The sequence below is a fragment of the Maniola jurtina genome, chromosome 13 (assembly GCF_905333055.1).
Source record: "Maniola jurtina chromosome 13, ilManJurt1.1, whole genome shotgun sequence".
In the NCBI taxonomy this organism is placed as follows: Eukaryota; Metazoa; Arthropoda; class Insecta; order Lepidoptera; family Nymphalidae; genus Maniola; species Maniola jurtina.
In genome coordinates, this window is record NC_060041.1 from 911,077 (window position 1) to 976,468 (window position 65,392).

The 65,392-nt window shown below is 38.0% G+C and overlaps 6 protein-coding genes and 1 long non-coding RNA gene across 9 annotated transcripts in view; 4 read left to right on the forward strand and 3 right to left on the reverse strand.

The window, feature by feature from the left end:
* The window catches only part of LOC123870653 (O-acyltransferase like protein-like), a 21,058-nt gene extending 17,217 nt beyond the window's left edge, over positions 1-3,841 (reverse strand). The window contains exon 1 of the mRNA XM_045913999.1: positions 3,716-3,841. Coding sequence (XP_045769955.1) covers positions 3,716-3,794 — 79 coding nt within the window. The 5' untranslated portion in view covers positions 3,795-3,841. The remainder of the gene's footprint in view (positions 1-3,715) is intronic.
* A 12,190-nt stretch (positions 3,842-16,031) lies between these two features.
* On the forward strand, positions 16,032-35,941 carry LOC123870967 (O-acyltransferase like protein-like). Its single transcript, XM_045914484.1, has 12 exons — positions 16,032-16,296; positions 17,622-17,758; positions 24,498-24,646; positions 25,498-25,706; positions 27,662-27,855; positions 28,307-28,470; positions 28,875-29,060; positions 29,397-29,573; positions 29,970-30,120; positions 35,059-35,242; positions 35,381-35,520; positions 35,691-35,941. Exons 1-12 carry the CDS (start codon positions 16,032-16,034, stop codon positions 35,889-35,891), a joined length of 2,157 nt encoding a protein of 718 aa, XP_045770440.1. The 3' UTR covers positions 35,892-35,941.
* On the forward strand, positions 19,282-22,104 carry LOC123870658. The gene is made up of 3 exons (XR_006797119.1): positions 19,282-19,292; positions 21,877-21,879; positions 22,046-22,104. It is a non-coding gene; the product is annotated as an uncharacterized LOC123870658 (long non-coding RNA).
* Positions 31,567-48,301, reverse strand: LOC123870656 (alpha-ketoglutarate-dependent dioxygenase alkB homolog 7, mitochondrial). 2 transcript variants are annotated; one of them, XM_045914005.1, is made up of 7 exons: positions 48,037-48,301; positions 46,620-46,807; positions 45,470-45,643; positions 44,983-45,107; positions 44,241-44,388; positions 43,502-43,513; positions 31,567-31,588 (listed from the first exon to the last, which is right to left on the reverse strand). In XM_045914005.1, exons 1-5 carry the CDS (start codon positions 48,161-48,163, stop codon positions 44,253-44,255), a joined length of 750 nt encoding a protein of 249 aa, XP_045769961.1. In that variant the 5' UTR covers positions 48,164-48,301; the 3' UTR covers positions 31,567-31,588; positions 43,502-43,513; positions 44,241-44,252. The 2 variants fall into 2 exon arrangements, with proteins under 2 accessions (XP_045769961.1, XP_045769960.1); XM_045914004.1 differs by lacking the exons at positions 31,567-31,588; positions 43,502-43,513 and having other exon boundaries at positions 44,236-44,388.
* LOC123870657 (small nuclear ribonucleoprotein Sm D3) lies at positions 37,059-39,160 on the reverse strand. The gene is made up of 2 exons (XM_045914006.1): positions 38,711-39,160; positions 37,059-37,889 (listed from the first exon to the last, which is right to left on the reverse strand). The coding sequence occupies exons 1-2, from the start codon at positions 39,018-39,020 to the stop codon at positions 37,807-37,809; spliced, it is 393 nt and encodes a 130-aa protein (XP_045769962.1). The 5' UTR covers positions 39,021-39,160; the 3' UTR covers positions 37,059-37,806.
* LOC123870655 (zinc finger protein 836-like) lies at positions 39,425-43,476 on the forward strand. 2 transcript variants are annotated; one of them, XM_045914003.1, is made up of 8 exons: positions 39,425-39,715; positions 39,952-40,293; positions 40,452-40,622; positions 41,217-41,467; positions 41,879-41,995; positions 42,769-42,829; positions 43,162-43,300; positions 43,446-43,476. In XM_045914003.1, exons 1-7 carry the CDS (start codon positions 39,560-39,562, stop codon positions 43,276-43,278), a joined length of 1,215 nt encoding a protein of 404 aa, XP_045769959.1. In that variant the 5' UTR covers positions 39,425-39,559; the 3' UTR covers positions 43,279-43,300; positions 43,446-43,476. The 2 variants fall into 2 exon arrangements, with proteins under 2 accessions (XP_045769959.1, XP_045769958.1); XM_045914002.1 differs by lacking the exon at positions 43,446-43,476 and having other exon boundaries at positions 43,162-43,320.
* A 2,138-nt stretch (positions 48,302-50,439) lies between the features above and the next one.
* On the forward strand, positions 50,440-55,123 carry LOC123870654. The gene is made up of 5 exons (XM_045914000.1): positions 50,440-50,897; positions 52,030-52,330; positions 52,724-52,859; positions 53,510-53,815; positions 54,547-55,123. Exons 1-5 carry the CDS (start codon positions 50,576-50,578, stop codon positions 54,757-54,759), a joined length of 1,278 nt encoding a protein of 425 aa, XP_045769956.1. The 5' UTR covers positions 50,440-50,575; the 3' UTR covers positions 54,760-55,123.
* The last annotated feature ends 10,269 nt before the right edge of the window (positions 55,124-65,392 follow it).

The following is a 65,392-nucleotide window of genomic DNA, read 5'->3' on the forward strand; positions in this document are numbered from 1 at the left end:
TTTATCTGGGTAGGTAACTAATGCTATTTATTTGTACTCGCCCATTTTAAATTATTGAAAATTCATACAATATCCATACTAATATTATTATAAATGCGAAAGTGTGTCTGTCTGTCCGTCAGTCTGCTACCTTTTCACGGCCCAACTATTTTACCGGTTCTGATGTTTGGTACAGGGTTAGCTTATATCCCGGGGACCGGACATAGGCTACTTTTATCCCGGAAAATCAAAGAGTTCCCACGGGATTCCCAAAAACCTATCCGCTTAAGCGATTTGTATGGGTACCGAGGTAGCTTGCGTCCCTGTAATTGAAATAGGCAACTTTTTATCCCGGAAAATCAAACAGTTCCCACGGGATCTTTAAAAACCTAAATCCACGCGGACGAAGTCGCGGGCATTCTCTAGTAAAGAATATAAATTGAAACTAAAAAGGAAACTGGCATAATTCTCTTCACAAAACAACTTGGTGACAGAAGTGACATAATTATAACGCCTTTATAACGCTATGGAATGACACAAAACGTAATTAAAGATATTTAAGCATATGTATTATGTACAATACATATTCATCATATGAGACAATTATTATCCGGTTTTTTATGGTATACCTGTTTCTACTCTATAAAATAACAAGATCAGCTAATTTTATTTTGATATTAAAATCTCCAGGAAAACTATTCTAGAAACTTGAAATTTGTACAGTAGTTAGAAACTATGGAGCTTAAAATGTTTAGTATAATATAGTTCAACTTGATACTTCAAGCCATTGTAGAGAAAGAGGACCTTGACATATAGATACAGACAGACGGACAACAAAGGGTCATGTAAGGGTTCCATTTATCCATTGTGCATTCCTTTATTTCCGGTACGGGACCCTAAAAATTAAACTGCGTTTGATTAAGTATTCATTAATTGTAATCAGGTTTTCACATAAATTATTGGTATATTAACCGGATTTGGAAATGCCATGTTTAAAAATCCATATAAAAATAAAAGCAACCATTTAGATGCTCCTCAAATATTAATAAAATAAAATGACATCGATTATAAAGAATGCTGTTTTTGAGCATGGAAGACTTGGCATGAGGAGTCTTGACAGATTTATTCCATTTAAAAAAAATGGTAGGGTTCATACCAGTTGCTAAACATTTTGAAGGGCATTTAGAACCTCATAGTGATTCTAAAATGCCTATTTATTGACTAAAACGTTTATTAAAACGTGTTGCGTCTTCATTCCTCATACGCATGGCTAAGGTTTGGAATACTCTTCCGCGATCTGTGTTTCCTACCAATTACAATCCGGGTATCTTTAAAACAAGAGTGAATAGGCACCTTCTAGGTAAACGCGTCCCATCTTAGACCACATCATCACTTTCCATCAGGTGTGATTGTAGTCAAGCGCTTACCTATAGTGAATAAAAAAAAAAAAAAAAAATATATCACACGATGGGGCAATCCATTTTTTTTCCCTCTCACTTTTCACGTTCGAAAGTACCCTGATAATTTCTTTTGTAGAGTTCCGTACACCAACGATGCCAAAGGGGCTCTATTACTAAGCCTCCGCTGTCCGTCCAAAAATTTCAAAATGGTCGCCATATTTTTTTTTTTAAAAATCGTGTTATTTCTTGTATGTGATAGTACGGAATCCTTCGCGTGCGAGTCCGACCGAGACCGATTTTTTCTTTTTGTCACCTTTTAAGCTTGGCTAAACTCAATTACTACGTCTAGAGTTCCCATGAGACTCCTGAAACCCCATAATATATTTAACCGATTTATACGAGTATACAGAGGTAGCTTGCGTCTTGGGAATGGACATGGACAACTTTTTATCCCGGAAAATTAAATAGTTCTTACGGGATTTAAAAAACCTAAGCCCACGCGGACGAAGTCGCGGGCATCATCTAGTTAATGATAAATATTCATCGAAAGAGTGGGTTTTTCTCAAAGCTACTCTACCCAACCCGCCCGCGACCCGTCTGGTAAATAACCAATTCGTGTTTATATTATCGTTTTGGGTATGAATTATATTATGATACCAGTTACCACTAAATTCCTTTACGGATGACGCAAATACCGAAGTACCTACCAGATGTAAAAATACCTGGGTAAAATTCTGTACCCCGATCCTCTAATTCCTCAAAATCTCTCAAAAGTTTCAAACCTATTATGACAACTTTTGGAGTAGGTACAATTTATTTCAAGTGAAATCGATAAAAGACCATATGGTCATGCTCATCATCATGATGAAGCCATCGCCGGCTCACTACAGAGCACAGGTTTCTTCTCAGAGTTAGAAGAGCTTTGGCCATAGTCTACCACGCTGGCCCAATGCGGATTGGCAGACTTGCCACACCTTTGAGAACATTATGGAAAACAGTCAAGAGTCTCAGGCATGCAGGTTCCCTCACGATGTTTTCCTTCACCGTTAAATTAACTGATACTTAATAACTCAAAACGCACGTAACTCCGAAAAGTCAGAGGTGCGTGCCCGGGATCGAACCCCCGACAGGACAAATAGCCAGTGTTGGGCAATTCATAGAGGCGTAAAAACATTGCTTATCCTGACCATAGTCCTAGTTGAAATAGGTCAGTGCTCATTTTTCATTATGATTTTGTATATTTTAGTATGGATGACTACATCTTTGAGTAATCTTCGAGAAATCTCAAGCAATCGCAGCCACAATTAGTGCGTAGATACAAAAAATGCGTGACCGCGAAAACGCCTTTTCTCGAAGGTTTATGCCTATTATGAGGTTAATATTCTAAAACCACTCACTTAATATGGTAATTCATCATAATCCATAGTTCCATATTTACTCGGATAATATATAAATGCGAAAACGTTGTGTCCGTCTGTCCTTCTGTTATCTTTTCCTGCCCATCCGTTTAACCGAGCGACTTTAACGAAAGGTACAGAAATAGCGTGCATCCCAGCGACGGATTTCTATTTAACCCCCTACCCAAAAAGTGGGGTGTTATAAGTAAGATTGTCAAAAACCAAAATCCACCCAAAGTAGCTGGCTTAACCTACTCCTACTTAGTATAAAGTAAAACAAAAACAAAAAAAAAACGTTAATAACATTTTAATTTGTAACGATTTGAAAAAAAAAACATAATGGACCAAAAGCTGGTCTGGCACGCGCTGGGCGTGCCAGACCTTCGTTATTTTATAAAAGATGAAAGTTTCTCTGGGTATTGTCCCCAACAAAGAGAGGAACGATCAGCGACTATGAAGTTTTGATCATGGTGGCTTTGGGAGATTAGGTACAGGTACCTAATAAAAGTGAAAAAAAATTTACGTCAAGGTATATAAGTACTCTAATTTTAACATTTTCTTCGGAATAGTATTTGAAATCATGTCATGCATCGCCAGATATTTAGTATCGTGGCACCCCCTCCCAGACACTCTTAAACTTTTAAAACTTTAAAGGCATCTTTCAGGGGTTTGCCACGAATCCATCCAAATATACTCTACCAAATTAAACGTCAATTTTTTTTTTTGGGATATGTTTGGAAGATTTTGTTCCTTTCAAAAATACAAACACTAGGATAATATAGGTTTATACAGCACGCACCAAAATCCTGCACGGACTAGCATACTTACTAGGTTCTGCACTGTATGGGGAAATGTTTGAGAACTGCTCAAAATATCTGTAATATCACACATGAAAGTACCAGGACAACATGAAAACAAAGCAGCATTCGTGGAACGTACCATTGATCTCTCTGGCAGCCGCGGCCGCAGCCGCAACCAGCGCGCACACAAACACTCGCCACATCGCGTCAACCCCCATGGGTCACCGTTATCATTACTACGCGCGCCCGCGATTACTCGAGCCTTAAATAAACACCTGAAACTGTATCACAACCGGCGCAGACTTTAGACGAGACATTCGCGGAATCAGTCAGTCAGAATCAGCGCAAACAACGCAGACTCTCTACAATTGGATTTTTTATATTGTTTACAACATTAAACAATATAATTAACTGTCGTCCTTTTTAACCCCCGACCCAAAAAGAGGGCTGTTATAAGTTTGACGTGTGTATCTGTGTATCTGTGTGTCTGTGTATCTGTCTGTGGCACCGTAGCGTAGTGTACACCGTAGTGTCGGGGGTGTTATAAATTTTTAATTTACAATTGTTGACATTTTATCACAAGTGTAAATTAAAAATTTATAACACCCCTGACAAGTGAAGGTTACAGTAACTAGAAAAGAGCTGATAACTTTCAAACGGCTGAACCGATTTTCTTGGATTGTAGCTAAGAACACTCTCGATCAAGCCACCTTTCAAACAAAAAAACTAAATTAAAATCGGTTCATTAGTTTAGGAGCTACGATGCCACAGAGAGATATACAGGAATCGATTGACACCTTTACATCGATGTAGACACCTTTATTCGTCAAAATCTGGTCTGTAGTTTAAGCGCTACGGCGGTGGAGCATAGCATAAAACAAACACACACATACATAGACTAAAATAATACTAAAATCATAACCAGGAAGGGTTGGCTTTGCCGAAGTCGGGTAAAAATCGATTGTTCATACTACATATTCATAATATACAGGCGAAGTAGAGGTATGTCGCCAGGGTCTGTATAATATGTAGAGTATAGACGCATTTAGACCTTTCAAGTGACTTTCCATTTTACGACCTATTTTTTCCTGATGGTACTTGCTTACCATTTGGTAATAAAAATAAAGGAAAAAAATAAAGCACGCGCTTTGCCCGATTCATAGGAAGTTACCGCGTAATTAATTTTTATTACGAAACTTATATATTTAAATTAAAAAAATTTCAAAAGAAAAATAAAACCGACTTCAAAAACCACAAACACTAAAAAGTAAAAAATAACTTTTATTTAGCTACACGTGTAATGTACCTAGGTATGAAGTCGAGCGAGCATATTAAAACAAAATTAGAAATCCAAGAGTGAAGCTCGCCCGACTTCATACCTACTCGTAGTTACATTACACGTGTAGCTAAATAAAAGTTATTTTTTACTTTTTAGTGTTTGTGGTTTTTGAAGTCGGTTTTATTTTTCTTTTGAAAATTTTTTATTTCACAATTTTTAGTGGCCCACTGTACTATAATATGCTATGCCCAGTTAAAACCCTACTGTTTACTGAGCTATTACACTGATCGCGAGCAATTTGCTCCTATCTATTGAGGAGGTCTGTTCTCCATCTCCGAAGATATTCATCAGATCTTCACCAAATTTATATGGGACCAACTGCACAGTATACTCTTTCAAACAAAAAAAAAATTTCCAAATCGGTCCAGGGGTCTTTGAGTAATCGGGGAACATACATAAAAAAAAAAAAAAATGAAAAAAAAAAAAAAAAAAAAAGATTCCGACGAATTGAGAACCTCCTCCTTTTTTGGAAGTCGGTTAATAAACAGAAATTAACAGGTGGTAAATATGTAGTAAAAAATATTATACTTACATAATATTATTTCGGAAGAAAAAAGTTGAAAAAAGAGAATCTTAAAAAAATATGTGCATTTATATGTATACATATATATTTGCGTATATATTATATATTTTAAAGTATGTAGTATGTACCTACTACATATTAGAGTGTAGATATGTTAATGTTTACCTATGATGTATGTAATTAGTAGTTGCATTAGACTCCCCGTCTCATATATAAGTTGCCTGGTAGAGATCACTGCAGTGATAATAAGTGATTGCCTCTTGGTCTATCCTGTATTTTTTGTTATAGTATTATGCAATAAAGATGTTAAAAAAAAATGTGTTGGTCAATAAAGATTTTTTTTATTTATTTATTTTAAGTAACATGTTGTGTAAAATGGGTATTGGAAGATTGTATAAAACTCGTATCTATGAAGGCTGTATGAAGTTCGGCCATGATTAGTGGTATTCTTAGGGCTCTGTTTGGTAAACAATGAATTCTTATGGTGGGACTAAGTAAGGATGCTTTTAACTGTGGGAAAATTTCTTAATCTCATGGAAAATGGCAATTTTAAATTCAAATTCAAATTCAAAATATTTTTATTCAAATAAACTTTTACAAGTGCTTTTGAATCGTCAAAATAATCTGCCACTGGTTCGGAATGCCATTCCTACCGAGAAGAACCAGCAAGAAACTCGGCGGTTGCTCTTTTCAAGTATTCAATTTACAATAATATGTACGCGGGCAAAGTCATGGGCAACTGCTAGATTATTATAACACTGAAGCATAATATATATAAGTATATAAGTCTATAAATTACTATCTCTGACGCATTGCGACGGCACGCACTAATTAATTATTATTTCAACCAAAACAACAAAGGCAACAAAAAAAAACATTCAAGTGCAAGTTGGAGTTGCACGCCAAGGGTACTAAGTATATTATTGTATTTTTTATGGCGGCAATAGAAATAGGTACATTATTCTGTGAAAATTTCAACTCTCTTCTTGTTATGATTCATGGGATAAGCTCGCTGACAAAGTTTCAAAGGGCAAACGAATCTTTTCCGAGCGAGTGAGATCAAAATAAATTAATTACCTATTATAACATAAGTAGTTGCACATAATATAACTCAGATAATATTTCACGATAAAGTTTTCTCACTATGCTTGTATTATTATTCCACTCCGAAATGTCAAAAAAGCAGTTAAATTCCCGGCAGGGGTTTGGAATTGTATAATTTCTAAATTTCTGGTCTAGTGGGAGGTTTCGGCCGTGGCTAGTTAAAGCCGTGCAAGGATTCAGGAGGTCAGGGGTTCGGTCCCATCTCTAACTACATAATTACGTTATGTGCGTTTTAAGCAATTAAATATTACATGCTTTAATGGTAAAGGAAAATATCGCGAAGAATGCGGGGTGCCTGAGAATTCTTCATAATGTTCCCAAAGGTGTGTGAAGTCTGCTAATCCGCACTTGGCCAGCGTGACAGAATTATTTTACATACAAAATTAAAGTTATAAAATAAAAGTTAAAATTAAGGTAAAGTTAAGGTCAAAAATAAAGTTAAAATCTCATAAATATTTTAATCTACAATTTCGCATAATATTAAAATTAGGCCTCAAAGTGAAGGGCGGCCTTAAGTATAAACTACAACTGATTATATTCGGGGGTTTGGGGTTCAATTCCGACCTCTTACTTTTCGAAATCAATTAAATAAATATATATCGGCGAAGGAAAACATCGTGAGGAAACCTGCATGCCTATAATGGTATCAAAAGTGTGTGAAGTGTGGTAGTCTGCACTGGGCCTACGGCCTAAAGCCTTCTCATTCATAGAATGTGATATCACGGCTTTGACAATATACTTGCGACATATAAATCTATAGATTTACTTTACTCTTGTTGTCAATTAATTACGTAAGTTACCTACGAGAGTAAATCTTAAGTGGGCTCTACACTCGCGGCGCGAAGTCGCGCCGTTATTTCGCCCCGTGAATGTATGCCGCGATTCACGCGTGAATTGTGTCCCTCCACACTCGCAAATCTTCACAGTCTTGTTCGTGACTATGGACGAAACCCTTTGTCGCGAACCAAAAACCGACACTGATCGGGGAAAGGGGAACGCGAAGGCGTGAACAACATCTACACTCGTGATTCGCAGTTGTCGCGGGCTTTCGTGGCCGTTCGCGCCGCGAGTGTAGAGCCGGCTTCAGTGTAATCGCGGCCTATTTTTGATGTCAGTGTGCGAAACTTTTTGTACACTTGTACACTTTGGAGGGTTGTATCTTTTTATTGCATTAATCTAGAAACCTGATTATTTACAGCAATATGAAGGTTATGTTATGTAGACGAAAATCCACGGACACGTGCAAAGCGACTTGCTTCCTCGTTTCTAATGTTAACAGCTACTATTTATATGAGAGTATTTATTCGGAATACCTTCCGGCTTCCTTTTCTTCCTTTCCTTTTAATATTCCTTCAAAATTGTAATAATCTACCCGTGCGAAGCCGGAGCGGGTCGCTAGTTACTTTTTAAAACTCTACATGCAGACGGATGGACGGACGGAAAATCCTTAAGTGGATTTTCAGGGTTCCGTACACGAAGGATGCCAATGGGACCCTATTAAACTCCACTATCCGCTACGTCCCAGCGCACTTACACGCACAAGCCAAACGATACGGCACGGAACCCTTCGTGTTGAGCCCGACTCGCACCTGACCTATTTTGACGTTACAACGCAACCCAAAGACATTGAATATGCTATCAAGAATTATGTATATCTGTATTCTGTATATTATTAAGTATGCAGAGGTATAAAAAAATTGCTTGCCCTTTCATGCTACTCTTTTACTTCAAAGTGTAGCAGAAAGCCGGAAGGTAAACAAGGAAAACCGAGTGAATTGACGCAACTCGCAATTATTCAAGTAGGTAGACTCAACAATTAATATTGAATGTAAATACTAAGTATATTATGTGGATTTTAACACGTTTTTATTGTATTATCACCTGTTTGTCAGTTCGATACGAAAATACAATCGATTTTATATTAATTTCTCGGTAATGCAATATTAACTCGCTTTCTGTTAAAAAAGCAGTCAAGTGTGAGTTGGACGCGAACACGAAGGTTTCCGTATATTTTAACACTTTTATGTGCAACACTGCAAGTTAAGTGGGGTCTCTCCGTCACTCGCTCCATACAAACGTAGTTCCAATTTCATTTGAATATTAAGCAACCAAAGTCCATGAAATTTTGCAGACATATTCTAGAAACTAATATGTATTCCTGTGGTTTTCCAGATTTCTGTTAAAATATTCGGTTTCAAAGTTACGCAGTCTTAAAAATTTACATACAAATCTATGAGTCCCTGTAATTTGGAATCTACATATTTTTAGAAAAATCTAAAACGCCACAGGCATAGATATTAGTTTCTAGAATATGTCTGCAAAATTTCATGGACTTTGGTAGCTTAATATTCAAATGAAATTTGAACTACGATTGTATGGAGTATGTGACGAAGAGAGCCCTGTTAATGACGAAGAAGACCAAACTTTAAAATAACAGTGTGTCTATTTTGGTCACTTGACTATTAAAAAACCAAACGATTAATTTACATAATAAAAATGTATATTTTTGAGTTATTATTAGGAAAATTACTAGAGTGACTCGTAATTTGTTTATGTATGTTGGTTATGGTATTTATTTGCGTCAACCATGATATTTTTAGCTTATTTATGTTGTCGACCGGTCACACATAACACATACAAAATAGCTAGCTGAGCTTCCCCGGCTTCGGTCGGGGGTTTGAGTTATAGAGAAAAGCAATCTCACCTTCGGACAGTGCTTCCTTTACCTGATGTTTTCCTTCACCGTTAAGAGAGGTCTCTCCGTCACTTGCTCCATACAAACGTAGTTCCAATTTCATTTGAATATTAAGCAACCAAAGTCCATGAAATTGTGCATACATATTCTAGAAACTAATATCTATGCCTGTGGTTTTCCAGATTTCTGTTAAAATATTCGGTTTCAAAGTTACGCGGTCTTAAAAATTCACATACAAATCTTTGAGGCCCTGTAATTTTAAAACTACATGTTTTTAGAAAAATCTAAAACACCACAGGCACAGATATTAGTTTCTAGTATATGTCTGCAAAATTTCATGGCCTTTGGTTGCTTAGTATTCAAATGAAGTTGGGGCTACGATTGTATGGAGTAAGTGACGGAGAGAGCCCATTAACGCGAGTGAGTGAGAATTCGGAAAAGTTAGAGGTGCCCTTGATTGAACTTCTGAATAGGAGACCTACGTCTTATCCACTAGGGCTAGGCCATCACCTTATTTAAACTAGCTCATGCCCGCGACTTCGTCCGCGTGGACTACACAAATTTTAAGTCTCTGTTTTACCCCTTTAGGGATTGAATTTTCAAAAATTCTTTCTTAGTGAATTTGTACGTCATTTTTCAATTTGGCATGCAGATAGCTAATTAGCTATCTGCATGCCAAATTTCAGCCCGATCAGTCCAGAAGCCGTGGAAACTCCAAGTTTTCAACTTTATTCAAGCAAAAATCACGTTCGTCGTTGCTCCTTTACGCATGATTGAAGGACAAATCAGCAACCAAACAGGCAAAGCCCTGGTGAAGGTTTTATCACTATTAAAATTAGTCATTTACATGATAATAATGTTATGATTCAAGTTGATTAATAAATGAAGATACTTAAATTAACAACTAATAGGTGATATCAATGATTTCATTCGATGATTTCAATATATATTGGTTTTAAAAATCCCGTGGGAACTCTTTTATTTTCCAGAATAAAAAAAATAGCCTTCTATCAATTCAGAGTATATATAAGCTATCCCCATTCCAAACTTCAGCCAAATCAGTTCTGTCATTGTAACGTGAAGGAGTAACAAACATGAAAACATCCAAACTTTCACATATATATAATAAGTACTTACCAGTCCGCATGTATTCAGGTTTTTTAAAATCCCGTGGAAACTCTTTACTTGTCCGGGATAAAAGTTGTCTATGTCAATTTCCGGGACGTAAGCTACCTCTATACTTACCTTTCATATAAATCGGTTAAACGGATGGACCCTTAAGAAACCCATGGCAACTTTGATTTTCCGGGTTACAAAAATAGCCTATATCCGTCCCCAGGATGTAAGCTAACTGTGCGAAACAGCAAAATCGGTAGACAGACAGACGGATACACTTTCGCATTTAATATATTAGAAAGAATGGATAGTATATAGACTAGTAAGATAAGAAAACAAAAATGTGTTGATATTTCGTCGCATAATCGGATAGTAGATCATTTGATCAATTGTCCCAGCAAAATTGATTTTAAAAAGTATCGTTAAAGATCGTTTTGTAGAACGATCGCGTCGCTCTACGATAATGATAAATCATATAAATTATAACTTTGACCGAAACTTTACCTTTTAAGTATATACTAGCAAGGATTTGTGTTAATTTAATAACTTAACTTTGTCAACACAATATCTCAAGGTCATCTCTCTGCGTCACATTCACCAGCCCGGCTAGCATGGGCAGTAGATAAAAATTATATCCCCGATTATATCCACTGATTTCTATGACATCAGTGGATATAATCGGGAGATATAATTTTTATCTACTGGCCCATGCTAGCCGGGCAGGGATATTATGAAGCTCCGTAACCGTTACATAAACTATCGGATATCAAAGTCAAAGTCAAAATATGTATTCAAAGTAAGTATAGTACGACAGGTTGAGGTGGCAATTGAGGTACGAGGTGGGGGAACCCTCCACACACCCGCACGTCACCCGCGCTCACCCGCAGCGGGTTAGCGCCAGGGATGCACATCCCTTGCGTTTGCTGGGCGTCCCCACCCCGATTGCCATCTCAACCTGTATCCATAATACCTACCGTTGTACACTTTTGGATTGTCAATTGGATTTGTAGAATAATGATGTAGGTGATTGACAATCCTAATAACACTTTAATTTTTTAAGTTTTCATGGCAGCCATTTTTAACTTTTGCTGCTATAGCGGCAATAGAAATACATTTTCTGTGAAAATTTTCAACTCTACCTATAACGGTTCAAAAGATATGAGCCAGCTGACAGACGAGCAGACGGACAGCGGAGGCTTAGTTAACAACCTTGGCACCTTAAAAAAGTAACTGTCGAGTAACATTGACAAAAATTACTCTCATTCCCTATCCCGAACAAACCCTATTTTTCGGGATATAAACTTATATTAACCATAAGCATTAGCTATTAGTATGCCAAGTTGCGTTTAAATTCGTTCAGTAGTTTCACTGTGAAACACGCAGTGACAGACAGACAAAAATTAAGTATAAAAAACACTATTTTGGCTGTACCTATATCGAAAATATTGCTTCCCCCGATTAAAATTTTAACAAATCCAAATTAAAAATTTATAACACCCCCGACAAGTGAAGGTTACAGTAACTAGAAGAGCTAATAACTTTTAAACGGCTGAACCGATTTTCTTGGAATAATCCAAGAAAATCGGGAAAAAGCTAAAAACACTCTTGATCAAGCCACCTTTCAAACAAAAAAAGCTAAATTAAAATCAGTTCATTAGTTTAGGAGCTACGATGCCACAGACAGATACACAGATACACACGTCAAACTTATAACACCCGTCTTTTTGGGTCGGGGGTTAAAAATATATCATTTTACGTATAGAAATCTCCAGTTATACTGAGCTTTATAATAAGAACCTACCAATACTTAAGTGATATTTAAAATATATTAGAAGTAGGTATACAGGAAATAATTGTTTACTATTTATCGTAAGGGCCTTTTAATTTATTTAAAAGTAAATACTAATCTATCAAAATTCCTTTTTTGTACCTTCCTTACCTTACATCATATCCTGTACCCCTTGGTTTCTGTATATTTAAATGAAATAATTTAAATAAATTATTAATTAAAATTTAACATTAAATAGTAGTAAAATTCTTGATCTGCCGGTATACAAGGTACAATAATAATGTTACTTCGTCTAATACGTAGCCATTACATAATAGGTAGTTTAGGTGTACAATAATAATTTAATGTTAGCTCCTTTTTTTAAATATTTGTACACCTGACTAAAACAATTGCATGAAAAAAATATTGGCAATAAAATGGGTTTTTGCAACTAAATATTTAAAAGGACTGACTGATCTGTCAACGCACAGTCTAAACTACTGGATGGATCGGGCTGAAAGGCATGCTAAAATGATGTAGACATCCGCTATTAGAAGGGATTTTTGAAAATTCAATCCCCTAAGGGGGAAAAACAGGGATTTGAAATTTGTGTAGTCTGTTAAAATGTGTTTCAATTTTCAAAGTTGCATAACTAAACTAAGTGGGGTATCATATTGAAGGGCTTTACGTGTACATTCTAAAACGGATTTTTATTTATTTTTATGCATAATAGTTTTTGATTTATCGTGCAAAATGTCGGAAAAACACCCGAGTACGGAACCCTCGGTGCGCGAGTCTGACTTGCACTTGGCCGGTTTTTTTCTCGAATTAGGTAGGTTGAAACAAACAACACAAATTATAATGGTCAAAAATGATAATGTAAACCGCATGACGACAAATGATGAGGCCTAGGCTGGAGCGCACTTGCTTAGAAGATGCCTAAATTCACTCTTGCCTTGAAGATTTTACGATGCATTAAACACGGAGGTCGAAAGGGCGTTCCAACTTACAAACCTTAGTAGTTCGTGATTCGAGACGGGTCTGCCCGCAAAATTCAAATTTTATTTGGTTGGTCTAGTATTGACTAATTTGTGAGTTATAGTCGATACTAGAGCTAATTACTTAAACTGGACCCTTTCAAGTAGACTTTTTTATAAACAGGTGGAGATGATACTGCCATTGGCGCAAATAGAATGCCAGCCTACTTTGTCGTTTACAAATTTCGAAAATTGCATCCACCTTAAACAAAAACGTTTCATGCGAACAGAATTGATATTATATAGAAGCAGGCGTTATTTTGCGGAAGTCCATGATATACAAGGAACCAAAAGCTTAATTTACTACAATAAAAACAAACCAGATAAATCTGTATAGTGCAACATGCACCACCCACCCTCCCACTGCTAAACATACAGGAAAAGCCAGCCACCAAAGCAAGCATTACGCACCACCACCCTGTAGCAGCACACAAAAAAACGTTATGGTAAATATGTGTACCGCGAATGAAGTCATGGACTAAAATAATAATATAGAAATATTTATGGCTAAGTGCCTTCAAGAATTTTTATTGTAAATTTTCAAGCAAAGATTATAGTTTACAAAAATTCAGGCGCAAAGTTATTAATTAACAACATTGAAGAGAGATCGTAGCCGGACGGGACAGAAAGAAATCTATAGGTTTATTAATATCATAAATACGTAGGTTTGTCTGTATATCTGTCGATTTGTTACCTTTGCATCCTTTACCTTTGTTCCTTTTGAAAGGTACAAAGAAATTAGCTCTAGTATCGATTATAAACAAATTAGTCGATACTAGACCTAATTTCTTAAACCGGACCCTTTCAAATAAAGATTTTTATATAAACCTGTGAGAATGTTACTGCCATTGGCGCAAATAAAATGCCATAAGCCGACGTTGTCGCATTAGTTTACAGATTGCGAAAAACCAAATTAAATTTGAATTTCACGGGCAGATCCGTCACATGCCCCTTAACCGATTTCTGGAAGTCGATATAATTTCCGTAATTATAGATAACTAGAGGATGCCCGCGGCTTCGCCTACGTGGATTTCGGTTTTTTTAAATCCCGTAGGAACTCTTTGTTTTTCCGGGATAAAAGTAGCCTATGTCCTTCCCCGGGAAGTATCCCAAGTCTGTACCAAATTTCATTAAAATCGGTTTAACGGTTGGGCCGTGAAAACGTAGCAGACAGACAGACAGACAGACACACTTTCGCATTTATAATATTAGTATGGATATTTGCGCCCACAGCCGGTTGCAGGCGTCGACGCCGCGTCGGTGAAAGATTGCGATACCTATAAACTGACCTAACAACCGCATAACGGGGATATAGGCCACGAAAAACGCGAACATCGAAATCCACATCTTTAGTATATTTATTTATTTAAACATATTTATTGCTTAATACTTTGACAAAGAATAAAATACAGGATGGACTTAAAAACAAAGAGCGACCTTATCACTATACTGATCTCTTCCAGGCAACCCATATTTGAAAACTTATAGAACTATAGACGGGAAATTGCAATGCAACTATACAATTAAATACATATGTAAGTATACATAAACATACACTTTAATAGGTGCATATGAAATATAGTACATGTAAAATGTGTAAGTGTATTTGTCTGTCTGTCTGCTACATTATCAATACAACCATCCGTATAACCGGTTTTGACGTTTGATAACTTGCATCCTGAGACATTCCTGAGATGTACATAAGCTATATTTTATCCCGGAAAAGCAACTAGAGTTCCCGCTGGATTTTTAAAAATCCCAATCGAGCTAATTGGGTATTATTTATTTAAAGATCAGTCAATCGGCCTGCTTGCATCCACTGCTGGACATGGGCCTTCCCAAGAGTGCGTCACCACACACGATCCTCTGCCTTCCTCATCACTCACTTCCCGCTATCTTCTTGAAGTCATCAGATTTATTTAAAGATAATTTTTTACTAAATATCGACTCATTCATTTAGGCAATTTTAATTTGTGTGACTTGTAACATCTTAACTATGTACAATCTGACCTTCTTTGTAATTTTTTTGTGTGGTCCCCGCGGATTTCATGGCCCATTATATAGAAAGGGAAATAAATCATTCTAATGAATTTACGCTGAACACTTCTACATTCGCTTATGCAAGGTTCTTAGATATTGCATGCTGTACCTTTCCATAAACTATCAATGTTTCGTGTGACCCATGGATCTCCTAGCTCATTAGTCACAGTGATTCCTCTGCTATAGGGCCTAGGGTCCATAGGGTCCATAGTCCATAGGGCCTAGATCTATCTAGAAACATAATATTATGATATCTTATTGTTTTGTATGACTTTGCTATCTATACTACTTAAATTAAATATAAATGCGAAATTGGGTTTATCTGTCTACTAGCTTTTCACAGCACATCAATTTAACTGGTTTTGACGGGTGGTTATTGCTATCTCTTCCCCTAGCTATTTATCAGTGAAAGAATTTTCAGAATCGATCATTAGTTCCGGAGATCACCCCGTACATCCAATCTTACAAACTTTACCTGTTTACAACATTAGTGTAGATGTATGGATCGCTTTATGTCAAAATTAGGTAAATATTGCTAAAAGCTGAAATCTAAAAGCGTAGCTACATTGCAATAGCGGCAATAGCCTTAAAATCTAAATTGAAACCTACTTTCATACGAAACCGATGTAATGGTATCTTTACCTCTTTGTTAATGTAGGTTCATGTCAAAATTAGGTAAATATTGCTAAGAACTGAAATCTAAAAGCGTATACTGCAATAGGCCTAAAACCTAAATTGAAACCTACTTTCGTGCCAAATCGATGTAATCACAACAGCGGCTTGGAGTGGCGAGTTATGCAACTGACCAGCGCATGCGCATCGCAGTGAACGCTATGTCGCCGGCTAGAATAGTCGCCCTCGCGTTCCTAACCGCCTGCGCTAACGCCGACACTCGGGCCGCACCCGAGAACAACTATAAAAATGACAATGACATTTTTTACAAGCTAAAAAGTGACGCTGTCACTGATACCGCACCTCACAGTGATACGAATAATTTCAGTTTTGGAAACAGTGCTTTGTTGGATGATGGTGTTAAAAACCGTGTGAACACGGATGGTGGTTTGGATTTGGATGACGGGATTATTTACAGATTGAGCGGTAGGTATTTTTTTAAATTAATAATCTCGTATAATCTACACCAATAAAGAGGTAAAGTTTGTGAGTTTGTGAGTTTGTTTGTAGGAAGTAATCTCTAGAACTACTGAACCAATTATCAAAATTCTTGCACCAGTATAAAGCCACGTTATTCCTGAATGACAAAAACTTTTTATTTTCAAAAAAATAGAGATGCCTACGAAAATTTTAATAATTAAGAAGATAATTAAGAATAATTAAGTCGGAAAAAGTGGAAGCTACTTACCCGTAAAAATCCGGGGCGGATCGCTAGTTTATGATATTTCTGTGGGAATTTAACTAGACGCTAGTATTCGCTAAGTTTCAGGAATATAAACTGTAACTGGAGGGTTTCGAATAGAAAAAGAAAGATTTTTATTCAAAAATATAAACTTTACAAGTGTTTTTGAATTCTCAGAAGAATCTGGTTCGGAATGCCTTTCCGACTGGAAAGAATGCCTTTCGTTAAAATCGGTTAAAATATGAGTCTTTTGAAATATCGTGGAAACTCTTTGATTTTCTGGGACAAAAAGTAGCCTATGTCCGTCCCCACGGTGTAAGTAATAAAACCAACTTACTTACTACTATAACAGTACTAAGTACTCATACTCAGTAGAGGAGATTCGTTCTCAGTAGTATACCGGTGATGCGTTAAGATGATGATACTAATTATAGATTTGTGCCTCCTGTGACAATAAGTAAAAAATCAACACTTTACAGAAGAGCAAAAACAAGATTTAAAAATGAATTTGTCTTTCAGCGGTCATTCTGATAGGCACCCTTGTCTTTTCAGCTCCAGAGTTGAATCCTCTTATGAGAAAAAAATGGTTTCAGCTACAAGGACGTATTCTGCCGTCCTAACGAAGAGAGCAATAACTAGGTTTCGACTACTTTCGAGATATTCGCGGTTATGATTAGCTACTTACAAATCGTAATATTACATATTGCAGTTTTGATAACCAACAGCGAAAATATAGAGCTCATTTTCCTGATTACGGATATGGTCTTAAGTCAATTTGCCCAAAAACTCGACATATTGCACTCTTTGTTAGGACGGCAGTATTGGTCCACGCATTGCCGTCCAAGGAAAACGAACTTTTCACTGTAACACGTCAAGATTTGCTTTCGCCAGCCAGCTCCGGCTGAATTTTTATAAATTACGGGAGCTTAATTTTATTTACCCCGTATTTTACTTTCGTAATTACGGGCTTCTGTATTACCATACCCTCAAATACGAGGTAACCCGTAAAATACTAGGCATCTGGCAACTTTATTCACATCGTCCTAAACCTAGAAATCGTTTGTTGAAGATGAGGAGTACTACGAAATGCCCCGACTTTTCCACCTGGACGAATACGTGGGCTGTCTGGCGTTGCAAGGCTCCTACTGCCTTGGCAGCTTCGAGTTGTCACCCAATGGATATAACCCTCTTTTCAACACTATGCAGGTGAGCCAACCCCTTTGTTATTTAAAGAGTTTGAAAACGTAACTGTTGAGTTTCTTGCCGGCTCTGCTCAGTACAATTTGCTTTCCGAATCGGTGGTAGAGTCGTAGACGTAGAACGTCTTTTTGTTTTAAATTTATAGACTATCCTTAGGCTGCAATCAGACTTGCTATAGCAAGTGATGATACAGGCCAACATGGAGTGGGCTTACCTAGAAGATGCCTATTCACTCTTGACTTGAAGATGCCAATATTAACATTGGAGGGGAAAACTGATGCCAGAAGGGCTTTCATATCGGAGCGTATGGGTCTCCTGTCATTATGAGAAAGGTTTAAGCCGTAGTCCGCCACGCTGGCCCAGTGCGGATTGGTAGACTTTACGAACCTTTGAAAACATTATGGAGAACTCTCAGGCATGCAGGTTTCTTCACGATGTTTTCGTTCGTTAAAGCAAGTGACATTTTAATTGCTTAAAACGCGCATACCTACTAGTCACTCCGTAGAAGTTAGAGATGCGTGGTCGGGATCGAACCCCGAACTTCCCGAATTGGAGGCCGACGTCCTAACCTAATTGGAGGCTATGACCGCTGTAGCAAGGAGTAGGTCATAGTAGGTCACTGCACGCATTCTGTCCAAATACTTATCTTAAATTGACCGAGAATCCTTATCTGTTGCAATTATGCCTTTCACTTCGTAATAATCTCGAGAGAATCGGAACAATACGAATATTTACTTATCTACGTAGGTACTTGTTGTATAATTACTTATTGCAAAGGAATTCCTACGATATTTAGACCAAAACGAGGAGTAGGTACAACCAACGCAAATACCCTTTCTAGATTTCTGTACCTGAAGGGTGCCCACGGGACCCTATTACTATAAGGCTCCGCTGTCCGTCCGTCCGTCTGTCTGTCAGCGGGCTGTATCTCGTAAACCATAATAGGTAGAGTCCTGCACAGAATGTATGTTTCTATTGCCGCTATAACAAAAAGTAGGCATAGGCAAAGTAGGCTAAAAATTACATGGATGGTACGGAGCCCTTCCTGTGCGACTCCGGCTCGCACTTGACCGATTTTTTAATCCCTACATAGTACAAAACAAACTGTACGCTTAGATCTTTTAAACTATGCAACGGATTTTAATGCAGTTTTCAACAATAAATAGAGTGATTCATGAGGAAGGCTTACCTGTTTTGAATTGATTTGTTGAAATATGACAATACTAGCCGATGCCCGCGACTTCGCCCGCGTGGATTTAGGTTTTTTGAAATCCTGTGGGAACTCTTTGATTTTCCGGGATAAAAAGTAGCCTATGTGCTAATCCAGGATATTATCTATCTGCATTCCAAATTTCAGCCAAATCCGTTGGAAGAAATCAAGCCGACTGAGAGCTTTCATCGTAAATGGTGTCTTATTCTTTTAAAATTCGAGAATAATATTAGTGTGATAGATGCCAATAAATTAATCTTATTTCAAAATAGATAACAAACTTTTGATAAAAAGTATATTATTATTGTATGACACAATATAAATATAGAAGTAAGCGAATTAAAGCAAGCTCCGCTGTTTCTGTGTCACGAGACTGGTTATTGATCAACATACCTATTGTCATTTTGTATGCAACGGAAATATTTTAAGATCAAAGATTTAAAAAAAATCGAAAGTGAAGCTTTCGCGGACGAAGTCGCGGGTATCACCTGTTACACATATACCTACAACACTAGATGATGCCCGCGACTTCGTTTAGGTTTAAAAAATCCCGTGGAAACTTTTTGATTTTACGGGATAAAAAGTAGCGATCTCGTTTACATGAATTTAGGTTTTGAAAAATCTCGTGGTTAACTTTTTTATTTTATGAAGAAGCCTATATACAGGATGTTTGGTAATTAGTATATAAAGACAACACGTACCCATGCTGCTTTGATCTGGTAAATACAATGCTGAAGTATAATGACGAAATAAAATTATAAAAATTTCCATACATTTTTTTTTTAAATTCATGTCAAAGTTTTCATGACCGTAACGTGCCCTTACTCACTGAGATCGTTGGCCATCTTTAGATAGGTCGAGGCCAACGATCTCAGTGAGTTATGGCACGTTAGGGCCATGAAAACTTGGACATAAAAAAAAAAAATTGTATGGAAATTTTTATAATTTTATTTCGTTATTTTACTTCAGCATTGTATTTATTAGAGCAAAGTAGCATGGGTACGTGTCGTCATTATATACGAATTACCGAACATCCTGTATAGGTAGGTACATCTCTTGAATGCAAGCTATTGCAGCTGTTATAGTATCTTCTCATGTGTTTATAGTTCAACCACGTGGATAACTTCGGTTAATTACTTATTTATTATTCAAAGGTATTGGTTTTTTTTTTTGATAAATGAAATTACGTCATACTTTATTATATTTTTGTCAGCTCGTTTTCTTGTTTATTTGTTTAAACTTCAATTAAAATAAATAAAGTTTGTTTTCAGTTTCCATCCTTAAAACCTTAAACCGACGTGCTTAATTAAAAAAATAGGCCTAGTTTAAGTTATTACTTGCATGCAACGTGATATTATGTTGATTGCTTCTTATTGGTTCTTTGTAATAGGTAGTTAGGTGGGTATTAATCTCAAAGATCTTTAATAGGTTTAAGGTTATTTTGTAATTGAAGAGCTGGCGCACAAAACGGTGTAGGTGATTAGAATTCTGATCAATATTTTTTTTTTCTTTAATCAGGCCGTTTTTGGTCCACAAATCTGAAATAATTTTCAAGCAAAACAGCTTTAAACTAGCCATACTGTTTAGTCCAAAGTTTCATCTTGAATACAGACCTTAACTGATTTCCATTGCTAACAGAAAACGGCGTAAAACTGTGCTAATATGGAGCCCAAAGTTCGTGATTTCGATCAAAATAGTTCAGCTACAGTAAAGTTTCAACAGATTCCATTCAGATTTTTTGCTCCTTCTGTAAAATTTTATATGATGCAATTACACCTATGCAATGTTTTCACCAGCTCCTCAATACTAAATAACTGGCTTATGACCGGGACTTCATCAGTGTGGACTACACATATTTCAAACCCCTATTTTACCCCGTCAGAATTTAGTTTAGTGTGTCGAATTCGCATTGCCCAATACTAAGACGGCAAATGATTTTAATTTAATGGTAAATAATGATATGTTGAAAGTAGAAGAAACTACCGTGTTCCTAGGGATAACTTTAGATGCAAAGCTTCAATGGAACGCCCATATATCAACACTTGCTGGTAAACTCAGCTCTGCTGCTTACGCTGTTAGAAAGATTCGACAGATAACTGATGTGGAAACTGCAAAAATTGTATATTTTGCCTATTTTCACAGTATTATGTCTTACGGAATCTTACTATGGGGTAAAGCGGCAGATATTGGAAAAATTTTCGTATTACAAAAAAGGGCAATACGCGCAATCTATAATTTAAAACCGCGCGATTCCCTACGAGAGAAATTTAAGGAAATAGGTATTCTTACAGTAGCTTCTCAATATATTTACGCTAATATAATTTTTGTTCGACAAAACATTCATAGTTACAAAAAAATCGGTGATTTCCACGACCGGCAAACTAGAAACCGTGATAGGCTCGCATATCCTACGCTCCGCCTCAGGAAAGTTGGAAAATCGTTTGTGGGAATGAGTGTAATATTTTATAATAAAATTCCACAATCAATTTTGGACTTGCCTTTACACAAGTTTAAAAAATCTATTAAAAGTATGCTCCTGAAAAAAGCTTATTATACAATCGAAGATTATGTAAATGACAAAAAAGCTTGGATTTGATGCGCTCCAGCAATACACGGCGCTGCAATTGCTTGTATACAGTATGGCATATTATTGTAAATTGTACATTTGAAAAGAGCAACCGCCGAGTTTCTTGCTGGTTCTTCTCGGTAGGAACAGCATTCCGAACCAGTGGTAGATTATTTTGACGATTCAAAAGCACTTGTAAAAGTTTAATTGAATAAAAATAATTTGAATTTGAATTTGAATTTCAGGGGTTGAATTATCAAAAATCCTTTCTTAATAATTTTAATTCTTTTTCTCGTAATAGCTATCTGCCCGATCCGTCCACTAGTTTGAGCTGTGTTGATAGATCAGTCAGTTTATCCTTAATTTCAAAAAATTCTTTCTGAGTGGGGTACAGAGATAAGACGGAAGTGGTTACAGTGTAGGTATTTACCGTACCGGAAACTGAAAGATTTACATTATTCAATAAACTTTGCATTGAATTGCATTTTCAAAGGTCGAACTAACTAGATTGCTGTAGGAAACTGTAGGTCGATCCCGGAAAACCTGCATCAATCATTATTACAATCGCAATTGCTGTGATTAATTGAATTTATGGTATTCTTGTTGCAACAATGCATCGTAGCTAATAGTGAGCGAGTTCGGCCAATCAGAGGTGATTGCGATCGTGACACTGTATAGCTATCCTTTGCCGTAATTGAGCTAAGTACGGGTTATTATTCGCCGAAACGATGTTGATGAAAGGCACTCAGATTATTTTTTATATTATCTTTATAAGACACTTTGACTAACATTGTAGGAATTCAACATTTTGAACCTGAAGGACATAAACGCCTATCCTTAACCCTTGAAATTATGCAAAGAAATTCCTTTTATAATCTACTAGCTGATGCCCGCAGCTTCGCCCGCGTGGATTGGTCAGATCCCCTGCAGCATCAGGATTGAGGAGTTGGAATCCAAATTTTTTATGAAACAATGTCGCAAAGTTCCTCTATCGATTAAAAAAGAAATCACGCAAATCGGTTCAGAAATATCGGAGATTTCGGTGTACATAGGTAGAAAAACACAACTCCCTTCTTGAAAGTCGGTCAAAAAAGTAGCCTATGTTACACCCTGGTCAATCCTCTACTTGTATGTGAAAATCCCGTTAAAATCGGTTCAGCCGTTCCGAAGATTAGCCTTTTCAAACAGACAGACAGACAGACAGACAGACAAAAATTTTAAAAACGTGTGATTCAGTTATGGTATCGTTCAAATAACCATTTGACCTTAATAGGTATGTGGTAGTTATTTCGAAATTACAGACAGACACTCCAATTTTATTTATTAGTATAGATACAAGGAATAAGGCTAAATTTTCCGAAATTCCCTCGGGATAAGGAATAAAGAGGATTTATATTTTAACCAAGCTGCGGGCATAGACTATAGAGCTAGGCTGCGGATGCTCGCTAGGAAAAATAGTATACTTTAGATTAGACTCGACCTTCTGAATTAGGTTTTTCACTCGTATCATTATTTCACTATCTGTTCGTGATATTAGGGCCACAAATACTGCATTTCTTTGCGCATTTCAGCGAGAAGCTACTGGTTTACCAAACTAAATATATATGTATAAGGAAAATTATTACTTAGTATATATGTACGGACGACACGCGGAACTAACGTTGCATGGCATTGCAAGAAAAGTTTGTGCAAGAACTAATGAATCGAGCATTGAAGCACTATAATTTACCTACTTTTTTTCCAAAAAAATCGCAATATGAAGACAGTTTCACCATTTTCGTTAGTAGTTCCGCTCCGATAACAGGAATTGCGTTCAGAAACGTGTAATGTTAATTAATGTGCCCGCGCCGAATTTCATTACCAACCAATTAAACAATATACCTTTCCAATATTGATGAAAGAAACATTATCCACGAACAGCCCATACGCAAAATTTACTGTCTGACTACTGCTGATATATACAAGTGTAAATTTATAACACCCCCGACAAGTGAAGGTTACAGTAACTAGGAAAGAGCTGATAACTTTCAAACGGCTGAACCGATTTTCTTGGATTATAGCTAAGAAAACTCTCGATCAAGCCACCTTTCAAACAAAAAAAAAACTAAATTAAAATCGGATCATTGGTTTAGGAGCTACGATGCTACAGACAGTTACACAGATACACACGTCAAACTTATAACACCCCTCTTTTTGGGTCGGGGGTTAAAAAGCACAGCTCAAACTACTGGACAGATCAGGCTGACAGGCATGCAGATAACTAGGTACTATGACGTATTCCAAGCATGTAAGCTATCAAAGTTGTACTGGTGTCGTCATCAGTACAACAGTCTAGCCATCAGTACAATACTTTGACAGCTCCTAGGTATATCTCGGCAATGTTTGCAAATTTTACCTAATACAATAGTTGTTTGTATTGATGCCAGCTATTGATTAATTACAGGTTTTATGCCTAGCCACTGTTTTGAAATAAAAAGAAAATGACGAGCATGTGGGTAGGCCAGGCTCCATACTAAAATATTCAAACCCCTTTCAACCTCCAAAAACCAAAATAAAGGTGTGAAATTTGTATCACAAAAAATACTTGTATAGGTCCCTGGGCAAAACCTTGCATGTAAATGCTAGTCCATACTAATGTTATAAATGCGAGAGTGTGTCTGTCTGTCTGTCTGCTACCTTTTCACGGCAATAGTTTAACCGATTCTGATGAAATTCGGTACAGGGTTAGCTTATATCCCGGGGATGGACATAGGGTACTTTTTATCCCGGAAAATGCCACGGGGTTCATAAAAAACCATCAGCTTAACCGATTTGTATGAAATTTGGTACCGAGGTAGCTCTGGTCCCTGTAATTGACATAGGCAACTTTTTATTCCGGAAAATCAAATAGTTCCCACGGGATCGTTAAAAACCAAAATCCACGCGGGCGATGCCGTGGGCATCCTCTAGTTTTAGTATAATTTTGGCAGCGCTACTCAGCCAACTGGGTGGACAACTACAACCACACTCGGCTGCACCGCGGGCTCTGCCTGCATCGCAGCTGCTCGCCCGCGCCGCCCGCGCCGCCCGCGCCGCCGGACAACCGCTCTACGTTGACTCAAGCACAGCTTGAAGCGTGGTAAGCTATGATCTTTATTCTTTTCTCTATAGGAAAACAAACAATATTAATAGTTTTGGAAAAAAGATTGGTTGTCTGTAAAGTCGGTTTACTGACGATAGTTGAACGTGACAACAAAGGCCGATTGTGCTTATTTGTCGCTCGTTCCGCGCTCTCGCTTCCACTTCAAGCCTTACATGGAACGCCTCAGAGCGAGGTAACGCCGCATGAGTCATGTTTTTTCGTGCGTGCAGCCGGCTCTATCGAATTATAAGACGTTGTCACATCAAAAATCGATAAAAAGGTACATCAATCCGTTGAAAGGTTTTAAGATTATAAAGAATCCTACATACAGGTTGAAATGGGAACCGGGGTGGGGTTGCCCCGCACAACCATTGCGCTAACCCGCTGTGGGTGAGCGCGGGTGACGTGTGGGTGTGCGGGGCGTCCCCCCACTTTTTCCCCAATTGCCATCTCAACCTGTCGCATACTGAGGTAATAAATAGGGGTTGCAACATGCTCTCTTCAACCTAATTACCGCCCAAAATAGTACTGCTACGGTGCTCATGGGTCTAGGTTCCAAATGTAGATATATGCTCTCTTTTAAATAATTGCCATCACTCAGTAAGCCAAATAATCTATAAACAGTCACCCAAAATAAATTTGACAGCGTATTCTTTTTTTCTGCCATAAAGCTCCAATATAATATAATGGCAGCTTTAATGCTACTACCGTCTAGCCTATGGCCTATTCTTGATGAGGCCCAAAAATAAATATTTAGCGGGGATGAGTGAATAGCAGGTAGGCATGCAATATCTGTCTCGAAAGGATCCCCTTTAAACTCAATGATTTTATGAGGACTATTTCACCAGGTTTACGTCATGCGTGAACGCAACCACCATGTCGGCATACAACCTGTCAGCTCGCCTGTACCACCTGGACTACTGCAGGCGAGGTCCTGAACGCCCCGTGCCCCTCAACGCGAATGAGAGAGGGTTCGCTGGTCTCCTGGCGGTGCTCTTTGGACTGGCCACTATCAGCACCGTGCTGGATTTGACCTTGGCTGATCACGCCAAGAAGGGTGAGTCTATTTCCCTAGGTTTCTGTCTTGTCGATATATAATCTGTCAGGCCATCTCCAGCTGGACTACTGCAGGCGAGGTCATTAACACCTCGTATCCTCAACGCAAAAGAGTGAGCTTTCACTGGTCTCCTGGCGCCTAGTGATGCTCTTTGTACTGTCATTGACTAATCGCGCTAAGGAGGGTGAGTCTCTACTTTTCACTAGGTTTTCGTCGTCAAAAAATAAGAGAAGACCCATTGGACACAACCTATCATATTTATTCATAGAACTCAGGATCTGTAACGTGCTTTCATCATCATCATCATTGTCAACCGATAGACGTCCACTCCTATCTGCTGGACATAGGTAGGTCACACACACGCCACGTTGACTCTTTTGATGTCGTCTGTCCACACTCCACATAGCTGTTATCCAACGCTGCAATTATTTTCGGTCGAGGTTGCCATATCAGCACCTTAGGAGTTGGGACCCCGACGACTAGACGGCCTATGTACCCTGCAAAATGCCCGTTGCCACTTCAGCTTCGCAACCCGTTTTAGTGTCATGGAAGCTATGGGTAAATAAAAATCGCACTCTCCTCTGACATATTAATGAAGAAAGAAGAGCAATTCATCGTTCCGCAAACCGCGCTCGCCGGGCGACGACCCATAGGCCATTACATAACCAGTTATTAACTTAAACGAGGCTAAAAGCATATTTCGTGAGCACAGGTGAATTAATAGACAATCTTGCGTTTATTCTAATCTCGCGAAATATTAAAAAAATATTATTTACCTACTAGATGATTTAGGTTTTTAAAAATCCCGTGGGAACTTTCGATTTCCCATCGCTGCCACACTACTGAGCAACGTATTTTCAGCATCAGAAGGGTTTGACTAAAGATTTCCTCTACCACACTGGCTAAGGGCGGACTGACAGACTTCAGACACCGCCGAGAACATTATGGAGAACTCTCAGGAATGCAGGTTTTCTCAAGATGTTTTTGTTTAAAACGCTAATAACCCCAAAAAGTAGGGGGAGAGTGGCCGGGATCGAACTCTCAACCTCCCGAAAAGACGGCCAACGTGTTAACCAGTACGCTATCACCGCTTCATAATAGACAAAATAGGTAGATTTTGTAAAAATATCGACACAAAGCCGGTGTTGTGTGTAGCTCCTTGCAGGAGACCTTTGTCCTTTGCGGACAAAGGTGTGGACGGTGAAGGCAGAGAAAGAATAACTCCCAGTAAATGCAATCACAACCAGTTATAAAAGCCAAAGGTTAAATGTTAGTAACTTAATGCGAAAACCGGCCTACAATCTGGGTTAAAATAACAAACAGACATAGGAGCTAATTCTAAGGGCCGACGAATACAGACTGAGGGAATGGAGTCGAAACCAAACAAAAAAAAAACTAAATTAAAAATTGGTTCATTAGTTTAGGAGCTACGATGCCACAGACAGATACACAGATACAGGATTTATAAAAAACAAATCCACGTGAACATTAGTCGCGGGTATCAGATGGTTATTGATAAGGTTGGGCAAGCATTATTTAAAATAATTCCTCAAGTCGATAGATAGCATATTTGTTCGAATAAAAGACATCAACGCGTTGCATCGATTTCGGTAACATTTTAACATAATAATTAAATATTATCGATTCGCTAATAACGTGTTACGCGATCCAGTAACACACTGACCGCGTTTTATTTCAATAACACTCAACGTTTGTAATAATGCTGTTTAATTTTTAGAGTTCCGTAACTCAAAAGCAAATAAGGAGCCCTTATGGGATCACTTCGTTCTGTCTGTCTGTTCGTCTGTCGTGTCTGTCAAGGACCTATAGGGTACTTCCCGTTGACCTAGAATCATGAAATTTGGCAGGTAGGTAGGTCTTATAGCACAAGTAGGCAAAAGAAAAAAATATCCGAAGCGCACGCCTGTATCAATAAAAAAACTTATTGTATCCAGGCTACGGCTGGGCTCTATCCTGGTCAATCCGCTCGTCCTGGCGCGCGCTCACGGCGCCGGCGCCGGCGACGCGGGGCGTGGACTTGCGCACGTTCGACGGCCTGCGGGTCTTCTGTATGCTCTGCGTCATCATCGAGCATGTGTGCTGGCTCGGCACGCTGTCCTACATCGCTGATACACGATCTTACGAACAGGTACCTTGGTTTGTTCTTCAATCACGTCGCAACAGAGCAACGGATTGTTGCGATTTTTTGCGTGGGTATAATTGAAGACCTGGAGAGTGGCATAGGTTACTTTCTATCCCGAAAAATCAAGAAGTTCCCCCGGGATTTTAAAAATATAAATCCAAGCGGATGAAGTCGTAGGCATCAGCTAGTAGTTGGTAAAGTTAATTGGTGTCATAATATCGAACTGCTAAGAAAAAAATATAATCTATGGACAAAAATAAAATGAACATCTGAAAGATTCGAAAATCGATATAAAAAAACATTTTTTGAACTCACTGAAAAATCGTTTCCGGACACAATTACGTAATTTGTTTTTAAACTTCAAGTTCCTCTTATTTGGTTATCCTAGTTTTTTGTAGGATTCCATAAAACTTACAAACGAAGGTGTGCCAATATTGACCCAGCTATCATCTCTCAGATGCGTCGAGCAGGCGACGTGATCTTGATGACGAACAGCACCCTGGTGGTGCAGATCTTCTTCCTGATGGCGAGCTTCCTCCACGCCCACAAGCTGCTAAAGCAGCGTCCACACGAGTCCGCTGTCAGCACCTTCTTCAGCACCATGATCAATAGAATTATCCGGTAAGCACCTACTAAACTCCTCATAACTTCCTCACTCTCCTGATATCACTAGACCTAATTTCGACGGACAGCACGTTCTTGGTGTTAGTCTCCTGCCTTATAGTTAGCTCTCTCCTCCTCCAAGCTGCTGAAGCATACACACGAGTCCACTGTCAGCACCTTCTTCAGCACCATGACCACTGTAATCATTCAGTAAACACCTGCCACTCCTTCTTCTATGCCATTACGCTTATGGTAGAGCGGTCGTAGTCACTGCAGTGCAGTGGTACGCTTGACTACGCTCACTTGGTTTGGTTGTGCTATGGTGCCATCAACCCTCCCTTGAACTAGATCTTGGCCATTGGCGACCTGATAATCTCCAGCCAAAATAACGTCACTCATATTATTAATTTTGTATTAATCAGGATAAGCCCAAGCTACTTCGTAGTCGTCTGGTTCGCCTCGTCCTGGTGGGAGCGCCTGGGCGGGGGGCCACAGTGGCGCCCCCTGGTGTCTTCCGAGGCGGCCGTCTGCAGACACAAATGGTGGACGCATCTGCTGTACCTCAACAACGTGGTGTATCCGGATGAGAAGTGCTTGATACAGACTTGGTAAGTGAAGGAGCGTCTGGTCAGGGGCCACAGAGGCCCCCCTTGGTATCCTGATCCTCCGAAGCGATTTGCCTCCTCGTTTCTAATTCGGGTATGGAACGCTCTTCCCGCATTATTTTTCCTCTCCACTGATAATGTAGGTAAGTAAGATGCCCATTCACACTCGACTTGAAGGCAAGTCAAGAGTGAATGGGCATCTTCAATGCAAGCGCACACCATCTTAGGCTGCAACGTTACTTGCCAGCGGGTCTGATTGCAGCCAAGCGCTAGTCTATAAATTAAAAAAAAACCATCTAGTGATACCTAGGGCAGACTTGCTTATTTTTTTCCCCGCAGGTACCTAGCAGCAGACATGCAGCTGTACGCTGTGGCATTGGCCCTGACTCTGGCTCTGCGCGGTCGTCGCTTCGCAGTGCCAGTTCTGGGCGTCCTGTTTGCAGCTCTAACGGTGATCTGTTTAGTTCTGGCTTACGTCTGGCATCTTGTGCCGACTTATGTGGTGCACCGACCAGAGTGAGTGGAATTTCATTTCATCTTACTTAAATTTTATGGGCTTCCGAAAAACGCTGCTTTTTTCTAATTTTTTTATTTCGTTTAATTTTTCACTTCTTATAAAAAACTTCTTAAAAAAATATGCCGATTCATCTCTCTCTGTTACGTAATCTGAAACAAATGATAAAAATCTCAGTAGGCGCTAACCATTTTGTACCACCAACCAATCACTAAACGTCATGTTTACAAAAAACGTTCGAAATTCAATTTAAAAATGTTTTCAGAAAACTTTCGAAATTAGTAACAGAGCGAGCGCTATACTTACTAATAACTTTTTTCTTAGGGTTAGAGTAGTGTAGTGTAAGAAAAAAAATCAATTTTATCGTCATAGTATATTAAATGTAGTTTATCTTCCAGATCAGTACGTCTCGCGTACAACGGTGACACATCATTCAACGTGCTCTACCAGTCTCCCCTGGGCAACGCCACGGGCGCGCTGGCTGGTCTGCTGCTGGCACATCTCCACCACGCCTTGACGAGGGCTTCAGTGCGCATCACTGACAGCAAAGTAAGTATTCTAGATTTAAAATGAGCCAGCGGGAGAGGTAATAGCCTTTTTTTTTTTTTTTTGTTGACGCTGGGGAATGCATTTACGCATCCCCCCCGGAGGGAGGGTATGTGGGACTCGCCGGCCGAGAGGCGACCGGAATACCCACTAAACCCCAGCGGCGCTACTGCGCGTCGCCTGGCGACTGGGTCACGGGAACGGCCGAAGCAAACAACCGCGACCCAGCCAGCGACGTCTGCCGAGGCAGACCCTCCACCGGGGACCTGCTCGGTCCCCATCAACGCACCTCCGGGACGCACCAACGAAGTGCGTCCCCCGACCTTGGGACGCGCACGTCGCCCGCGTCCCATCCTCCGCTTCATCCACTGTGCCCTCTGCTAGGCAGAGGGACACGCGGAGAAACCTCCCCCCCTGCCAGGTCATTAGCCTTAGCCAACAATATCTCCGAAGAGAAATTATTAGCCATGTTACCGGGGCGCACCGGCCCGAACACTGCTCTTCCCCTCGGACGCATCCAAAAGGGACCAGCAGCATCCAGGCACACTGGGAGGTTACCTGGCTGGCGCCCCAGAGGTAATAGCCTAGGGTTAAGACGTTAGCTTTCCGATCGATGGAGGTTCGATCTTAGGCACGTATCTGGGATGTTCAGAGTTAAATGTGCATTTAAAAGCGGAATTCACATTACTAGATTAGTGGCACGAAATTAATTTCGCGACATTAATTTCATTATCAATAGTCTAATTTCGTAATGCATGGCATCATGAAATTAGACGTTTACACGTGCAATTGATAGTGTACCTAATTAATGTCGTAAAACTAATTTCCTGCCACAAATTTCGTAATGTATATTCCGCTTTTAGCAATTAAATATAATTTGCTTTAATTGTAATGGAAAACATTGTGAGGAAGCCTGCATGCCTCGTGATCTTCATAATGCTCTCATAAATTGTTTACTATGGTCCAAACCAATTAGACTATGGTCTAAGTCTAAACCCTTCTCATTCTGAAAGCCGCGTTCAGTAGTGTGCCAGGCGATGGATTGAAATAATGACGGCTGAAGCCTCTTTGGAGTAAAACTATTTATTTATTTATTTAAGACTAGCTGTGCCCGCGACTTCGTTCGCGTGGAATAGTTTTCGCGCTTTATATAGCCACGGACGCTCAGGCGCGAGGCGCTGTGATTCTTTAAATTGACATAACTTTTTTATTTATGAACCGATTGACATGAAATAAACACTAAATGCTAAGTGAAACTTACTACAATATATTAGTGAAAACCGTATCTAAATCGAATAAGCCGTTTCTGATATTAGCGTGCACAAACACACAGACAAACAGACAAACAGACAAACAGACAAAAAAAAATACAATTTCGGGTTCGGCATCGATATAATAACAACCCCTGCTACTTTTTTTTTATATATTTCCATTGTACAGACACCACTTTTCTACAATTTTATTATATGTAATATAGATAGTCTAAAAGATAAAATGATATAGAAAGTCATAATTACGTCATAATACTTCGTGATCATCAGATAACCTACTCCTACGTCTAGTTCAAGTAATTTTTAATTAAATCATAGCTTTAGTTTTAAGTTAACGTAATTAATTATCACCACTACATCATTGTTTGACAATCAGAAAGTGTACAATCGTACCCAATTTGAATACATGACTTTTCACTTTGAAATACATAATTCAATAATATTTCTTTTTTTTCTGGTTTCGTATTGTGTGTGTTCGTGAGTTTCTTCGTTCCACATGGTTCCACCATAACTTTTAAATGTCAGAACAGATTTGAATGTATGATGTATCTTAAAATACTTGGATACATTAAATTTAGTAGCACTGAGTAGAAACTGTTTCTGTAGGTACCTACAGGTTTTTAATTACTAGGTATTTTGCCCTTTCAGGTAAAAAGCGCACAATTGAGAGAGGTACCAATTTAAGTGGGTGCTTAAGTATTTCTATTTATATCTAACATTCATCCTATTCCTAAGATTAAAGATAATAATAATTATTGCAAGACTGCAGCTGGCTGTAACCGCACGCAATTTACTGCGTAAAGTGCATAATTTGCGCACGCGCAACCGTTATACGAAACACTTTGAGACTAGGAAAGCTTACCTACAAACTACATTAGTTACCAAATTAAACCTTTCAAATTTTTTTTCTCTATTGTTTGTTTGCTTGACTTTTGACTCCAAAAAAGTTATTTTAGAACTACATTAACGCTTGTATAATACGTAATATATTCGGAATTAAATTATTTTTTTTTTTTTTACTTTTTAGTGTTTGTGGTTATTGATGTCGGTTTTTATTCTATTTTTTGAAAATATTTTTGTACCTTTTCTACCAGCACATCATATTTTTAAATATAATTTTTATTACTCTTCGATATAGCGGCAATAAAAAATCACAATGTATGAAAATTTCAGATCTCTACCTATGATAATTCATGAGATTACAGCCCGCTGACAGATTGACAGACAGACGGACAGCAGAGGCCATCGGAGGCTTAGTAATAGAGTCTCTTCGGCAATCTTTGGGTACGAAACCCTAACAAAGATTGCAATTTTCTAGGTACCTACTAGGTTTACCTACTAAACTTATAATTCTATCATAAAGACAACTTTTGTAACTTTATATTATTGCAATTCAGTCGTACAATAAACTTCGTGGCGTAGGTACCTAGCACCATGTTGGCCAATCCTTTTCAAATTTGACCTACTTTAGGTACCTACTTTACCTATCTATAGGTACAAGTACTAACATTCACCAGGGACCTAAGTGAGCACTTAGCAACGTAACTAGACTTTCACTTAGTACCTATTTCAGTACCAGTTGTTATGAAATGCGGACGCCAGATCCCCTGTGATACAACCAATTAAGTTCCTACTGCCGTTTATGTTGGGAAACTAAGATAACATGTCGTTGCATTACTTTGATGGCTTTGATGCCATCTGGCGTAAGAGAACAGCCTTGCCATTGTCTAGAGTCCGTGGAAGCAGCAACAGCATCCTCTGATAGGATGGATGGGATGGTTCTCTGATGGGAAAATTCATGCGAAGGACTAAATTCCTTCTGTTGATTACGTACCTACTTACTAACAGAGGAATTAAGTATTTTGTTACTAAACTCCTTAGGGTATAATTACGAACATAGCTGTTGTATATTTATTGTCACTAGGTACACTAAATGGATTATTATTAAGTTAGTAAACCAGAGGTTATAAAAAGTAATTTATTTAGCTCTCCAGGTTTCATGATAATGTTCATGCGAAAAATCCGTGGGCCCATTGCTCTGTTGCTATAGTAGGTACCTACTCGATAGGTCAAGATGGCAATCGGAGTGGGGACGCCCCGCACACCCTGCCTCATACCCCGATTGCCATCTCGACCTGTCGCCTACAATAGGTACATGATTGAAAGCAACGGCGTGAAAAATGCCCATTCAATAGGAGCCGTTTGTTTTCCCGGGATAAAAAGTAGCTTATGTCACTCCCCAGGTCAAATACCCGTGCAAATCACGTCGATCCGTTGCTCCGTTGCGACGTGATTGAAAGAACAACCAACTTACAAACAAACACACACATCCACTAGGGACCTTAGCTTAGTACGTAATTCTAGACTTTCACTGAATAATTTATTTTTATAAAAGTAGGTACGTACCTACCAGATAATTGCGCCACGCGGATGTCAGATCTCCTTCGATCAAGCAATTACCGCAGTCTATGTAGGTGTTCCTATTGGGGAAACTTCTAAGGTACCTAGCGTTGCACTACTGCCTAACATAATGTAGTTTTTGTAATCTGCTATTAGTATGTTAATAAATTATTGCGACCATCATTACGTTCTCCAAGCTATTTACTTGCTATGAGTCCATAATCAACATTTACTACTTTACTGATGAAATCAAAACTCAGATACGTATCTTTATCCCAAAATCCATACTAATATTATAAATGCGAGAGTGTGTCTGTCTGTCTGTCTGCTACCTTTTCACGGCCCAACAGTTTAACCGATTTTGACGAAAGGTACAGAGTTAGCTTATAAGTATCCGGGGGATGGACTTAGGCTACTTTTTATCCCGGAAAATCAAAGAGTTCCCACAGGATTCCTAAATACCCATCCGCTTAACCGATTTGCATGAATTTTGGAACCGAGGTAGCTTGCGTCCCTGCAATTGACATAGGCAACTTTTTATTCCGGAAAATCAAATAGCTCCCATGGGATCGTTAAAAATCCTCTAGTTTAATGAATAATTAAATGACCCATCCATCTTCCCTCTTCTTCTCCTTCCTTCTTACTTTTCTCCTTTTCCTTCCGGCATATAGGGCCCCGTTGGCACCCTTCCGCTACGGAACCCTAAAAACATACCGACCCCGTTATTGCAGCGTCGCGTAACCATGATGAACTTGCAGTCACTTCCTCGATGTTGGAAAATTGTAGTTCATTTATGCAATTTATATGCCTATGTTCAGATTGCTGTTTCCGTTCATATAACTTATACGTAATATTTGTTTGCACTTACGAACTTTCCGACTACGGGACCGTAAGGCTTAGCACAAGTTATGTGTGTCTTTTGTGGAATACTTAGTTCTCTGTTGGGAGTTCAACCTCGTACGGTTTTAATGAATACGTCAAATAGGATAAGAAATAAAGAAAAATAAAAACAATTCTTTTGTCAAAAGGGAATGATATAGTTTGATTTATTAATAGATTTAATTCTTTTAAATGTTATACCATAAAAATGGTCCTTCGAACCGGATACAAACAATTGAAGCAAAGATCTTGATTAACTTTCGTTTATACTGTTTTTATTCCACTCCACTCTTATGTTTCGTAGCCATGACTTCTTCCTTCTCGCCACCTCTCTCTTTCCTGCGTACTTACATGCCAATGTAAAAACTTCAATCCATGGTGTTGTTCACAGATATTCCGCTGGGTATCAATAGCCGCAGCGCCGGCCGCGCTGTGGTGGGCGGCGCTGTCCCCGCTGACGCTGGGCGAGGGGCCGCCGAGCAGGGCCACCGCGGCGACGCTTGCGGCGCTGGAGCGCCCCGTGTTCACCGTGTTCGTTGCGCTCGCCTTGCTCGGTGCTATCAACGGGCTCAAGTGTACGTACCTTCAAGCTTGTGTCAGATGTTCCGCTGGGCAATAGCCACAGCGTTGCGGCGCTATCGCCACTGGCGCGTGCGGTGCTGACCTCACTATGTTCGACACATGTTATGTTAAAGTTTTTTGTGATATTCCAGCGCCCTGGCGAACATGGCTGTCTCACAGCGGCACGGTGCTGGCACGGTTGTCGTTCGGGGCACTCTTGCTGCACATGCCACTCAACAAGTCCCTGCTAGCTGCCAGACTGGCGCCTGCGCAGCTCGACAGACAGAACGCCGTAAGTGTCGATATTCCAACGCCCTGGCGAACAGACTGTCTCACAGCGGCACACTGATTCACTGGAAATCTGTACCTCTAAGTAAACCGACCGGACGAGCCAAAGCAAAGGAATTAGGTGACTATAATTATAACTACTCGTATTTGAAACGTTAATTATCTCATTGGTAGATTTTCGAGTGGTTCGGCGTAGCAGTAGTGTCGTACGCGGCGGCGCTTCCGCTTGCCCTGCTGGTCGAGCTGCCAGCACAGAGGCTGTACAAGGAGCTGACTGCGCTGTGGAGCCGCCCCGCCGAAGAGCCCAACAACAACAAGCCAGCGTTGGACAAGACTGATTTATGCCCCACACAGTGCAATGGCAACAATAGCTGATCGCCTTACCCTAAATCCATAGGACTAACCCCAGACTAAGGATTATTATAATAGGTCTAGTATGAATTTTTAGGTCGGACGACAAAATTCCGACGAGAAGAGTAAGTACCTAATTAATGGTGTCTAATACATGTCGATTCTATAGATGTATGGTTGCTGTTGGCGTCACGTAGCCGTCCACCTTAATCAGACCGGGTTCACTTTGAGACAGAGAGAGAGCCAGAAGATACGAGAATCAAAAGATAAAAGAGTATCAAAAGATAAGAGAGAGTCAAAAGATGAGAGTCAAAAGATAAGTCTAAAAATGAGAGTCAAAAGAAAACGCGATATAGGCTGTATGGTGTGTACTGCAACGCTGTATGACCTGAATAATTGCACTACATTGCATTTCAAATAGCGACTCTTGTTACAATGCGCTAATTTGAACTTTTTTATGAGGCTAAACCTTCTCTATGATCGACAATCGATATATTTGGTGGTAAGAGGGACGACGGCTATTCTGCCGCACATTGGTTCTTCTGTCTACTAATTGCTTTACGCGCATTAGGACAGCACCCACGCGCAGACACCAAATCTACTGTTCGAACTCTTTTTACGTGACGCCAACAGGTAGGTATGAAATCAGTTAGATTTTGAATAACTAAATATGAACTACGAATGACCCAGCGAGGTAATTTTTAAAATATTTGTTTCATCTAATGCCATTTACCTACCCTAGCAATAATCTATTTGAGTTTAAATAGTTATGGAGCATTTGATACTAAGTATGTTTAAGAAAAAATAAAATAATTGAAGCTTGATTAGTCAAAAAGTACCTGACAAAGCAAAATGTTGAATGTAAAGTTCATCAACTTGTACATTTTTTTTTTCTCCACTCTTCACATGCTACAAAAAATAGATTTACTACGATTCTTTATAATAATACGTAATAACCATATTGTTCAAGAAGATTTTTTATATTTTTAAGATAAAATGATTATGAAAGATAAATTTCTAAGGTAATGCAGTTATTATTGTGAGAAACTTTATTTCAAAATATATTACGGTAGGTACCTAATGATAATTTCGATGTACATATTTTATCTAATTAAAATAAGTACATAAATGAGTGAATGTTATGTTGTAAGAAAAAAGTAAATGTAAGAAAAATAAAAAACTTCTCATACTTGAGACTATTATTTATTAAAACCTTATCACAAATCGCACAGTAGCACTCAACTTACATACAACTTATATTTAAATACTCCAGAAATGTATCAAATAAATGAAAACTGGATGGAAACTAAAACATTAATGATATAGTATGCTTTTTGAAAAAAATCACTTTACAAAAACACTATCCAGCACAATGAATTAAGAGTTTCAATCCATTCTGATAAACCATATTTTATGATTAGGAAAAATATTCAAGTACATACAATTTTTTCCATAATTTACATAGTCCTTGCCATGTACTGTTTTTGTTATGTTAATAAACTAAAAAAAAGCATGATTAAATTTTAAAATCCTTGCCAAGACCTTGATTTTTCTATTTTGAACTTGTGAATTGGGTTTTTTCAATTTATTTGAGTCCTTGCAATACATACTATCATACTATAGTTATACTTAAACTATGAACAACAATATCTAAAGAAATATATAACTCTCATACAATGACAGCTTTTTTGGAACCATAATGCATACCATTATTACCAACATACAGCACAATTAGTAATTACATAGAGAATTTTTGTTGCTTCAAGTTCATATTGGGTATATTATTCATTGCTATTATTTTTAAATGATTTACACATGTGGTGCCATTTTTGAGTTTAATTTACATTTCTTTAGATATTGTTATTCATAGTACTTAAATTATCTTAATAATGGAGTATAGTAAAATTAGGAGGAATTAAACGTAAGTCATGATATATTATTATCGTCTGGAAGGTCCAGAGCCCCCCTGCCAGCCGCCGCGATGTCCTCCCCCTCTACCGCCTGGTCTGCCTCGACCGGCCGCTGAAACAATAAACAAGAAATTTAAAGTAGCTGAAGCATCGTCAACCCATTGCCAGCCACTACTGAGCACAGATATCTCAGAATGAGAAGGGTTTAGGGCATAGTCCACCACGCTGGCCGAGTGCAGATTGGCAGACATCAGACAACTTTGGGAGCATTATGGAACCTTCTCAGACATGCAGGTTTTATTTCACCATTAAAGCAAGTTATGTTTAAAATACAACTTTGAAAAAGTAGAGGCGTGTGCCTGGGATTGAGCACCCAACCCCCACATATGACCATTAACCACAAGGCTATCACCAAGCTGTTTGAGGCTTGTGTTGCATAAATAGCAAGAAACTATAGTTTCAGTTATCGCTAAAAAATGATTTCTTTAGAATGCATCAGTTTTTGAATATTTCTAAATTTTTTGATAATAGCTGAAAAGTGAAAACCTATTTTTTGTACTGTCGATTGCTTTGAGTAAGCAACATTGACCCTAATCAGTCTAGGATGGGTAGACTATGACCTTTTCATTTCATTCACACCTTGGACAGCATGTTTAGCCATCGGTCACAATTATTGTCAATACTTTTGAGTCTAGAGCCCAAAGCTCTGCAGTATGTGATTAATAGAAAGTACTAATTTTTGACTTTTGAGTAGGTAATAAAAGCCAGTGATCAATTATTATAGTTTTGACATTAGAGGATATACGATAGTGACAATCGGGCTTGTGGGGTGGGCTAAGTTCTCAGTTCTTGGATTCTATGAGTCATGACTCGAGACAATGTTGGCATTTGTTTGTAAACAAACTTTTATGCAGCAATTAAACAATAACTAACCGTGAGCTCGTATTATAGCACTTTTACCGCGACCAGCGGTCGGCTTGTTCCCTTGTCGTTTGAACATAGGAGCATTCTTTAACATGTCAGGTAATATTAGGAAACGGATTTTGGACCCTCTGATGTACACATTCTCCAGCTGAGCTACCCGGCCGTCCCTGTACGTGACGGTAACCTGCGTCATCTGGCAATTCATGTTATCTTCGGCTTCTATCAGTTTACCGCGGTACACTTCGCCGGTATTAGTTTCACAGGTCACTACATGGCCTTCAGCTTCGTGAAGTACTTTAATAGGCACACCGATCGACATTTTAATTAATTAAGTTTCTTGAGATTTGAAGAAATACTCAATAATATCTGGTAATCCCCAGATGCAAAAAGATGAAAAAAAAAAATTTGCGACGCTAAAATTCGATTGAAATTACAAACAATGGCGGGCGACCAGAGACAGTTAGTTAGTTTTTATTATTAATCAAAGATGGCGGCAAATAAAGAGCTCTATTGTCTATGGATAAGTTCACGTACACACTATCAATGCTCAAGAAAAGTTGCGATTATTACCGATTTTTTATGTTCTGTGCAACTGATACTTAACCAAAGACATTACAAGTGTAATGTCTTTGTGTAATGTCTTTGTACTTAACTTACTTATCATTATAAAAAAAAAACTTTTTTAATCTGTCAGACAAGTGGCAAAGTTGTAGCAAATGTCAATGTCAGTCAAACAAAAATTGTTTTGTTTCATACAAATATGAATTAATTTTGTTGTGATTATTATTGAAAATTAAAAGAAACAATGGTAAAATAGTTGCCACTCACGATACAGCAGTTACCTATGATAACAAGACAATGGCTTCAACAGTTATCAAGCAGGAACTGGAGTCGGAGACTTGCACCGTTTGTGGCGGCGGCGGAGATCTTTTAACTCCTGAGGAGCATGACGCCGGTTCACAATCCATGCCAGTGCCTTTGCGAACTATGCTTTTGCATTTAAATAACAATAAGGTAACATTTTGCCTTATATTAATTAATATTGTACTAGTCGCAAGAAATGCCGCCAACTTTAACCTATTGTACTCTAAACTCGGATTTGGTTTATTGGGTACCTACTAGAAGAGTCCATTATTCCACAACTACCTACTAGAAGGAGTAAAAACATTCACATTTAAAATATTATTGAGATAGGATAAGACTAAGATTTTTATACCTATTATAATTTTTCTTTAATTATTTATTTACAGATCTTACCCGAAGGTAAGCTTTGTACAAGTTGCATCCGTCGTGCCTTAGAAGCTTACGAATTTAGCACAGCATTAAGCACCAGAACAGCGCCTCCGTTAAGCGAGAAAATTCGTGCATTACGTCAAAAACTTCATGAATTGACGCAAAAGATTGATGTTTTCATTGTTGTGGGAGGTCTGAGTGCTAATTCCGGAGGGGTTTATAGTCAAGATGATATAATTATGGTGGATAAAGATGCCTTAGCTGCGGCAGCGGCCGCTGATGACGAGGATATGGAGAAAGCAAGGAATGCATGTGGGGATAGTGTTTATCAGTGTTCGATTTGTCCTCTTTCTTTTCAGGTAAGCATTATTATTGTATAATAAGCCATAACAGATAAAGATTTGCACAGTCTCTTCGGGAGGTTGGGTCTGCCAGACATGCACCTCTAACTTTTTTGTGATGTGCGTTTTTTTGAAAATATGTTATCTTATAGTTATATTAAAATGTCAATTTCCAGCATGCAAGTGAATACCGTGAACACATCGCCATCCACCCGGGCGGCGCGCGCCACTCGTGCTGGACTTGCGGCGCGCAGTTCACCAGCAAGGACGCTCTCAGGGACCACTCCACACTACACGCGGCGCTAGCACAGAGCCTCGTGTGCAATCTGTGCAATGTTACTTTCCAGGTAATAGTTTTAGTTACCTGTTGACTTCCTCAGTGCCCATGTCTCATAAGAAAGCTTGGATGTGGATGATGGTGAGAGCTGTGTTTTTGAGTTTCTCTACTTGATCAAATCGAAAATGAAGAGATTCATAAGAGAAGTAAAGTAACCTGCATAGCTAAACAGCTTGCAAAACTGACATGGTAATGGGTGGGCCATATAGTTGAAAAAAATGATAGATGTTGAGGTCCCATGGTGCTAAACATGGAGCTGCTGGATTTGGAAGGCGCAAGACCGTGGCATGTGGTAATCATATGATAATGATGACGATGATGACCAGTGTTTACTGCATAAATAATATTTTTCAGGTAAACCTAAGTATTTTTGCCTGTAAATATACATTGACAATGGTTTTGTTTGAAAAAACTGAAAAACAAGATGCACACTTTAATAGTGCAAGTAAGCTATTAACTAGTTGTTAAATGCAGTATAATACATTCTCAAAGCAGCTCAAACATGTCCTTACTGTAAACGAAAAAACAATGACTCTATGTAAGTCCATATTGTACAGCAAAAGAATACATTATCCAGTTTAATGTATTAAAAAAATCTCCTCAGAGCAGCGCAGACATGCGTCGCCACGAGTCTACATGCGCGACTTGCCCAGTGTGTGAGATGCGTTGCGGCGCGCGCAGCACGCTAGCCGCGCACGCGCGTCGCTCGCACGCGCGCCAGGCGCCGCTTCTGTGTGCACAGTGCTTTATCGTGCTGCCCAGTGCGGAGATGTTCGCGGCGCACGCGCTCACTCACCGCCAGGCGGACCGGTTCGTCTGTGGCTATGATTCGTGTATACTGAGATTTGCTACCAGGTAATTAACCTCTTTAATACTTACTATTGATCGCCCCGCTGCTTCTTTTGACGAAAATATAGATCCTCTTTATTCCTAATCCTGTGAGAATTTCTATATTCCTTGTCTATACTATAAAAAGAATGTTTGTACGTAATTTCAGCGTTATAGGTCTAAGGGTCGGCTGAGCGTAAATGAGTCAGTCAGTGAGTCGGGACTCTTCTTTTTACACAAGACAGACAAATGATTTTTAACCTCAATTCAATTGGCATTAGATGACTATTGATATGATGATTATTGGCCGTTCAATTGTGGCCAGTCAGTTTGACGCGTTGATTATCAGTGAGATTATTGCGATAATTATGGCGTTGTTGGGCATTGACGTTAACCTTAATGTAGCCGCAGCATCAAGTAATGTCAAAATGATTCCAGGCACGACTTATTGGCACACATCCGCAAATGCCACGCCGGGGAAGAGATCCCGGAGCCTGCCGCGCCCGCAGACGTCGCGCAGCCCGCCACCGTGCCTTGCGACCAGTGCGGACGAACGTATGTATGCCTTTACACCTTTTAAAAAGCCTCGATAACTCAACTGTTAAAGGAGCGGACTGAAATCGGCGGTTCAAACTTCAAACCCCACCTGTTGCACTATAGCACAAGCTTCATGCTTAGTTGAAAGAGAAAGCGGAATGTTAGTCATGATCAACATGGCTAATGGTCAAGTACAAGTCCGTGCTGTACAGTTCCATACCATTGTACAAAATCGTGAACTTATTAATTTTTTTCAATTTACTTGGTGGAATTTTTTATTATTGACGTGACAACGTCTTATAATTCGATAGAGCCGGCTGCACGCACGAAAAAACATGACTCATGCGGCGTTACCTCGCTCTGAGGCGTTCCATGTAAGGCTTGAAGTGCAAGCGAGAGCGCGGAACGAGCGACAAAGAAGCACAATCGGCCTTTGTTGTCACGTTCAACTATCGTCAGTAAACCGACTTTACAGACAACCAATTTTTTTATAAATAGCTGATGGCCGCGACTTCGTTCGCGTGTACATAGGTTTTTAAAAATCCCGTGAGTACTCTTTGATGTTCTGGGGCAAAAAGTAGCCTATGCGTTAATCCAGGGTATAATTTATCTCCAGCTATCTATCTATAATTTCAGCCAAATCCATCCTGTAGTTTTTGTGTTTTTGTTTGAAAAAGTAACAAAAACACACATACATACACACAAACTTTTGCCTTTATAATATTAGTGTGATAGTGCGGTATACAAAAGTATTGAAAAAAAAACTCATCACAATACTTGGTGTTGAACAGGTTCGGATCGGTGGCAGCAATGAAACGCCATGCAAGAGTGCACCGTCGGGAAACACCACAGGTAAACTACACATATAATAGATTTAGATTGCCGTGTTAGGGACCTTCCAGCCTCCTGACAAGTACAACCTTCAAGCATCTTCTTGTCATCTTCAGCACCTTCGATTAAGCATCTTCTAGGCAAGCGCGCTCCTACCTAGACCTATCAAAAAATATGGGGCGGTATTTTTGCCGTCACTTGGTATAGCTTTAATTTTTTAGGGTTCCGTACCTCAAAAGGAAAAACGGAACCCTTATAGGATCACTTTGTTGTCTGTCTGTCTGTCAAGAAACCTTTTTGAGGTAGAGAACTCAATAACGCTGTATAAGTGTACGTATTGATTTCCATTCCAGGAGGAGGCGGATTGGGAGGGCGGCGAGATCGAGAAGGCCCTGAGCAGGATGCACGGCATCGAGCCTTTGGAGGCGGACGTGGAATACCTCGAGATGGAGGCCCTAGAAGAGATTTAGCAATAGCTTTTCTTTATTATAGGTTTTTTTATTCTGAAATTTTTTTTGGGCTCTTTTCATTACTGTATGTCAGATCCGTAATTTTTCGATCTATCTCAAACTTAGTACAGTCTTTTCTTAAGTTTCTATTATTTTCAAAATAGATTTTGAAAGGAGTTTTATAATAGTCATAATTGTATAGTTAAAAGATAAATAAATACATATGAATAGTAAGATATGGTTATTTTTTTATTTATTTACCACTGGATGATGCTCGCGACTTCGTTCGCGTGGATTTTGGATTTCAAAAACCTTCTGGGACTCTGATTTTTCAGGATAAATGTAGCCCCTTTTCTCAAACATGCAAACTCTGCACCTTTTTGAACGGATGGACCTTTCAAATACTGTGAGTCCCCAGGATGGCTATCCGGCAGGATAGGATGTTGTTCACAACAATTCGTGTCTCCTGAAGGAACTCTTAGGTGTAGATCTATAGAGTGCACTTTGACTTTGTTTAGACTTAAGACACTATTAAAGTGAGACAGCACTATTAACTGCTGACATGAAACCGTCTCGTTTTAACTGAAGCTTAAGTTTGAGAAAAGTCAAAGGGTTCCTTCTACTGTGGAAACCTAAAAAAGTATATTTGGGGTAAAAGGAAACAACTTCTTGGTCAACAATAACAAATTATATTAAAAATATCATTGACATTTATATAAACTATGGCATCGTTTCAGATGTATTTCTCTTAACTAGAAGAGAATCTGCATTTTTTTTTAATATTGCAATAACTCTCCTTTGGGCTCCGCTGCAGTCGGATAAGAAAAGGAAATTGAAGACTAACTTCTTTACTAAAACTCAAGACTGACACCTAGTCACGAGGTTTGACATTTCTAAATTATATTAAGTTTGTGTGTCCTTTTCTTATTACATTGGTAAGAAAAAGATGAGAATACTCTAACATTTAGAAGAATAGTCTATCTATTTTAGTAATACTATTGTCTGTTCTCCGGTCGGGGCTGCTCGCGACATATGACGGCGACTCTCCGTCTCCTGGGCAACCTCTCTCCTCTCCACACACTATGCTCGCCCCCCAGCACTGCGTGCGAAAACGAGTACCGAGCCACACCACTGTGAAATAAGATAAAAGTTTAATGGCACATATGCAACATTTTGCGACTTTTTTAGGTTAGAAAAAACCGGCCAAGTGCGAGTCAGACTCGCACACCGAGGGTTACGCACTCATGTATTTTTTCCGACATATTGCATGATAAATCAAAAACTATTATGCATAAATATAAATAAAAATCTGTTTTAGAATGTATGTACAGTTAAAGCCCTTTTATATGATACCCCACTTGGTACAGTTATTAAAAATTGGAAATACTATTTTTTGTTCATGAACACATTTCAATTTTTTTTTTTTGTGATGCAACCACAAATTCACGGGTTTCGGATTTTTCTTTTACTTGAGCTATAAGACCTACCTACCTGCCAAATTTCAGGATTCTAGGTCAACGGGAAGTACCCTATAGGTTTTCTTGACAAACACGACAGATGGACAACAAAGTGATCCTATAAGGGTTCCGTTTTTCCATTTGGAGTACGGAACCCTAAAAACGTGTTATTGATGGTATGGAACCCTTCGTATGCGAGTCCGACTCGAACTTAACCTGTTGTAGTGTAACCACAAGTTTGGTGCTAAAGAAGAGTGGTCTAGCATACCTCATGATATAAAGACACCTGCGCTCCAATAGAGCGTCCAAGGCCAGGTGGGGCTTCTTCTCGTGGGTCAACCTCATCACAGCACTCGACGCCAAACACAGCCCAGCTATTGTGTCGCCACAGAACTGAAAATAAGTTTTGATATAATATATAACGTAAAAAATATAATTTTATCAAAGTTTTTCCATCTACACTTGAAGGAAAATTCAAAAAAAAATTAAATATCATCTCTGAGAATGTTTTGGTTCTAGTCTACCACGCTGGCCAAGTGCCAGACACGTCGTTGGAACCCCCCGCCAGACGCGTTTAAAGTTCTTAGAAACTTCCAGCTTTTATAAAATAACGAAGTTCTGGCACGCGCTGGCTCTCTCTTACTATTGTCCCTTGTGTCTTTCTCTCCTTTCTGGGGCAAACCTCCCAAAAAGGAGTGCGACGCGGCGACTTCTTACCCACTAGAGTATAGGATTTTTCAATAAAGGTGGCTTACTCTAACAGCATCCACATGAGGTTTGATGTGGCCAGCCGCGGCCAGGTCTAGCACGTGAACGTAGGGTAGTAACTCGGAATTTGGTGCGAATGCAACTTCTCTTACACGAGATATAATTGCCTCGTTCTGCTCGTTCCATTTGCCGCGTTCTGTTTCACGGTAGCCTTCGATGGCCTGAGAAAAGAGGGTTTGTTTTTTTAAGAGTTCCATACCACAAAAGGAAAAATGGAACCCTTATAGGATCACTATGTTGTATATTCCTCTGTTGTGTCTGTCAAGAAAACCTATAGGGTATTTCCCGTTGATCCAGAATCCAGATAGCTCTTATAACACAAGTAAAGGAAAAATCCGAAAACCGTGAATTTGTGGTAATATCACAGAAAAATTTTAAAATGTGTTTAAATTTTCAAAGTAAGGTTTCGAAAGTGATACCAAGTGTGGTATCATATGAAATGGCTTATCTGTACATTCTAAAACAGAATTGTATTTCTTTAGTTTTTGATTTACGGTGCAAAATGTCAGAAAAAATACCCCAGTAAGGAACCCTCGGTGCGCGAGTATGACTGACACTTAGGCGGTTTTTTTTTTTAAATTTTAGTCACAAAACTGGCTACAATTTGGATAGGCTTAGTGAAATATCAAGTAGGTACTAATAGATTTAAGTATCAAGTAGTATATTTAGAATACATGCAGATTTGTCTGTTTTGGCAGATTATAAGCTTGTGGTTCATTGTATCGGATAATACACATGTATTTAATAGTTTCATAATATTTCATAATAATACAATAAATAAGTCATCAGAGTTTCCTGCCACATATTACAACTTCATCATAATCATCATCATCTTCACCGGTAGACGTCCATGGCTGTACACAATTTCCACACTCGCCAAAAAATCAGTCACCAAATACATCAATCTATACTATTATAAAGAGGAAACCTTTGTATTTTTGTATGTTTGTATTGAATAGGCTCAAAAACTACTGGACCGATTTCAAAATTTCTTTTACCATTACTTAGAGGGATTCTTCCGAATCCTTATAGGCTATATTTTATCCCGGAAAATAGAAAAATAAATGTCCACCCGTGCGAAGCCGGGGCGGGTCGCTAGTCCAGTTACAAATTGCAAAGCTTTCAAAAACTACAAACATTGTCCCAATGGTCATATTCATATCGCATCCTCTTCAACTGGGGCTCCACCTCTGCAAGTATACCACACTCCTCCTCTTCAGTTACAAAGTTAGGCAAGATGCGCATGTGCCGTAGGATGTCAAGCCGTAACTCGGGAGCTTCATCTGGTTTCCAAGATGGTAGTATTTCTATATAGCTTGTATCACCTGAAAATATGAAATAAAAATCAAATAAGTACATGTATTGATGTGTTTATTTATTTTTAGGGTCCCTAACCCCAAAAGCAAAAACGGAACCCTTATAGGATCACTTTGTTGTCTGTCTGTCAAGAAACCTATACCTACCTACTTCCCGTTGACCTAGAATCATGAAAGGCAGGTAGGTAGGTCTTAGAACACAAGTACAGGTATAAATATGAAACCTGCGAATTTGTGGTTACATGATTTAAAAAAAAAAATTAAAATGTGTTCTAATTTTCAAATTCAAATTCAAAATATTTTTATTCAATTGAACTTTTACAAGTTCTTTTGAATCGTCAAAAGCATCTACCACTGGTTCGGAATGCCTTTCCTACAGAGAAGAACCAGCAAGAAACTCAGTATAAGATAACTATACCAAGTGGGGTATCATATGAAAGGGCTTTATTTGTACATCCTAAAACAGATTTTTATTTACTTTTATGTATAATAGTTTTTGATTTATCATGCAAAATGTTGGAAAAAATACCCGAGTACGCACTCGCACTTGGCTGGTTTTTACTTTTTATTCCTTATCTGTTGTCTATTCCTCTTATTTACTTTGTAAATTTATTATTATATAAGTACATATACATACATATTATGTGTATTTATTTTATTTTATTAGTACACCCCTTTAGTTTTCTTTAATTCTATCATATCTTCTACTTTAAGGTTATCTGGAAGAGATCGCTGTTTTAGCGATAAGGCGCCCTTAATAGGGCGCCTTAAAACATCACATTTGTTATATCTTTAAGTAAAATAAAGTATATTTTACTTTTACTTACTTTAGTTATATTTATCATCATCATCAATTAACCTATGGCTGGATCACTAAGTACTGGGCATGGATCTCCTCACAGAATGAGAAGAGTTTGGCCATAGTGCACCAAGTTGGTCAAGTGTAGATCCGCAGACTTCACATCAAGTATAAATATTAAGTATATTTTATTCCTAACATATTCTGATAATAATTATTGTAAAACCTAAGTAAAAAACCTTGGGAGTAAATGTCAATCTTTATGTGATTAATAGAAAAGGGGGCATGCCTTGATCTAAGGGTACCTAAATCATGAGTGAGGGACCTAACGCAAGAGAAATGGCGCCTAAAATGGAATGGAAATTAAATTATCAAAGGTTTTTATTGAATTCTTTTGTAAGCTACATTTTAAAAGTTAAGAAATAGAAAAAAATTCTACCTGGTAATTTTTCAGCTAAAGGTTCAATTTTACTTTGGGAAAAATCAACACTAATATTCTGGTAAATCTTACACAGTGAAGGTTTTAATTTGCAGTTTTTGAGAATGCTAAACGTTAACAATCGCATTTTTCGCTGTTGTTGGCGAAAAAAGGACTAATTATTAATCAATTTTCTCCACAATTCGAGTATTTTTTAATAACAAAACCTCAAAAATATGCAAACAAAGACGTGCTAAGCAAAAATTCAAAAATGTTGTTGACAATTTTGAAGTTTGAACTTTTGACATTGACAATCAGCTGGTCAAATCTCGGAGGAGAAAAATCGAAAAGAACCTATCTTGCTAAATTAGCTCACCTACGTGTAAAAAGAAATCCAAGACAAAATAATTGACTTTGATCATATGTAATTTATGTAGTAAAACAATTTCATTACACCTAATAAAACGAAAAGCCAGGATGAGGAATGGGGGAGTGTTCGGAAATCCCGGACTTAATATTATACTCTGTGATCCCGGATATCTATCTGGTATTACCTTACGTTCGTCGGTTATTGAACTTTGACCCAATTTCCGAATTTCATTCATTCAATAATCAACCCTGTACGAATAAGATGTGGCTGCAGGCATAGAGTAGGATTATATAATATATTGCTGCAGGTCGCAAACACAGACCAATAGGCAATAACATATAGGGGAGGTAGGGGAGCATTGGGCACTTTTTTACATAAATGTTAATAAAACTGTTATTTTTTATCTTATTAAAAATTGTATTCCAAACATATCAAGCACACATATTTGGCAGTAATTATTGCTAAGAAAAGTTTTGGTATTATAATTAGTTTCAAAGTTACAAAAGATCTTCGAACGCATGTCCAAAGTGCCCAAACCTCCCGCTGGGAGGGAGGTTTGGGCACCCCTATAGGGAGGTTTGGGCACTGAATTTAATATGCACGATATTGCTTCACTATATTACTATGCTTAAGTATTATACATAACATTGCTATAAAAATTGTAAGACAAACAGTTTTTCTTATCATAGACTTTAGAAAAATTAAACAATGTGACTTAGAATCAATAATGCACGATGTTGGACTTAATATATTTTAATAATTTATATTTTAAGGGGCATGAGACGGGCCTGCCCGCGAAATCAAAATTAATTTGGTTTTTCGCAATTTTTAAACTAATACGACAACGTAGGCTTATGGTATTTTAATTGCGACAATGGCAGTATCATCCTCACAGGTTTATATAAAAACCTTTACTTGAAAGGGTCCAGTTTAAGAAATTAATTCTAGTATCGACTATTCTCACAAATTACTCGATACTCGAATTAATTTCTTAAACTGGACCGAAGCGATGTCGTTCATATACAGTTTTAAGATTTTCAAAAAATCTCCAACATATTTCTTATTGAAACCTGTGGCCCGTGAGAGACTGGTAGCTTCTGGTGTCCTTATCGAAAGCTGAGGTTGTCTTTTAAAAAATCCCCTTATCCAATCTTTGGATGCAAGTGTCTTCTTGGTCCAGTTATCTGGCATTTTTTTTTTTTCAATGGCAGCAGCGTATTCATAAACCAATTCGCGTGCTTTCATTTTTGACAGTCTACGGTTTAGTTTAAACGACATTACAAGATATTCTGAAATTTTTTATTCTTTATCTTTCGTGAGTATTTGAGATGATATAAATTTAGAAAAAATATCTTTCACGACACTACCCTGCTTTATGTATCTTTGAAGGTTAGACCTGGGTATATCATATTTCATCGCAGTAGTTTTAATTTTTCCTCCTTTAGAAACCTCTTCCAATGCGCGCAAAATAACATCTTTAGGGATTTCACGTCGCTTTTTAAAAAATAATGAAAAGGACATTGTCCTGAAAAGAAATGATTAACCATTCAATTCCAATAGGCATATCAAAAAAGCACAAAATTATGACACCAAAAAACACTTAAAAACAGAGGGAGCATTGGGCATGCCCAAACCTCCCTCCTACCTGCGTGCCCAATGCTCCCCATAACCTCACTTTTCAAATAGATTTGAATAAGTTTATTTTTATCAAATGTTGAATCCTAATTGACAGGTAAATATAATCTTCATTAAACACAATAGAAGAAGTTAACACAGATACTTACAATTTCTTGCAGATTTCTGTGTTATGTTTCTTCAAATCACAATCAAAATACTTACTTCTGTACGCTGCAAACCGTAGCGCCTGTGATTTGACAACCAAGTGAAATGACAGCTGACTTTTTTGATAAGCGGTGTTGCCAGTTATTAAATTATAGTGCTGTGGTAGAAAACAAAAAATATCTAGAATACATTTTGAGGAATGAGGGGGTGCCCAAACCTGCCGACTGCCCAATGCTCCCCTATCTCCCCTAGGACCTGCGGGTGCAAGTAATTTTTTATTTCTATTTCGTCTTGATTTTACTCATATTAATTATTATTCAGAAATCAATCAAAGAAGAGCCTGAAAATCTTGTGTAAAATAAAAACTTTATAAGGTACAGTGCGCACAGTACAGTGTAAAGTTGTGAGATGGAAATGAAAATGGACCAAGATTTTTCAACAATTAATAAGCTTCCTGACGAAATACTCTTGATGATTTTTGATAATATCTCTGGCCATCTATTAAATATAAGTGTTTCGAAGGTGTGTCGAAGGTGGAAACATCTAATATCGCATTTAGTGCTGCATTTAATGGATCCCGGCGACGAGGTGAAGATAAAACCAAGTCTGAGAGCTTTGCTCGTGACAAGCTTCATTCCAACTTGGCCAGACCCATTGGCCCTCATTTCTCAAATAGCTGCTACAATTCCAAATTTGAGAGAACTGACCATTTCTGCTCATTATGTCTTGGGTAAGTTGAAACCAAAGACCTTTAATTCTTCCAAGACTTCCATGAATCCATGCCTTAGGTATCTATCCTAAATAATATTTTTTATTAACCAAGGTTACTTAAAATATTCTTAAAAATATTACAAACTACTTAACATGATACAATTACATTACATACGTGGTATAAAAGTTGAATGGTATTTATTGAATAGGTAGGCACAATAGTCGTTTAACAAAATAAAATAAAAATACTTAAATATACAAGTGCATACAACTTTAATTAGGATATAGGTAATAATATGTTATTTTATAGGTACCTAGACAACATCTGATAATAATAGAAAGGGGTAACGTTGGTAGGTATTAATAGGGAGTGTTTTAGTAGACATACATTTTTTTAAATGACATAGATAATACATTTAAAAAAATGTATAGGTAAATGTTGCCTACTTAGTACTTACCTATTCTATATTTTGGTGTTCCTAGAGGTTTCTGATGAATTTACAATACAAACTACAAAGGGAGGGAAATAATATAAAAGAATAGACCATAGATATATATTGAGTATAAAGTTTGAATAAGTAATAAAACCTTATTTAAATTTTATAATTTGTAGGATTTTAGTATAAGACACTAGAGGTACACACACTAGAGGTTAAAAAATATTCAATAAAACCTAAGCAGTTTAGAGATTTAAGGCCCCCTAACCAAATATTCAAATTTGAGATTCTGGCCCCCAATCTTGAAAAGAAAGCTCACTTTCAAGATTGAGTGCAATAACATTTCAAATCTTGCATAATATTATGATACTGAACTCAAAATATATTATAGTGTGTAGACTGTAGAGGGTTTTCTTGGCATAATAATATCGTGTGTTACTACTTCCCAGATTCTTTGATTCTTAGTTTTAACAATTATCATTAGATGTCATTTACAATGACTAAGAACGGCGGCTTGACGTGCACTGAGGCAATGAGAAAGGTTAAGGCCAAATTCGATCTTTCAAAGTTGGTCGCCCATCCAGTTACTGACTTGCCCATCGTTGCTCAACAAACCCATTTGATTGTTATGCACTGTTGCAACTAGGCCACAGAACCTTTATTAGTATTTGTATTAAAATTAATAATAATATTACATGGTACTCTTATTTGCAGGTAAGACTGAACTCAAAATTGTTGAAACCATGCACAATTTGCGCCACCTGGATATAGTCACGGAAAATAATAGACTTGATGGGAACACGCCTATTCCTTGTAACATTACCTCATTAGTCGTGAATGACAACATGGTTCCAGGGTTCCTGCGTAAAATGAAAACACAAAAAGTCATAAAGGCATTTCATATGTACGGTAGATCTTTGCACTATGCGAGTAATGAAATGGATAGATTTTTGAAACATCATTCAATTTATTTGACTGAGCTTACTCTGAGGTGTTCTGAGTTGGAAGATAGAAGGTATGCTGTTTTCACTTTTTAGGTTGTGGCTTAATCATGTGCTTACTATCCTAAAATATAATTATCTCAGTTATGACAAGTGTTGACCTGGGTTCCATGATGAAGTCAAAGAATCTCAATAGTGGTTTACAATAAATAATATTTGTTTATAAATTACAATTAGCTAATACCCGAAATGCGCGCAACGCTGTTTTGTATGAAATAATCACCCGCCATCTATTGCATGTTGATGGTACTATGTCGAAAACCCTTCCGCAAGCCCCAATATCAACTGTACAAAGCTTCATCGCAATCGGATGAAGTATTCTACTTAAAGGACAAACAAACAATCATACATTCAATTCTATAGATACATTTTTTATTCAATCATTGTGTATTTTACTATATTTCTAGGTATGAGACAATATCACAGTGTAAACGCCTGACCTCCTTGCAATTATATTCTTGCGTTCAACTAACTTTTAAAGGAGCATCCCACTTGACAACCTTAACGGAACTTCGACGTCTGCATATTACTGGGATGAGAATGGTAAAGTTTTTATTTAAATTATAAATTACCTACGTTATTTATGTTGTTAATTTGACTACTATTTTCTGTCTACTCTTCATCACTTTCTTCCATAATGTCCTGTCTATACCCATTTCAACTTTTTACCTTTCTGCACAAGAAGGAGGGTAATGTTTTTAGGGTGTTTATATGTTAATGTTTATGTGAATGTATCAAAAAATTAGGTTCATCTAATAAATGAGGTGTCGCTAGGTTCGTTTTGGTTGTGAAATTGATAAAACAAAATCCTTCTTTGAGTAGAACCTCGTTGAATAAGTTTATAAATTAATTATAAGGTTATTATTTACGAAAAACTCAAAAAAATGCTTGAAATAAAAAATTGATTAAATATTAAATAAAAACGAAAGTGCACTATGCAAAAGCCTTCAAAAATTAATTAAACTTCAATGCTAAAGTGCTTCGTAGGCGGAAACATATTTAACAATCGACAGATTTTACTTTAGTATGTATACTCTTTAGCACTGACGTTCAATTATGTTTTGTAGGCTTTTGCGCAGTCCAGTTTCTTGTTTATTTAAGTATAAATTTTTATAAACTCTCTGAATATCGTCCCCCACTTTCTTTCTTTAGTATTTCTTTTCTTCTTTCAATGTAATGTTTATCATTTATAGGTACGCGTCGATTCGTTACTAGATTTCATCCAGAATTTGCCATGTCACATAGTGGAGCTAAACCTCAGCTACTCTTGGTTCGAAGACAAGCATTGCAGCGCTTTAGCTGATAGATTACCATATCTACGTTATTTGGAACTGTGGCGTTCAAGAGTCTCAAGCAATGGCCTCGCTCAGCTGATAAAACTGCTGACATCGCTTGAAGATATTGATACAGATGTGATTTTCAATGATAGACATATTAAATCCTTTATTGGGCATCAGTCTTTGCAGAATATTCGCTGCAGATGGATCAGGATCGATCGGGTTTGTATTTTAATCCTTATATATAGTTAATCGATATACAAACGCTATTGCTGTTTGGTTGAATCTGTGGTATTTTTCCTATTACTGAATTTTAGCCAATAGTGAGAGTGTCAGCCAATCAAAGATGATTGCGATCGGCGGCAGTGCAGCTGTCTAACTACGGTGGTAGGCTAGCAGTTAACTGTTGATTATGTTTTGATTGACGATGCAATCTGAAGCATCTTATTCACTGTTCTTCATGCTGTCCCTCCCGCTAAGGACACTCACGATTTACGATAAAAAATGTCAATAAATAGACTTGACGGGCATCGAATAATAATAATTCCTGACATCCGTCAAACATTGTCGTTTTGTCACCTTGACGAGAAACACAGCAATAACGACCATGAATAAGGCGCTAGATGAAATGAAGATTCGTACAGTCAAAATAATTATTCATAAAGTCATCGTCCCAGTGTATAAACACAGTATAATATAATCCCGAACGCCAAATAATTGTGGTATATATTTGCCAATAGAGTATAAACTAAATAATTACAGTGCATATTTGCCGATAGAGTACCTACAAACTAGCGTCAACCAAATCCTCTCACCTAAAATCAAATACCTTTTATCAAGTCCACCACTCATCTAATTACAGTTTGAATATTAAAATCAACGTCAATTTACTCGCATAATGTACCTAGTCAGAAGTAAGCCATACTATACTCTGTTACTTTTTTAAATTACAGATTCATACGCCATTGTACATAAAATCTGCGCCATTTTACATAAAATCTGCTGTGGAAAAGGTTCCTGCTCAATATCTACGCGTAGATGAAGAGGGCCCCCGCGCGGGACATTTCTATTATTGGCTGCAAGACTTTTCAATTCGGACCCCGCCCAATTTACCTCTCGTTCCTGTTGGACAAGGCCTGTTTAGGCATAGGATCATCAGAGTGTGATTTGTTTGATGCACTTTTCTAAATTTTGGCTTGTCTAAGACAAGCCAGGCCCCCAAAGTTGAAATTTATTTTGATTTTGGGGGTCCGAGGCCCTAGTGTAATTTTTCAAGTTAACGTTAACTGCGCATAAGCCTGTCATTTTATATGAACGCGAAGGGGACAGAAATAATTTGCTCCCTTTTCCGTGCTTACTAAACGACAACTTCACGTACAGTTTAGTTAACTGAAAAAGTCACACTAAGAGGCCTTTATGCTTTTATATTCTTTGTTACATTTTTTTATATTATTGTTTAAGTTTCTTAGATTTTTTTTAATATTTTAAGGGGCTTTTAAGGCCAGCCCCATCGTTACAAACTAAATTAAAATTAAACTAGTTAAACCTAAAACTACAACAATTTGAAAGAATCACTAACAAATTCATACACTTTCATTGGCGAAATGCTCAAAGGTTTGTTTAAAATACGGTTGAAAATACCAATATTCATAAAATTTAAATTTAGCTCAAACATTAGTGTTTCTCTCAAATTGTGATTGCGAACACATGCCAGTAACAAGTGTGAGATACTTCACAATTGAGAGAATCCCTTTTCCTCATTTAGAATATTATTATAGCGGAGTAAGACTGAGGATTTTTGTTTTACGGCATAAGGTGATTGGGTTAGGAGAAAAAGAAGGCAAATACAGACAGAAAGATGGAAGCATCAAGACTGAATTCCGATTTTCTTTCCTATTTGGTTCCTTTCAGTCTTCTTTTGTATCTTGAATATGATCCGTTCAGGCATATTTCAACTAAAGGAGCCTGCTTATATTCGTACTATTTGACATCTACCTATGTTATTATTTGATCTCTTAGAAATGGCATTTAATTCGGAATTCAAATTTTTATTCAAATTCCTACCAGCTACCTACCTCAAGTTTTTATGAGTGAATATTATAAGTAATTTACTTAGTTAATTAAACTTTTCGGGCCTTTTCATCTATAGAGGCCTTTTTTGAATCTCATATTGTGATTTTTTGAATTTTAGATTATGCAAAACGAATTTATTTTTATACTTATGTACCCTACTTATACTCTATGGCATCGCTCGCTATGTAAACTTAAAAATAAGTAGATACTTACGTATTATCTAAAATATCGTAGGTACTGAAACCTTGTAAAGTAATGTAGGGGTTGAGAAGTGATTATAAAATGTAATACAGAATAAAAAATTAAATTGTTTAAAAAAAGTTAAAGTTAAACTGCGCTACACAGTTACCTAGACTGAATTAGAGTAAAAATAATAAGAAAATGTTGATAAACTCATGTAAATGTATTTTGATATTAAGTTCAAGCTTCCTAGATTAGCAATGCCGTCAAATAGCGGTCATTCTACATAGCTTCAAATGCTATAAAGTCTGAATCGCTGCCTATTGTATTGAGACTGCTCTAGATAGCTTGTAACATCTGTGTTAAAAAGCGGCCTCTAGCGGAGCCGCTATATGACGGTGCACTACTAGGAAACCAGAACTTAAGTTACTTAGGGGTTTCCACTCTCTTTCACTAAAAGCAGTGGCCACTAGCAATAAAACTTGCGAAAATTGGTTTGTTTCAAATATCTATGCAGAACAAGTGACTTGCTAGAGCTGATTTCTACAAGTTTTAATGGAAAAACTTGCAGAAATTGACTTGCTGCAAGTGTTTATGTAATGTAACTAGATGACTTGTCAGAGACGATTTCTGTACCTAAGTTCCAAAAGAAAAATTTGCAGAAAGTGACTTGCTTTAAGTATATGCAGTGAAGTCACTTGCCCGATATGATTTTTACAAAAAAACTTGCAGAAATCGACTTGCTGCAAGTGTTTATGTAATGTAGATGACTTGTCAGAGATTTTCCGTACCTAAGTTCCAAAAAAGAAAAATTTGCAGAAAGTGACTTAAGCTTTTAAGTATATGCAGTGAAGTTTAAGTGACTTGTCAGAGATGATTTCTACAAAAAAAAACTTGCAGAAATTGACTTGCTGCAAGTGTTTTGTTGTGCAAGTAATTTGCAGAGCTAATTTCTAGAGTTTAGTGCTAGTGGACACATTACAATAGACAAAGGTTCTCAATTTTTCTCTGAAAAGTGAATACAAGGAATAATGTAATTTACATTTTTACTCAAATTTTTAAGTTGGATAAGGTAGAGACTAGAGACTGAATAGTCAGTAAGTGAATATTTGATATCAAGCAAAGTTCGTTAAAAATCAATGTTGTCAATTCGTGTAAGATGTATTACTTTTGTACCAGAAGAGACTATAGATGTGTAAAACGGGGTGATTCGCTAACTCAGTGTCTAACAATGAATGATAGCCACTGAGCTCATTTTTTAATCCATTAAAGATTTTCTACGAAACAATATTTTAATATCACCCAGTGAAGCAGCAATGTAGACAGCCAACCTTGGTGGCCATCATTTAATCTTAGACACCGAGTCAGAATCACAGTGGGCTATGTAATTTAGGTATAAGTACTTAGTCTACATAACAGAAAGTGTCTTAAAAGTAACGGTCAAACTATTGGTATCAATTTTGTTGTACACAATCTCTAAACTGGTTTTTTTAAATAGGAAGGCCTATGAAATGGATAGCAACATATTTGACCTGTCATATCTTTAGAGATTGTGTATAACAGAATTAGCCCCATATCTTTGTAACTTATAGGTAAGGTTCATTCAAGTCTTGTTCAATGTTAATTCTGAACAATAAATGTTTTGTCAAATGAGGTACGTTTTTATTACTATTCAAGTAGGTACATACTTCTTAGCGTGCTGAGGGACTGGCGGCGCGAAGCGACTTTGTTACCCGACTACGGCAAAAATAAAAGGAAGGATTATGATTTTAGCAGTCTATGTATGTATGTAGGTTTCTATTGATGTTTTTTTCACCGTAACGCCTAAATTACTGAGCTGATTTTGATGAATGAGATGACAATCGATGTGTTAGTTTTAGTGCTTATTAGACTATTAAGATTACTTATTCTTAGGTTCCTCCGCTCAGATTTAAGGTAGCATTCAGTCGCAAATCAGTAAAACAAGTTTACGTAATTAGGTAGGTTCTAAATTATTATATGTATAACGCACATGGATTATAGACCATCTCCAGGCAAGTGGTGTGGGAAACAAATCGTTCAACTGGTTTAATTATAAGCGGCGCCATAGCGCCGCTTATAATATATACTTAACAAATTATAATGTCACGCCGCTGGAATCATGATCAACCCATCGCCGGCTCACTACTGAGAACGGGACTCCTCTAAGAAAGATTTGGCCATAGTCCACCATGCTAGTCAAGCGCGGATTGGCAGACTTCACACACCTTTGAGAACATTATAGAGAACTCTCAAGCATGCTCACGATGTTTTGTTTCACCGTTAAAGCGATGATATTTTCATCTCTCTCGCTCAGAAAGAATTCCTTTGCCCTTTGAAATCTGCGTGGAAAGTGGTCATTTTGCTCACTAGTGTGCAAAGCACGAGTTAAAATTCGAATTCGATTGGTTGGCGTACTTGCATGATCTTTTTCTTTCTATTAAAAATACCACATAATGAAACGTTCAGAAACGCGGTTCGTCCTTACAGTCTTTACTATTTTATCCTTCGCTGGCTCGGAATTCAACACAAACTTTCGCGACAAAATAACAACTTTGCAGCTTTGTACAACAAAATTATGTAACTATTTTATTAATTGCTTAAAACGCACATAACTCCGAAAAGTTAGAGGTGCGTGCCCGGGATCGAACATGCGTCCTCCCGGGCAGGAGGCGGACGTCTTAACCACTAGGCTGTCACGGATTATTGCCCGTCTCTAGGCAAGTGGTGTGGGAAACCAATCATTGAACAGGTTTAAATATAAACGGCGCCATGACGTCACCGGAAACTCGGGCCCGACAGGATAATGACCTTAGCCTGCGGGAATGTAAACTGCCAATCGCACGACAGCGCGAACCTGTGGGATTCAACCATCGATATATTAGATAGCTGGATTCAACGCCTGGAGTATTAAACTATACTTTATCCACGGAAAGAAGTTAGCAGGTATAGAGATCTCTCTTTTACGTTATCCCATACGGCGTCAACCATTTTTCACGCGCTATAAAATGTGAATCGTACTTTTGCATGACAGCTGTAATTTATTTTACTTATTTATTTATTTTAGGCAACCAAAACATTACAATAATGATTCTAACCTAATTCTTAAATTACTACATTATGACCTTATTGCAATCATATATGGCCCATTATAATTAATTATTAATTGACCCATAACGTTAAAATGCGAGAAATCATTTTGCACGGACTATTACTTACACTTAGGCAGTGGTTCGAACTTCGAACGGCTAGTCCCATCCTGCCCTTCCAGTAGGTATTTTGTTACCTATCTTTAAAAATAAAGAAAAAATGTAATTACATATTGATGATCGCCGTTTATCAGGTGAGATCTCAATAAACGCAAAACCTGTCTTAAAACCTCTCGAAGACTACACTCTTGAGTGGATAATATTGAAAAATATCCACCTGTTTTTAAAGGTAATGATTATACACTGCATTCTTAAATAAACGGTGCAAGAATGCCTATAATGCCTTTGAACAGAGTTTCCCAAACTTTATTTGCTATAGTCCAGTTATTTTTTGACGTCGCGCCGTCCCACTACTACTCTCCCCTAAAGAGTCTCCACGACGACGACACGAGCACGAGTCCCCTCTAAAGAGTGAGAAGGCTTTTCTCAGAAACCATAGTCTGCCACGCTCGCCAAGTGCGGATTGGCAGACTTCACGCACCTCTGAGATACATTATGGAAAACTCTTCTCAGGTATCAGCTTCCTCACGATGTTTTACTTCACCGTTCAAGCAAGTGATATTTATTTTCTTTCTTTAAGTAGTTTACTGTTTGGGAACCTCTGTCCTAAAGTATGGAGGCTGGAGCTAACAAATTCGTGCAATAAGGTCGCATTTTACGCACGCTGCATATCAAGTGGCCCGCAAGGACGGGATTATTTCACCGATGCATCTAAATAACGCAAAGCGATCGCGAATATTCGTACGTGATGTAATTTTAAGTAGGCAGGCAGTTCACTGGTTCGGCAGTTTATGCAGTAACTGGATTTCAATTGTATAGAATCTTAAAATTGGATTAACCAGGTTACCGGGGCGCACCGGCCCGAATACTGCTCTTCCACTCGGACGCATCCGAAACGGACCAGCACTGGGAGGTTACTTGCCTGGCCTCTATTTTAACAGTCAACATATTACCTAATTAGCAAAGATTCAAATCGACTATTACGCGTACAATCTAAGAAAGGACTAGGTAGTCATAATATTTGCTCTGTGACAAAGGACATAATATCAAAAGTTGGTTTCCCTTACAGTACCTACAAATTTTGACATCACGTCGGGGTCACCACTTTAGGAGGGATGCGGGGTGACGACCAATGAATACCGACTCAGAAATGTTTTGCTTTTCTTTATTGTAACGTGCAGAGTGCACGCGCAACCGACCCTAATAATACTGCCGATCCACGTATAATGATATTATATAGATACCTACTTAGGTACTCGTACGTTTTAGCTTAGGACCTACAAGTTGACACAGAGCGACTATGGCGGTTCCTTTCTCAAATTTCACTCATTATACCTAACTAGTATCTTACCGACTCATGAATCTCGGAGTGGAGTAAATCTCGTAAACATCTGATGCGCAGTGGCAACAGGCAGGTGACCTCGGCGCGGCCGTCACGCCTGGCGCGCCATTGTTGCCCCATTTGTAACTTGATCCAAGTGGCATTATGCGAGTTAGCGCACAACAGGCGGCTATTACCACGCAAATTGTTATTAGGCACACGCTTGACTATAATCACACCTGATGGAAAATGATGTGGCTTAAGATGGGACGCGTTTACCTAGAAAATGCCTATTCACTCTTGTTTTAAAAATCAATCAATCAGCCTGTTTGCGTCCACTGCTGGACATAGGCCTATCCAAGAGCGCTTCATCACACACGATCCTCCGCCTTCCTCATCCACCCACTCGCATGTTATACCTACAGATTCTTGCATTATACTTAATTGGTAGAAAAGTGGAAACACAGATCACGGAAGAGTATTTTCCAAACCTAAGGCCCAGAGAGATCGACCAATCAGTACAAGTAGAAGACGTAAAAAAATTATCATCTAAAATCTGATTGGTTGACTGTACACATCTCTCCGGGTCTTAGCCATGCAGTCTTAGCGTCGCAACCCGTTTGCCCTAGTAATGTCGTCAAAAGTAAGAAATCCAAAAATCGGGTTGAGTTGGCCTCATTGCTATCAATCTGTGATTGCTTTGTCACACTCCCAACAATATGTTTGCACTTTGCGTGTGCAAATAGGTTGTTAAACTCGCCCAAGTAATTAATTAGTTTCACATAGACCTCTAGGCACAATACAGTGACCCCTGACAGTAATTCTTTGTTTTATTGTGTGGCACATGTCGGCGTGACGTCACATCCGTCGCCGGCGGGCGGCGGCCTCGCACAATGTCAGCTCATTTTACATTCACATTAATTAATTACATAATTAATTATTATTTAGTATTATTTCACTCCGGAACTGTATTAACATAATTTGCCTACCTATCTACCAATTGTAAGAGACAAAAGTAATACAATCATGATATAATAATAAACTCAATGACCTCTTGGGTTAGATTAGAAGGTATCATTTCATTTTTATTATTTTCTCAGACAGAAATAATTCTGTCTGAAATAAGTATATCATGGTATACCTATAAAGGTATACCATGATATACTTATAAGCTTTTGTTTTAAAAACAAGGCTGATATCCCTTTTTTTAACTCCCGACCCAAAAAGAGGGGTGTTATAAGTTTGACGTGTGTATCTGTGTATCTGTCTGTGGCATCGTAGCTCCTAAACTAATGAACCGATTTTAATTTAGTTTTTTTGTTTGAATTATTTATTATTAATTAAGTATTGTTTGTTGAAGGTGGCTTGATCAAGAGTGTTCTTAGCTATAATCCAAGAAAATTGGTTCAGCCGTTTGAAAGTTATCAGCTCTTTTCTAGTTACTGTAACCTTCACTTGTCGGAGGTGTTATTTTTTATTAATTTACACTTGTCCTTCAAAACAATGCAAGGCATGTGCTAAAACAATATGTATATCGCTCTAAACATAATGCAGTTTACAACTAACTAAATAGTACAACTACAATCTGACTAACTACTCGTAGGTACCTTGGATTAATCCAAGACCCGAATAAAATACCTACCTACCACCAACCACAATGATAAAATTTATGTGGCATGTCCATTTTTCACTACACTTCTTATTTTTACTTTTTTGATAAATCCGCCATATTGGAATTGTTACGACGTCATAAACGCCCTTCAACTAGATAATATGAAAATGGACTTCGTCTGTGGTGGCGTTTGCTGGCGCGCGTGTTGTGACTTTTTGGAGTGTTTTTTTGTTAGAAGTGGCCGGTTTTTGTGTTCTGCTGGTGTTTATTGGTGGTGGAACTGACTGGGAAGCGAGGGGCGCCGCGTGTATGTCGGCGGGCGCCGGCACAGACGAAGTCCATACTTATACATATAGTTTTCCTAACTTGTAAATAACTACAAACTTGACATTGGCTAATCAGTGTAAAGCCAGACGAGGGGAAAAAAATATGAAAATCATTTTTTTGCTGTAGATAACTCAGAACCATAACTCAAGTTCTCTATCAAAGTAACCCATAATTCCATTGTGACAATAGGTCGGTATTAATGTTCTTATTACCTAGTGACAGTTATATTGTTAGTTTTTGTGTGCGACCTCATGTTCGCTTTCACACATTGTTCGCAATGGTGTCGAGATCGAGATGAGTGCTATTCACTCTTGATTGCGTTACGTATCATTTTGACGAACAATAAGATATTTTAAGCAGCTATAGCCCAGTGGTTAAGAATATAACCCTAGAGCGAAGTTCTATACAGTCAGAGGTGATTGCGATCATGACATTGTAACTATCATTGTACCGCAATCGAGCTGCTGGTGTTTGGCAACTAGTCCAATCAGTGTCTTTTTATCAAACGTCAAACACGCGCTTAGTATGCGAGCTTCAATGAAATACTGCCAGTATTTCATTGAAGAAAAATACTAAGTCACATTGAAGAAGCATACTAAGTCACAATGATTTGACGTCCTTTTTTAGTTTATTTGATAATTTAAAATGGTTATGACACCTAAAACTAACAAAGGATTTGGATTTTACGTACCTATTTTGGAAAACACGTAGATTTTACGTGGTTTGGGAGACACTCTACATTTATTTTTGACATAGGTAAATACGTACCTATTAAATATCACTTGCTATTGAGATGAGGATGTTTTAGAAAGGCCTAGGACTGATATCCATTATCGAGGGCCGTAAAAAAAAAGATGAAAACTTTTTTTTTGCACTTTTTTATAGAAACTCATCGTCATTCACTTTTACCTATTGACGTGCTTACGGCACTTTATACGGCTACTTTACGGCAGTATAATCTTAAAGCAGTATTTTATACTTGTTGATAACCATCTAGGAATTCTAGGATTTCCGAAGAAACAAATGACCACATATTAGGCAATAAGATAAGGTGCCATCCTCATAAAGGTTGCAATGCTTGGATGAACAAAATGTCTTCAAGGATGCGACTGGCTGGCATTCAATGACCTGATTATGATGAAACTTTTGCAAATACCTACTAATAACCTAACCTGTTATCTCGGCATTGTTTTATCTAACTGAACACTGTGAACATCAAATACGTTTTAAATTATCACGGGTAGCAATCTCTGACAAAGCTTACAGCCACAGCAGTAGGTACCTAAGTAGGTATTTGCTTTTAGAATTTATCTATGACAGAAAAATATTGAGCTAAGTACCTACTAAGTAATAGGTAGGTAGGTACCTACTACCTTACTTACCTTAAGATAGATTTTCTTATAAATTGAAAGGAAGGAAAAAGTGCAACGAAGGCCGTTAGCAGTTTTATCACGATGACGAAAAATAATAAAAACCATTACGAAATTTATCTGAGGAAAAAAGTTTAAATACGGAAGGCATTGGGGGAAAATGCTCCCTTCCCTGCATGGTACCTAAACGAAACCTTAAACATTATGAACAACGAAAAAAAAAAACACAGAAGTACACATTTGCGTTGATCCTATTAATCTTCACGTACCTACCTAGTCGTACGATGGATTTTCTTTAAAGGAATTGTTTAAAATCATCAATATGTGATACTAGCCGATGCCCGCGACTTCGCCCGCGTGGATTTAGGTTTGTCGCAATCCCCTGGGAACTCTTTGATTTCCCGGGATAAAAAGTAGCCTATGTGCTAATCCAGGATAATATTATCTATCTCCATTCCAAACAGTCAAATCCGTCTAGTGGTTTTTGCGTGAAGGAGTAACAAACATACACACACACACACACACAGACACACACACATACACATACACACAAACTTTCGCCTTTATAATATTAGTGTGATGATTCTTCCATGGTTACAGCTAAAGATCTGGAGAGTGACATAGGCTTCTTCTTATCCTGGAAAATCTAAAAGAAAAACCCACTGGATTTTTAGAAAGCTAAATCCACGCGGACGAAGTTGTGGGCTCACACTATAATATTTTGTATAAAAATTAATACAATGCTTGTTGCTGACATTTACTTACCCAAAGCGTTTCAATTAATAAAAACAAATATCACTCACTCATATTTACACCAGTATTTAGTCATAATAGAGGGAGAGCCCGTGTGGGTAAGACCTTCGTTATTTTATAAAAGCTGAAAGTTTATGTGTGTATTGTTCCCGATACCGAGAACGATCTGCGACTATGGAGGCTTTGGGAGATAACAGGTAACAAACATGTAAAAAATCTTACGTCAAAAGTATAAAGTCTATTTTTATGTTTTCTTCGGAATAGTATCACGTCATGCATTGCCAGACACTTTAACTGAGACCTATTTAGAACGACTTAAGACACTGTTAAAACGAGACAGCGACATAAATCTGTCTCGTTTTAATTTAACGGCCGTATTCACAAACGTTACTATGAGGTCTCACAGTAAGCTCGAACGCATAGTGTAGGTTCCATCAATCAGATCATTGTAAATTGACGTGATATAGTAATCTGATTGGTGGAACGGACACTGTGCGTTCGAACACACTATGAGACCTCATAGAAACGTTTGTGAATACGGGTGTAAGTCTAAACAAAGTCAAAGTACGCTCTATAGATTTCAACCTTAGTGTCGTGGCAGCCCTCTACCAGTTGCATGTAAAATAACGAAGGCTTGGCCTTCGTGGGCTCCTAGTCCATAAGGACTATATTCCGGCACTAGTTATATTATTAGCTGTTTTGTCCCAACGTCTCCGGTTACTTGTCATTGAGTGAAACGCGAGACCAGTGGCATATGGCATTGGGTGAGGGATCGTGTGTTCAACGATAATTAATTGCCCACAATCTAATTATATCGATTACTTGTCGCTGTACGCTCTGGAAAATGGCTACAATAGTGTTTTAATAAAATATTGTTTTAATCCAGCTCGCTCAGTGCAACGCTTCTGGAACCGTCTAGGATTCTCTGGAATTTAT

Excerpts from the sequence above, each read along its gene's own strand:
- LOC123870967 (XM_045914484.1), top strand. The coding sequence starts at position 16,032 with ATGTCGCCGGCTAGAATAGTCGCCCTCGCGTTCCTAACCGCCTGCGCT. Across the intron at positions 25,707-27,661 it reads GGCTGATCACGCCAAGAAGG|GCTACGGCTGGGCTCTATCC; the intron begins GTGAGTCTATTT and ends TATTGTATCCAG. Across the intron at positions 35,243-35,380 it reads TGCTATCAACGGGCTCAAGT|CGCCCTGGCGAACATGGCTG; the intron begins GTACGTACCTTC and ends GTGATATTCCAG.
- LOC123870654 (XM_045914000.1), top strand. The coding sequence starts at position 50,576 with ATGGAAATGAAAATGGACCAAGATTTTTCAACAATTAATAAGCTTCCT. Across the intron at positions 50,898-52,029 it reads TTCTGCTCATTATGTCTTGG|GTAAGACTGAACTCAAAATT; the intron begins GTAAGTTGAAAC and ends TCTTATTTGCAG. Across the intron at positions 53,816-54,546 it reads GATGGATCAGGATCGATCGG|ATTCATACGCCATTGTACAT; the intron begins GTTTGTATTTTA and ends TTTAAATTACAG.
- LOC123870657 (XM_045914006.1), bottom strand. The coding sequence starts at position 39,020 with ATGTCGATCGGTGTGCCTATTAAAGTACTTCACGAAGCTGAAGGCCAT. Across the intron at positions 37,890-38,710 it reads TGCTATAATACGAGCTCACG|CGGCCGGTCGAGGCAGACCA; the intron begins GTTAGTTATTGT and ends TTATTGTTTCAG.
- LOC123870656 (XM_045914005.1), bottom strand. The coding sequence starts at position 48,163 with ATGCGATTGTTAACGTTTAGCATTCTCAAAAACTGCAAATTAAAACCT. Across the intron at positions 45,644-46,619 it reads AATATGACCATTGGGACAAT|GCCATCGAAGGCTACCGTGA; the intron begins GTTTGTAGTTTT and ends CTCTTTTCTCAG. Across the intron at positions 44,389-44,982 it reads AGGTGTCTTTATATCATGAG|TGGTGTGGCTCGGTACTCGT; the intron begins GTATGCTAGACC and ends CTTATTTCACAG.
- LOC123870655 (XM_045914003.1), top strand. The coding sequence starts at position 39,560 with ATGGCTTCAACAGTTATCAAGCAGGAACTGGAGTCGGAGACTTGCACC. Across the intron at positions 40,294-40,451 it reads TTTGTCCTCTTTCTTTTCAG|CATGCAAGTGAATACCGTGA; the intron begins GTAAGCATTATT and ends GTCAATTTCCAG. Across the intron at positions 41,468-41,878 it reads ATACTGAGATTTGCTACCAG|GCACGACTTATTGGCACACA; the intron begins GTAATTAACCTC and ends AAATGATTCCAG.